The following is a 72,089-nucleotide window of genomic DNA, read 5'->3' on the forward strand; positions in this document are numbered from 1 at the left end:
GTGATCAGTGGCAAGGGGTAGGCAAAATGGATTAAGGCAGCAGGAGAGTGTTTTATGGGATTTAAAACACCAGCAAGTAGAGAAGAGACAGGAGATTCTTTGGATAAGTATAGTGTTAACTGAGCTATTTCACCCAACTAGCCACTTTTTACAAATGGTGAAAGAGAGATGAGACTCTTGTTAGAGGGGAGGATGATTCTGCACTGAACCCAGAAAACAGAGTGCTTGTGCAAGGATAGATGTCGAGATGTAGTGAGATTAAAGTATAGAAAGTAGGTGTAGTGTAAGAGAGAATGGAGTTAACTACAACAGTAATAATGCTCAGGATTAAATGAGGTGGGCTAACATCATGGAGGGTTGCTGTGTAGTATGCACAATTGTATGGAACAACAATTATTAACAATAGTTTGTAGGTTTTTCAATGTCTTCTGTAACTTCTCCAAACTTCACATAAGCTGGGATTCCATTGGCTGTTCACTCTGTTCCTCAGAAGATCAAGCAGGTGTTCCAGCTGGGCTCAGGGAGAACTGGGCTCCACTCCCACCTACCTTGCCACCATCTTCCCTTCTGCATTTGAGATCATTATTTATTTTAAACAAAGAAAGATGCTGAGGACTCTCTTGTCTCATTTTTTCACTTGTGTCAGGGAAAAACCCAACCTGTCTAGACTTACCAGGTCTAGGTTTGTACAGGAGGTAAGTTAATGGGTAATTAGGTTCCTATTTAACAGGTAGACAGAGCTCAAGTAGGTATGCCTTTATCCAAAGGCCTTTCTTTCCTCATCTGGGGGAAAAAATGACTTTCTCTTTCTTTCTGATTTTAATTTTCAGAAACATGGATTCAGACACCTCATCAGCCTTCCAGAATGATCTCACCTGCTCCATCTGTAGGAACTACTTCCTGGACCCTGTCACCATAGACTGTGGGCACAGCTTTTGCCGTCTCTGCCTGTACCTCTGCTGGGAGGAAGCCCAGACTCCAAGGTGCTGCCCTGAGTGCAGAGGAGTATCAGAGAGGCCAGATTTCAAAACCAACATTGCACTGAGGAACCTGGCTTCCATTGCCAGAGAGGCCAGAACTCACTACATCAATAGCTCTGAGGAGCAGATCTGTGTGGCACACAAAGAAGCAAAGGGGCTGTTCTGCAAGGATGAGAAGAACATGCTCTGTGCACTCTGTTCTGAAACCCCAGAGCATGCGGCTCACAGCCACAGTCCAATACAGTGGTCTGCTGAGGAATACAGGGTAGGTGCAATGTGATGGCTATAAGCTCCAAAATGAGAGAGAAAGATGAGAATGATGATAAGGAAGTGGATGGCAATGGAGATAGTGGAGATGGTACCGTTTCAATGTAAATTCCAAATTCCAAATGTAACTGGGCAATGCTATTAACCAACTTGGGCAGTATAATCAAAGATGTGTTGAGCCTTTAGCAAAGTAGATTGCCTTCGAAATACTGTCTACGTATGTAGAACTGGTGCAATTGTGGGGCGGGTGGCCAGCACCAGGAACACTGGCTTCTAGTGCAAGTTTGACCTATTTATAGGTGAAAATCTGGGTGCCAGTTTCTTAAGAAATGAATGTTATCTTCAGGGTCCCCCCCCCCAAACTCTTTATTATATGTTTCTGTCACCTCTGATATTCTGAATATTTGAATCAAATTAAATTAATGTGGAGAAAACCAGACCTCTCCATTTTAACTCAAGGTGACTTTTCCCAACAACTGCCTCTAACCATAAATAAGGGAATGACATTTACAATATCATCTTTTTGTCACTAAAGCTCACAGTTATTTTGCAGGAGGAACTTATAAAGAGAATGAACTCTTTATGGAACATGACTCAAGAAATGAAAAGCAATCTGAAGCAGGAAGCTAGCAAAACCCAGTCATTACAGGTAAGAATGAACATGTTCTGTTTATTTTTATATTTTCATGCGGGTTGAAAAAAGCTAGCTTATATTTTTTAGCCAAATTCAAGTTACCAGTTAAAGGGTAATGGTTTCTGCCTATGAAAAGGCAGTGGGTTTTAGTAATATGTCAGTAATCACATATGTACTGGCCAAAAAAATACATAATCAGCCAACAGAAGCTACTGCAAGGAACAGGAACATAGTTGACTCTTGAACAAGGCAGAGGGCTTGCAGTCAATTAGCCACATATAACTTCGAACTCTCCCAGAATTTCCTCATTCTTTCCTATCTGAAAGGCATTGTTTTCAGGACCCATAAATACCAAATTTCAAGAATGTTCAAGTCTTTTTATATAAAATGATATAAATTAATGCATACAGTTGGCCATCTGCATTCATGGGTTTCCAATCTTAGATAAAAAATGTCCTCTTTGATATGCTATGGGCTGAACCCATGGATAGGAAACTCACAGATACAGACAGTAAGCTGTGTATTTATTGGAAAAAATCAGAGTAATAGTGGGCCCTCACAGTTGAAATTTATGTTCAAGGGTCAACTGTGTATGCAGTAAGCAGGGCTTGATAGGTATTCCCAGTTCAATTTTGAAGGTTTGGCAAATCTTTCGAAAACTGAGTAAAAGACAACACCACACTAAGTTTGACTCCAAAGGACAGGGGAAAAATAAAGCAGCACATAGAAAAACAAGTAGAGAATTTTACAAAATCAGTATAATACAGTATATACTTAAATATTGTTAGAGATGTAAAAAAAGCATGCAAAAGAACAAGAGAAAAAGAAGGTAAAAGAGGGGAAATAATTGATAGAGTAAGAACCTTGAAGAAGCATCAGAGGGAGAGAGCCTGACGCCCTTTGGAGGGCTTAATTTAACAGGAAAAAAGTCTGGGATCATAGGGTCAGGATAGACAGAAGGACTAGCAAATACTCAAGACGCTTGAAAGTATGAGGCAGAAAGTTTATCAAGTAGTTTTTTGATGAGTCTAAGGAAACATTTAAAGTTTGAAGTTTTCTGCTGAGAGTGGGGCTAGGTAATCCCTTTGTTCCACTATCTGTGCAGGACTACGTGGCCCTTAGGAGGGTGATGATCAAAGCTGAATATCAGAAGATGCATCTATTTCTCTGTGAGGAGGAGCAACTCCATCTGGACACAATGGAGAGAGAAGCAAAGGAGATCTTCCAACGACTCAAGGAAAGCGAACTCAGAATGACCCAACAGAAAGAAAGCCTGAAAGGAATGTTGAGAGAGCTGACTGACATGTGCCACAAGCCTAACGTGGAGCTGCTCCAGGTGAGAAGGGAGGTCGATCCTCAGAGACAGGAATCCTTTTCTGGGCAATGTCACCCTAATATTGAAATGCTGCCTGTATATGCAATACCACTACCCTCAGCTAAGCAATAATGTTCCTTGGCTCCCATGATCAAGTCAGTCCAGTCAGTCGAGTCCAGATTTACCCATATCATGATAATAATGATTTAAGTATAATGCAAAGTACTATCTACTCAGAGATTGTTCAAAATCAGTCAGTCTCTGACCGGGGAACATTAACTTTGCTGTGGTAATTCTCTAGTTATGTCCCCTAATTCACTGTCACTCCCTGTTATCCACACAAAAGAAACTTGCTAAAGACATGGAGGTCTTGCCCTTTGCCTAGGCAAGACTTATAGAGTGCGGTAATCAATGTTAACGTTCTCTCTATTTTTCATATGGTTTGCTGTTTTGCTTTCATTGTTATCATAAATGGTCAGATCTTTCCTTGGGAATAAGATGGGGCAATGAGTGGCATTGGAAACCTAGAACTGGGTGCATCCCTTCACTTCTCTGCCTGAACTCCTTCCTCCCTCAGTGCACCTTGAGGAAACTCAGCATGTTTTAGTATAAGTTCTGTTATTAAGATAGCCTCTGGCCCTGCCTGGTGTAGCTCAGTGGATTGAGCGTGGGCCTGAGAACAAAGGGTTGCTGGTTCAATTCCCAGTCAGAGCATATGTCTGGGTTGTGGGCCAGATCCCCAGTAGGGGGTGCTCGAGAGGCAACCACCTACTGATATTTCTCTCCCTCTCCCTTCTGATGTTTTTTCTTCCCTTCCTCTCTCTCTCTCACCCCCCTCAGAAAGAGACAGAAAGAGAGAGATGGCCTCTGATTATTCCTTAAAAAAGAATAGGGAAAAATACTTTACTAAAACAAACCCTGAAAACTATTAAAACATACTAGAAAAGGCATAAAAGCCAGAACTCACATGTTTACCTTCTTTTTTGTTTGTTTTGCAGGATTTGGGAAATATATTGGAAAGGTGAGTTTACACTGATGATTTCTAAGAAATCATTGTCTTCTTGATGAAGTGGGTGTACAATACTTGAGCTATAAACCTTGTCCTCAATGGCTATTTTCCGTTTTGTTTAAAAAAAATAAGAAAGCCCTGGGGCACTCTGGTCTCAGAAGTTTCTTCCTGATGTGTCTGCATTCCAACATACCTAAAAACCATTTGACCTTCTGGACTTTGTTCTAGTCACTCACCCCCATTCTCTCCAGACATCACAATAAACATTTCTGAAGGGACTTTTGTAAGGTACTACTGGAGATGGAAGGTGAAAAGGACAGGAAGAGGGAGCTCTCCTTGGAGTGGAATAGGAGAGGGGGGTGTTGCTTTTGTTCCCAGGAGTAGCAATGACTCAGCCTGTTCCATCAATGCATGTCCCCCCTTGCAAAGTGTCCCCACTTTGGGGGGGGTGACCTCCTGGTGCCCTCAGGAAGTGCAACCTTCAGGAGCAGGCCTGCCAGGTTAGAGTTTTTTCACTTGCTTGGTGGAAAAAAAGAGCAAAGCTGTCTGGCTATGTAGATTTTTCCCTTTTGGACACTGAATGTTTCATTGAAAACTACCGTATTTTGCTGGGTATAATGCACTTCCATCTATAGTTTTGGCCCAAACTTTCAGGAAAAAAACATTTTGTTTTCATTTTTTTAATCAATTATTTATTGATTTATACTTTGAAACAAAACAGAGTATCATTTTCCAAGTTGTTATTTTGCATTCAGCTATAGTTACTGCTTCTTAGAGCTATACTTTTAATGCATAAGCGTAAATAAGAGAATTAAAAACATTCATATAGATATAGAATTAGTACTATCAATGTACAATGAGCATCTTTATTTTTCTTTCAATGATTTGGGCAAAAAAATGTGCATTATACAGGGCAAAATACGGTACTTGCAGACTCAAGTTCCACAGGCTTTTCCTGAATTTTGTGCTCTCTATAAGATACCCAGGAATCTTGCATTTCCTGAGGTGGAGTACAAGGAAGAAATGATTCTCAATTTCAGAAAAGGGGTAATATCTGGAAAAAAAATGGGAAAGTTGAAATTTGATATAACTTAAACTGATAAAAAAAGTAACATTTCTTATATGCCCAAGGGGTAAAAAACAATGTATACCCAATTAACTCAATGGGAGGCTTCTGGTGAAATATCTTGGGTTAAAAGCTGTGATTTTTTGTAACGATTGTGTGATTAGCCTTCAGTCCTAAATTCCCCTGCTGTCATTCTTTACAGAACTGAATTGGTGCAGATGCAAAAGCCCCAGCCCATGAATCCAGAGCTCCCTTTACGGCGCTTCACTGGAATCCAAGATATGCTGAACAACTTCAGAGGTAAGAGTCAGCCCTTTGGCATCAGGCCTCCATTTCTTCAGTGGTTCTTAAGACTGAGTCTTCTATTTTAATTTTGTATATTTTTTTCTGACATGAAGGTGGTACATGACTTTCCAAAATTGTTATCTACCTCCTGTATAGTCATATCACAATGACCAAGGCTGAACTTTGCAATTTATAGAATATTGAAAATATGAAGCAAGATGCCTTTTTAAATTACATTGATGTAGACTTTGATGAAGACTAGAAGACTAGAAGAGGAGCAATGAGATTAGTCATGTGGTTATGAAGAAATAGAATATTTAGTTCCCAGAGTAACAATCAATATTGTAGTTTATTCAGTCTCAAACATTCTTGAAAATTTAAATATGGCATTGATGGTTTTCAGCCTGTTGTATATTGCAAGTGCATTTATCATACATTGCACAAATTATTATTTATAAGATCAGAAAGTCCAAAAAATAACTGAAACTGTCATAAGCAGAATAATTTTAATGCTGTTAGATCCATTTCAAAACCACCGACAGGAGAAGGATCTGTGAACATTGCCCTACCATATCAGGCCCTTCCTAGACAGCAGGCCTTCAGGCTGACTGTGAGGTCTAAACAGATCATGTAAAGCCAGAACATTCCCTTCAGACACTTCTAGTTTATCTACAATGTGAATTTCTATGAAATATTTTGATTCTTGAATATATAACAGGTACAACTTATATTCCAATAATTACCCTCAAATAGCAAAGTGCTATCTATTTACTAAATAATATCAAGGACAATCAACACAAGAAGGGATTTCTAAAGTGATGAAAAAGTTTTAGGTGTGACCTGAAACAAACTGTCTAGGGATTGAGATTAAATCACTACTTTACACAGTTCATAACATATGCAGAGGGTTTTTATTTTGCTTTGTTTTTTTGTGTGTTTTTTTTCGGTATAAGTTAAAGGATTTCTGGGCTGTAGAGGTAGTGATAACTTTTGGTCCTGGTAGAGGAGCCAGTCTCAACTCCCTTTACTGTCTTTATTTTGTATTCCCTTAGAGGAGGGCAAATGAAGAGACTGTCCCTCAAGGTATGGAAATTCCACTCATTGACCTGGTTTTTGTTTTGTTTTGTTTTGTTTTGTTTTGCTTCTTTTGCAGTGGATAATGTTCTGAGTGAGGAAACCATTAGTCGCCGTATCAGCCTTTCTAAGGATGTTAGTGTGAATTTTGGAGATGACCATGACAGCGCATCCAGAGAGCCCCAGAGAGTGCAGAGTTTTGCGGTATGGGGAACTCATACCTTTACCGCTGGTAGACATTACTGGGAGGTGGATAAGCTGCACTGCTCGATGTGGATTCTGGGAGTGTGTAAAGATTCCCTGATAAGTGATACAGATATTATTGTTGATTATGAAGACGCATCTCTTCTATGTTTTTTGAAAGTGAATGACCATTATTGTCTCTCCACTAACTGCCCACCCTCAATTCAGTATGTGAAAAGGCCTCTGGGTAAGATTGGAGTGTTTTTGGATTATGACAATGCAACTGTGAGCTTCTATGATGTTGAAAAAGGTTCCCTCATAAGTAGTGTAGTTTCTCCTCCCTTCTCTTCCCCTCTGAAGCCTTTCCTATGCTTTGATTGTCCATGAGAAGTTAAGTTTGGACAACTTATTTGGTAAAGTTCCATATCTAAGGAAACTATTTTTATGAAATGTCCTGTGAGGCAGCAGGTTGATACCTGACTGTCTTGGAGCAAATTGTAACGTCAGGAAACATAATTATTGTATGTTTATAAAGTGGCATAACCACATTGAATGTATAAATGTGCTTATTAAAATTTTAATAAAATGTTTACAATGGAGAGCTTCCTAGAATACAGTCGAGGGCTCAATGGCAGTTTTTAAACTAACAGCTGTATTATGAAAAATTATAGCCCTGGCTGGCGTAGCTCAGTGGATTGAGCACAGGCTGCGAACCAAAGTGTCGCAGGTTCGATTCCCAGTCAGGGTACATGCCTGGGTTGCAGGCCATGACCCCCAGCAACCGCACATTGATGTTTCTCTCTCTCTCTCTCTATCTCCCTCCTTTCCTTCTCTAAAAATAAATAAATAAAATCTTAAAAAAAAAGAAAAGTTATATACCATAAAAGTCACCCATCACCTCTTAGCTAAAATAATCGTTTTTAAAGTATGTCATCTCTGACCCTACAGACCAGTGTAATTCCTTTTAATCCAAACTCTCTGAGCATACTATACCATGTCCTCATAAGAGTTGGCAAACTTTGATCAAATTGGTAGATGCTTATTACTGCTAGACTGAAAATTGTAAGAGTAGGATGTATTAGTTACAATTTCCACTACCCACTGCTGTACTTAGAACAGGAATCACAATAAACATAAGGTGAATTTGCAATTTAGTGTGGGACAAGACCAATAAAAACAAAAACCAATACAATACTGTATGATGGTGAAAGAGAAAGAGCGCAGGGAGCTTATGTCTGTATTTGTTCTTCTGTCTCCCATTCTATCACTCATGGCCCTGAAGATGATATTAAATAAAGTAACAACGATGTATGACTGCCATGACTGAAACACACATGTACACACACACCTAGACTCTGTGCTTAGTGAGTGTCTATAATTGCTGCATCCCACACAGAAATATCATTTTTCCACACCAGTGAGAAGTCAATGGAGTTTCAACTTAACTTGCATAATTTTATCAGTTTTTTACATCAACCTTTAAATCCTGAAAATTTTCAGCAAAACTCCTTTCAGGTAAGGTAATACTCTCATCCATTTGTTTATTTATTCAAGGATTTGCTAAGCACCCCTGATGTCCTAGCTAATGTGTTAGCTGCTAAGAATGCAGCTGTGAATGGAAGACACTTTGTCCCTTTATCTCTTATCATTTATTCTGTTGAAAAAGAAAAGGACCAGCTTATTCTAGGTTCTCTAAAATGAAGGCTTACCCCATTTCTGAAACTCTGTGGAAACTTCTTTGTCAACTCAGTTTTTCCCTAGAGGGTGAGTGGGCTAGTAGGATTAACTAGACAAAGGGGAAGGAGTAGAAAGTTGCAGACAGGCATAGCAGATAAATTAACCAGATATGCCCAGAATATGCAAACCTTCCATTCCTGGATTTTGGCCATGAATAGTAATTGCACACTGATATATATTTTGATAAATAACTCCAGCAAACTCACAAAACATAAAAAGTCACAGCATATATTCAAGATAATAGGCCAAGATAAGACATAATTCTAATGTCAAGAAAATTAAACTAACAAAATTTTCCATTTTGTACAATCTTTATATTGACTCACAGCAAAAGAAGGTTACATTAAAGTAGAAAAAAGCATAAAGGAATGTCAAGTATCATTGATAGGCTTCAACCAAGGAGGGCTTCCTCAGCACAGACATCCCAGGTACACAGTCAGTTCCCTGACTTAGCCCTGCTCATGTGTGGCCAGTGTGTGAATGAAAGACCTAAAGAGGAAATTGAGCATGTCCTCTAGACACCTCCGAAGTGGGGAAGGTGTAATGAGGGAATGCCTTATGAAAGAACACTTCACAAGATCCATAAAACTTACACTTCCACTGTCCACATCAAGGAACACACCAACCCTGCCCAGATGTACTGACGAGTCACTGGGGCAGTGGTCCAGAGAGTGTGATGATTTTCCTCCTTCACACGTGAAAGGAGAAATGCATCCTGAGAGTCAATCAGTGTGCCATTCTTCCTCAGCCAGGTCTCCATACAGACCCCTACAGCCCAGTCCCAAGACTTGTCCACATGCAGCTCCCAGTAATGTTTGCCAGAGGTGAAGACCTGTGCTCCCCATGCAGCAAAATAGTTCAATGTTCTAGGAGCCAGAGACACATATAGATGGTCATGCATAAACCTCAGACTTCTCACATCATCAAACAGCCTGATAATTGCAGTTGGTTATTTCACTAGTGAAGGAAATTTCCACTGTGAAGAAAAGAGAATATTACAGTCAAAGTCAATGTTAAAAATAAAATTCTCTATGAGAAAAAGCATCTCCCTAGTGTCTCACTGGAAAAAGAATATCCCAACATTCTTAGAAGGGCAGTTCTGAATGAAAAATATTGGATTCAAGCAATGCTAACGCTATCTGCTGAAGAGACAAATATCTAATTATAATAGAAAAAAAATCTCCCTAAAATCCAGAGATCAGAGAAGAGAAGAAGGTCATGTCTACTTCTGACTGGTTACTTATCATGACGCCTGAAAAGCTGGACACCTGGGCAGTGCCACCAAGTCCATAGCAATAAAACTTACCTCAATCACCCCCTTCTTGGGGGGACAAAAATAATTTTAGGTTAAATAAACAGAGATTACTTTTCCAGGATATGATAACATTCCAGTTGACAATATTCCAGTTAATTAAGCAAGGTGACACTAAAGAAGAAACCTAAAGGCCTCCTTAGAAGTGATTTCATACTAATTGTCTGCCTCTGATAACTGGTTCCACCTGAGAACTTACTCTTCCTCTACCTGACATATTAACCCTCCAGGTTCAGGTTTACCATGGAGCTCTATGTGTGGCCTCACTGACCACCAATTTCCTTTATTGTTATTATTCATAAAAATCTTTGTTTCTGCATTTAGGGTTTTTTTACATTTATGATTATTTCTGATTACATCCATTGTAATCAGAAATCCACACATTATAAGTCCAATTACTAAAAATATTTAAAACCTAATTCACTGCTCTTATTTTAAATTGGAATATCTTGAACTGCCATCCAGTTTTCTATGGCTCAGTGAACAACTGACATTTTGGGTGATGATATTTCTACGACTCAAGAAGCCCTTTTTTGGTACATGTCTTTTTCTCATTATATAAGTAACATCGTATTTATAAGTAATTGATAAGGACTGAGTCACATCTATCATTACAGCAGCTTTGATTTTATCTTTTACCATATTATAGTGACTCCATGACTAAGTACAACTATACATGCCACTTGGCAGGTTGTTCTCCTCTGCAAGAAAGAGGAAAAGATCATCCATAGAACAATCATAACTGAAGAACCCTGTCAGGTGGTCCCACCAATGAATGGGGCAACACTCACCTTGGAAGCAGTTGAGCCTGCCCATCAGTCCAGTAATGGGCCATGCAGGGAGGCTGGTCCTCAGAGGCTGAGGCATGTGAAGCTGCACCTGTACCTGCTCACTCCTGTAAAGGGGAAGATGCAATTAATCTTCTGGTGCCATCATCATTCAACTGAATGTTCTTCATCACAATCCTTTCATGAGATAGAATTGTGCTATTCTTAGGGACTCTCTCTTACTTTTCTCCTTTTCCTACTTCCACCCTCATTTCTCAGAGGTACTTGCCTCTCTTACTTAATTCTGAATAAATCTAGTCTTTGCACTCTCAGTTCATATTGATTGTGAAATATAAAACCATAAATGACTAGTCTTATAGAAAGGTTTGCATTGAGCCTGACAACACATAGCTCCTTCAGCCATAGATGTGAAAAAATACTAACTTCGGATCAAGAGGAGCAGAAAAACATATACAAACAGACTGCAAAACACATACAAACAGGTGAGCACACAAACAATTGAAAATACTCCAAGAAATTATATCTTCACTTTGTTAGAAGTGGCTGGATCACTTTCATGACCCTCATGAACCCAAGTTAGCATTGAAGAACAAGCTCACCTTCTCAGTTCATCTCCTAACTCATGTCAAAAACGAAAAGAGAAACTTAGGCTTCTTCACAAGTAGGATATTCTGCCAAACCAGTCTGGGTTTGGGGACGTTTGGAAAAGTGCTGATCGCTACCACCTGCAAACTGCCTTGAAAATTTATTCTCCTTTTCCTCCCTTAAGAGAATCCTGACCATATCTGGTCAGAATCTAAATTCTTTTGTAAATATTTTTTTTAATTTTATTTTTTTACTCACATATCATTGGTATATAATCATATATTGGTTATATTAATTTAAGGTGTACAGTATTAATGAGTCGACATTTTTATACCTTACAAAGTCATCACAACACTAAGTGTAGTAATCATCTGTCACCGAGTATGCTTATCACAATATTATTGACTATATTCCCCTTCCCCCCTTTTACCCGTTCTCCTCACCCCCTACTTTTGGTAACCATCTCTTTGATGTCTGTTTTTATGTTCTTGAAGAATTCGGAACACTGAGTGTGAAAAGAGGGAAGTGGCTGTGCATTGCTGTTACTCTCAGCTCTGTGCATAGGGGTCTTTCCTAAGGCTTGTCCTGAAAGATTAATACGCCCCAAATTAATGGCTAATGAAACCAATGATATCACATCAGGGGTAATATATGAGGGCTTTTACCAAATGTTTCTACATTGCCCACTTGCAGACCGGAATTAAAAGACCTTGAATAAGTTCTTCCTTTCTGGTGTTTACTCAAACAAGAAACAAACGTAGATTTTGAGAAGGAAAATGTTCCTTGTGGAATCCCCACAATCACAATTCCATCACATTTGCTTGCATGGTTAGGTCAGGAGAAGATTATATTAGTCCCAAGTGGGAGCCACTCTCCACCATGGATGCAGGAGATGAAGAAATATATACTTTCGGTATCAAATAAATGATGGAGATCAATGGTGTGTGCTTCCAATAATACAAAACATTCCAAGGCAAATGCTCCATTTCCACCTTAAGCAACTCTACATCTGGTTTCAGACACATGTTCATGAGCTCGTCATACATTGCTGTTAGGTTGATCTTCTTTTTTTTTTAACTACTTTTTTTTTAAGATTTTATTTATTTATTTTTAGAGAGGGAAGGGAGGGAGAGAGAGGGAGAGAAACATCAATGTGCGGTTGCTGGAGGTTATGACCTGCACCCAGCCATGTACCCTGGCTAGGAATCGAACCTGCGACACTTTGGTTCGCAGCCCGCACTCGATCCACTGAGCTACACCAGCCAGGGCCTAGGTTGATCTTCTTTTCAGCCATTTCGGCCTCAAGTTTCTCAAGTTGCTCAAACATTTTTGACCCTTCCTTACTGAGACTCTCTAAATAGTTTTTCTCCCTCATGGAGAACCAGTTGCAGTGTCTCAGAAAAGCCCTGGTTTCATCTTGGCATCCGTGGAGATACGCCTGCAGAGAGATGGATGTCCTAGATCACACACTCGGGCAAACTTTACTCACCTCCACTGAAACAGCAGATGCTGTACTGATTCATGTTCTCTACCAAGAAGCTTCATGTATCCTAAACTCAGGTTCCCCCACTTGTCAGAATTCCTCTTTCCTTCACTTATTTTCCATTCTCTTAAACTATACCAACAGCCAATTATGTGCTTCCCTCAAACTACCTCCACCCACTTCATGAACTCCTGAAAGAACTGGAGGAAAGCTCCTCATTGCTAATTTCTTTCACACTCAGCCTCTCAACTCCGAAAGACTACATGCAAGCAATTAAAATTCATTGTCAATTAATCAACTCTTTCATGCAATATTCTGACTTCTGTGTTAGTAAATTGGTCTCTAGTGTCAAACTCTTCCTATTCTTGGAAGTATTATTGCATTTTACTCTCAGGATTAGGAGCCATCAGAAAAGATCTTCCTGAAATTCTCACTACCTTCCCTTAAACTGGTGTCCATCCTCCCAGCCTTTTCTCTGCCTTCCTTTTCTCTGTGGATGGGCTCCTGTCCTCCATCTGAAGCCACAGGCTCCCTATGGTTTTAAAGAACTTTGATTTTTATTCCATTGCCTATTCCCTCCCAGAAGTTGTGGATTCACTCTCTCCCTCCCCAGTCTCAGAGTTTTCTTTACTTCTTTCACTCGGTTTCATTTATTTTTTAAATATTACACTTTCTTTTGCTAGAAACACTATCATTCTCTAGCTCCTGTAATTCTCACCACCACAGGCACACTTCTTAAATTTCTGTTCACCGTTCCTTTTCCCCTCATGACTGTGTCAGCCTGATTCAGAGGGAAATACAGTCTCATACTTACCATCCAATTGACAGATATTCTGCCATCTTTACTGAGATTTCTTTGAATTTCTGGAATCTTTTCCCATAAAGATCTCATATGGGTTGCGAGCTTTGCCCGTTCAAAATAAAGAAAAGAACTTTAGCACCGGAAAAACAAATACATTTAGGTTTTAGACCATTAATGATGGAGATAATCAAGGGATGTTAGGTAAATGTACTTCAGGGAGAGAAGAAGGATCTTGATGTTTCCCTATTTGCTCCCACTAATGGTAAATTTTAGAAGATTTCAGGCTGTATAACCACACAGTGCAATATAGTCATTTTTCTAGGGAAACTGATCAGGATTTTACTTAGCATGTCTACTTCTCCGATATTGAGGTATCTTGCATCAGAATTTGGAGCTAGTGATACTTGTCTCCTGCCAATTCCAATCTACTTTATCCTTCTCTTTTTGTCCTCCATTAACAAATATGTACCCCATAGAAAATCCTTTTCGCATTTGTAGGGGGTTTTTTTTTCCCTCAAAATGAGGTCTTTCCACTGACTTGAGCACAATGCTGTATCATCAAAATAGTGATGACCATTTACTTAATCACTCTCCCGTTAAAGGCAACCACCATGAAGGCAGGTATACAACTGCATTTTCCTCGCAGCCCCATCTCTGCTACTTAAGTTGGTACTTGACTCTCAGTAAGGAGAGGATTTAATAATCCTCATGATGATTCTCAGGTCCTTATGTTGTCTTGGCTGCACTCTCCTCCAGCTGTCCTTGTGCTCTCAGAGGCAGCACTTACCCAGTGTTCCTCAGCAGCCTTTTCTATGGGGCGGCATCTGAGAGCCTCATGCTCCAGAGCACTAGAGCAGTGCACACAGAGCAGACTCCTGTCATCCTCACAGAAGATTTGCTTTGTCTCCTTGTGTAGCCCACATCTATAGTGCGCAGAGCTCAGGAACGGCCGCAGACTGGCTTTCCTGCCATTAGACACTAGGTTTTTCAGAAGAATATTGGTTTCACAGTTTGTCTGCTCTGATGGTTCTCTGCACACAGGGCAGTGTGCAGGGCTTTCAGCTTTCTCCCAGAATGCACAGAGCCACGACCAACAGAAACTGTGGCCAGGGCCCGTGGTGACTGGGTCTGTAAGGTAATTCAGGCAGAGGATACAGGCAAGTTCTTCTTGAAAGGCTTGTGACATGTCTGAGTCCATTTTTCTGAGGGAAGAAAACTTGGAGTTTATTCCTCTGCCCAGAAGACACAAAGGTCTAAGCAAAGTTGGACTCAGGTTGTGGCTCAATAACAGCGTGTCTGGAGCCAAACAGGCTTGAGCGGGCATGTGACACAATTGGAAAGCAGAGACACAGGAAAGCTCTTACAGTCTGCAGAAACCATTCTTGGCTTTCTAACCAACACTGTCCACCTCTGCCCCCTTTTCTCCTGCATAAAAAAGGATCCCCAGTTTTGTTGAGGTCTTCCTTTCTCCAAATTGCTTGAGTTTCAGGTGTTTGACCCAAATGTATAGCTCCAGCTGCTGAGGTATATTGAGTCTCTAAAGAACACACTCATTTCTTCTAAGGATTACATTTTGGAGGTCTTTAGATAGGTGTTAATAATGAATGATTAAGTTCCTTCAACCCTGAGGATAGGATTAATTTAACACCTTTGCTCATCTCCCTAAATGAAACTCTACAAACATAACCTAATCAAGAGTCACTGATTTTACAGCAAACCAGCCCTTAAATGCTGCTTTTATATCTAAATTTCTGGACATCAGGACTTTAATTTTTAACTTACAAAAAGGCAGACAAGATTATTGGATCAGTTAGTGATTTCAGCAAATGTCTTTGAAAACTTGGAAATATGTTTCCTATAGTTTGTTGAAATATAATCTGCTATGGAGGAGTGCTTTCTTTGACTCTCTGTTGGCTTGTCATTTTTTTAAAAGATTTTATTTATTTATTATTAGAGAGGGAAGGGAGGGAGAAAGAGAGAGAGAGAGAGAAACATCAATGTGTGGTTGCTGAGGGCCGTGGCCTGCAACCCAGGCATGTGCTCTGACTGGGAATCAAACCTGCGACACTTGGGTTCAGAGGCTGCGCTCAATCCACTGACCTATGCCAGCCAGGGCTTGGCTTGTCATTTTTAACATACTATTTTAAGAACTTTGACCCATCACTCTGGTCACCTGATACAGATTGGTCTTTGAGACTTCTAAAGCTTTTAAACTTTGGGGGGCTCTGAAATCTATAAGCATGCCCTTGTTGTTAGTGGGGAGCTTAAATTCATCATTTTATAGTTGAGAAAAATCAGATAGGAAATACCTTTATGAAAAGATAGGCAAAAAGTCTAGAGAAAGCTGGAAGAAGAAGGTCATGTGGTTATAATGTGGAAAGGAGATCAGTAGCAACTCTTCCCTTCAATCTGATCTTAGGAAAAAGGTTACTCATTCACTTTGTGCTTCTGCATCCTCAGCCACTTGGAATTCTTCCTGTGGGAGGGTTTCAAGTCACCTATAGTTAATCCCCAAAGATGTCTGGGGAGCACCCACAACTAACGCTGACTGCATTAGCCTATTCCTTTTAAGAAGAGATATCGCATTTAAGGAAAGGAATCAGCCTTCAAGAATAAAAAAGGACTATCAAGAAAAGTTCATGTGACCCTATGGTTGGAAGATCAACACAGTTCCTAAAGAGCTAGGGTGGTGCAGGGGAGCTTCTTCTATGGAGTGACAGAAACTTTGCCTCAGCAAAAGATCTGCTTGATCTGACATTCTTTCTCAAAAAAATTGTGATAACATCATGGTTATCAAACACCAGGTAAGAACATACAGTAGAGGCTGTTATTTTTCCATGACATCCTCTTTAAATGCCTAACTATAACTCTGTATCTATCAGAATATGCATTTTCCCCCTAGGAAATGAGTGTCTGGGCTATAACTAATTTGTTTGTATTTATGTGTCTTATTATTTATTCACTGTTATGCTTACATTTTGATAAGAAGGTTTTCTATCTTATGTGTTATGTATTGTCTTATATCACAGGGGGCAAACACAAGGCCTGTGGGCTGAATCTGGCCCTCCACCTTGTTTTATCTGGTCTGGCACTTTGTTTCTACCCGGAGGCAGTGCCAAGCTCCATGCCCCTAGTTAAGGAGTACTTACATTTATAGTCCTAAAATTACATTCGGCTCTTTGAAGGCAACCGTGAAGCTGGTGTGGCCCCTGGCGAAAATGAGTTTGACACCCTGCCTTATATGTTCTAGCTTGCAAGATTTTAAAAACAAGCTAGCATCTCTAAATTATTTTAAGGATCTTATCTGTCTCTCATTTATTTTTTTTTCTAGTAACTAGTATTCTAGTTTCAGCTGGGGGGTGATTTTTTTTTCCTTCCAGGGGATCTGGAAACATTTTTAGTTGTCACTATGGGCATTAGTGAGGAAAGACCATGGATTCTGCTTAACATTTTATAAGACAAAGGAGAGCCTCATTCCTCCAAATGCCAGTAACTATGGAGAACAGGCAATCAGTAGGAGTCAGACATAAATGAAAGCTATGAGATTAAAATGCTATTGGTCTAAAATGTAATTATAAATAGGGTTCCCTGAATTCACATTAGGGGATTAGTCTAAATTCATTATCCACCAGAGAATGATATTTTGATTTGGGATTATTGTCACTGTGATTTAAGATGTTCTGCCTTTTAATCTGTTAACATATTTTCAACTCTGTGAATAATACATTGAGTGCATTCTTGGATTATTTCATTGCTTATTTATTAACAACTTGCACTAGGTACCGAGGAGCAGTCACAATCAAGATATACATCATTCTTACTCTCATGTAGGCTATAGTCAGGAAGTAAGGCACCAAACAAATAGGTACAGGAAGTTTAGTTGTAATTTTGGCTAATGCCATGAAGGAAATCAAGGCAGGAGAAGTATAATGCTTTGTAAACTTAGGCTAGCTTAAGGACATGGCCTTTGAAAACAGACTTGAAGGTGATAGGGTATGGTTAGGTGAGGATCCTGAGGTGGAAAGAAGTAAGTGCGGTAAGTTCAAGTGACTGAGAAAAGGCATTGAATTCAGAGGGAACAAGAAACACAAGTGGAGTGAGGTATACAGGCACCAAAATAATCAGGATTTTGTAATTTCAGAAAGTATTTTATATTAAATACATTTTCCTACCTCTTTTCTATGTTTTCCAAGGATTTGTTGGTATATAGACTTTTCTATAATGTAATCATCCCCTGCACATACTCTAACATGAACAGTGTTATTTTTTTTTCTTTCCTTCTCCCTATCATTTTTTGCAAATTGTGCCAGCTAGGACTTCCAGGACAATATTGTAAGGACACAGTGGTCACGACTGTCTTTGTCCTCGTCTCTGATTTTAAAAAGATTGTCCTAAGAATTCCCACTTGCAATGGCATTGGTAATATTTCTTTCATAATTGTACTTCCTCAAATTTATACATCTTCCTTTTATTTAGAAATTTCTGAATGTTCTTATTGTGACAATATGTTGCATCACCTAAGACTTTCTCTAGGTCGTAGAAAATGATCAACATAGATGCTTGAGAACAGTGTGTTCTATAACTACAATAGTCCTCCCTTATCCAAAGGGGACATGTCCTAAGTCTGCCAGTGAATGCCTGAAACCTTCAAAACTACCAAATTCTTATATATTCTATGATATTTCCTGTAGGTACGTACCTTTTGACTTTCTGTAGGAAGCATAAAGTTAAGGAAGCACTTTATGGTTTCTTTTTTGGCATATAGGAATGGCCATCACCACTATGTTTGGGCTTTGGTGCCATTATTAAGTAAAATAAGTGTTACTGGAACACAAGCACTATGACATCAGGACAGTTGATCTGATAACATAACCCCAGTGCCTAAATGACTAATGCATGGGTGGGGTACACAGCAGGGATTTAGCCATTCTAATAGATATGTAGTAGCATTTCATTGTTGTTTTTAAGTTCTTTCTTTTTTGAGGCATTTCTCTTTTAATATTTTCAACTCCACCATCCGTTTTTGGGTGTTTTTTTTTTGTTTGTTTTGTCTTGTTTTTTTTTTCCTATACCTGTTGAGTGAATTGCTGGTCATTTATTTTGTTCATTTGTAGTTAAATTATGGTATAATTGATGGGAAGATATGCTAGGGTAGAGTTTAAGAAGTAAAAGTTTAAGAACTTTTATTCTTCTCTTTTCTTTGAGCTGGGGGGATATTAAACAGTGCAAGTGAAACATCTTAATGCTCATGTTGATCTCACTTCAAATTTGGGCCAATTTTTTATTTATATTTTTTAGGAGTAAATTAAATTATAGAGGGGACATAGCCCAAGGTAGAGTGTGATTATCTTGTTTATCACATAGAAGCGTAACTTTTCTTTCTCCACAGAAACATAGAATCACACACCCTGCAAGACATCTATCCAGTTATAATTCACCAAGTGAGCAGTGAGAGTGAAGGAGTTTGAGATCTTGCCGAGGTACCTAAACTTCTAGGACCACATACGTGACTCAAAGACTTAGACATGACATTGCCTGATAGCCAAAACAACTGGTGTAACTTTTTCTTCTTGACTGTGCTAAAAATGACATTCACTATAACATCTTCACCACCTCTGCACTTTTTTACTACGATATGTGCCAAAGCCTATTAGCCCGGAAGGGGTATTCCTGTATTGTGAAGGTATAACTGTGAGTTTTGTAGATGTAGCTCAGAGTTCCTTACATGTAGCATCTCTTCTTGCTCCTTCTCTCTTGGTTTCAGGCCTATCTTTTGCTGTAGTCACTTCTGACTAGGGACAAATTGGGAATTTGTTCATAGCTGGGGAACCACAATCTAAGGAAGCCCATTTCCATGTGCCTTGTCAAATAAGAGAAATATGTCATACTTTATTGCTTTAGTTTCCTTCTATGTCATGAAAGTCCATTAACTGTTTTATTAAATACAGTTATAATATTAAAACATCAATATCAGTTCTTTATTTATTATGGGGGAATTATTACCCATGATGCATGGCATAGAATACATTCCCTGGTTGTTGCTTTATTTCTGAACTGTCATTAGGAAGTAGAATAACAGATGACAGGGCTCTCTGATAAATGTAAAATTCGATGCAAGGTAGTAGGTATCATTCACTCATTCTTTTTCCAAACAAACATTAAGGTAATGACTCACTGATAATCTGGAAAGAATTTTCTACTTTCTCTTTAGCTAACTACATTCTGCCTATCTGTGGTAGATCCTGGCCTTTGGGATTGTGTATGTTGTGGCTGCTAGTGAACAAATACACACGAACAGCAGAAGTCTTGTGGAGAAAAAGGAATGACATGGCCACTCTCTGAGAGAGAGAGGGCAAGAAGGTCAGAGAGCCCAGTCCCTGCCTGAACAAGCTTTTATTGCTTCCCTGGATACATTACATGGAGGGTAGTCCTCATTTACTATACACAGGTTCATTGCAGGGGATTACCTTTTACAGATAACAAAGGAAATATTGCTGCTAATTACTTCAAAGAAAAGGATATTGCAGACCAAGGGGAAAAGTGGTTACATCAGTTACACTCCATACTTGGGAGGTTTAGCTCAGATTTTAGGAAGCTGCAGTGAGCACTTGCTGCCTTAGCAAAAGCAAGTCTCATAGCAGTCTAGGTACAATGCAGGCCTGATTCCTCATGGGAAATCCTCTCCATGGGTGTGGTCCTGCATGCTGCTCACTTCCCACTCATTTTCCATATGAGTGCTGAGCTACATTTCCACACCATGCAAAATGGTTTCCTACAACTATCCAAATATCTCAGTTTAATAGTCCATAGTTTGAACTAATTATTAAAAAACCTATAATGTGCATCCCTTTGTAATTCTCATCACATTCATACATACTTAAGTATTATCAGTGTTTTCTACTACATTGAAATATACAAGATGATCAGGCCAGTACTCTCCTTAATCAGCCCTAGTATCTGTGTCCAGAGCTACATTATTCATACATTACACTAGCTGTATATTACATGTATGATGCTATAACATATTCCTCCATATCTCAGTATCACTCCCCTGGTTTCCCTCTATCCATTTGTCTGTGAAGCCGTCTGTCACATCCCCACATCCATCATTCAACTTACCTTTCTTCAGCTGGGATTAATCAGCTGATTAAACTCTTCACCAAATATCTAGTCTTAATTATTACCTTTTCACTTATAGAAATTCTACTTTTCTTTAATATGGCAGGCACATTCCACCCCATTTGTTTGGGGGAGAGAAAACCAAAAGACAAGGTTGTCTTTTGTAGTTTGAACACTGACCCTTTGATATTTTATAATGTGAAAGAGCCCCCTTCAACTTAAGTATATGTAATGTATTGTTAATTGTGTGATCATGTAAATAATAAGGTTTTTTACATTGTTAACATTATTATTCATTACCCATTTCATGAATATACATTGTAGCTATTCCTTTACATTTGAAATACTAGCAAGTATAAGAATACATAGGTGTTTAGGAATAAAAAAGCTTTTAGAATAATCCAATTTTATATACCTAATGGTGATTTTCATAGGGTTCTATAATTACTAGAGATTTTTTTGTTTTTTAGGATTTCATATTTCTTAATTTATAATGAACAGGCTGCCCATGCTTGTATATGAAACCCAAATAAAGAGCATACACTAAAAGCTCTCAGTTTTCTCACTCACTGGTGGTGTCTAGTTCGTATTTTGGTCAAGTGTTTGTGTCAAAGTAATTCATCGGTAGTATTTTTAGTTTCTTTAGGTCCCCCCCAAAAAGAGTAATCTTATTGTACAAAAACTAATAAAAAGAATAATTTGGTCCCCAGAACCTGCGAATATGTTACCTTAACAGGGCAAAGGGGATCTCACAGATATACTTAAGTTGAGGACATTGAGATGGGGAGATTACACTGGAACATTTGGTAAGCCAGGTCCAATCACAGGGTCCTTGCGAAAGGGAAGCAGAAGGGTCAAGGAAGTCAGAAAAGATGTGACAATGGTAGCAAAGGTTGGAGTGGTGTGATTGCTGGTTTTGGAGGTGTTTGAGTGCCATGAGCCAAGGAGTGAGAAACCTCTGGAAATTAGAAAAGGCTCAGAGTTTCAGTTGACTTCCTCCAGAGATTTCAGAAAGAATGCAGCCCTGCCAACACCTTGATATTAGTTCAGTGAGCCTTCTGACCTCCAGAAGATGATACTAAATTTGTATTGTTTAAGCTAAAATAATAATAATTGGAACTGTGTTGATCAGTATCAAGTTTTAATGGAAAGTAGATTTTTTTGTGCTCCCTGTAAACACCAGACTTAGTTGTCAAAGCTCACTCCAGCCACAGGCAGATTTTCAGTAACCTGAGGCCTTTTTCAGTACTCTTGCTAATCTCTGGCTAGGGCAATGGAACCCTTAGCTATCATCCAGTACCAGATGATGATGCTGGAAAGACAGTACACATACCCAGGTACACTCCCAGAAAACTTGCTGTGGTTCTCTGACCAGGGATGGGAACTACAACTTGGGAATCTGCCTTCATTGAGAATCAAAACTGTGACCCTTCAGTCTACAGGACAATATTCCAACCAACTGAGCCACACTGACCAGGGCCTGACTTCGTTTTCAGTAATCTTGGAAACAACTGGGCAGCTAGAAAAGTGACACTGGTGCTCATATAAAAATCTGAGAAATTGAGGGACATCTTATATAGAAATTATCAACCAACTCTTTCAGCAAAATCAATTTCAAAAAGCATGATTTGTGTTTTGGTGATGATTGTGGTTATTGCATCTAAGTTATGTCTTACCACAATGTGAAGGGGTGCTTCATATTCATTTTAAAGGCTTGGAAGATTTAGCTACTCTCTATAATTTTTGGTTTCTTTGATTAGAGTGGTATAGATAATAAAGAAAAGATGACAAATTCAACTAATTGGTATAATCATGTTAGAATAATTTTGGTTAAAATCTGATCTAATTTGGCAATGTAGTTTTTTCTTCATTAATTATAACATATACACATATGTTTTCTTAAAAAAAGGTTTTTTGATGTGTATTCTGATTGAGTTAAAACAAAAAATCCAGGGGAAAATGCCTGATGATTACATAAAATAATGAAACTTGAAGCTTAGTCAAACTGTGCTAAGTCAGTGATTGGCACTGAGTGTTAGGCGGGTTTTTTAGAACATTCAGGAGCCACCTCTAGAGTTATACATTGGGTCAGACTCCTCCAACTGAAGCTATTTGAAGAAAGTAAGACCTCAGCAAAACTGGGGGTCTTTGTTGTGCAGGAAAAAAAGGAGGAAGGAGATAAATAGGTTTTATTCAAAAGCCAGGAAAGTTGTCTACAGATCTTGGGAGCTCTCTGATGTCTTGATTTTCCTTTTGTGCCATAGGCACTGCATTTTGCAGGCTTTCAATAGTATTTAGGTAGTATTAAAGTGATAGCATCTAGGGACATTTGACTTCAGTACTTGTGGTCCAGTGGAGAAAAAAGACAAAGATAGCTCTTTCCCCAGCTCCTCTGGCAGGATAACATGGCTCTTTCTTGGGGCAAAGGTGCCCGTGCTGCTGCTGCCATGCCACTGTGGCCACTTACCGCAGCTTTAGGACTGGGGCTGATCTGTGGGCAGGGCTGGGAGAGAAAAAAGGAAAAAAAAGGAGGGGATTTCACCCCTCTCTTTTCTGTTTACAGGGATCTGTTTTTCCATGCCCATTGGCTAGAAGTTGGGTTTTCCTGTTGGAGTTTTGGATATGTAAAGTCAGAGAATAGGGCCTTCCTTCAAATCTTGATGTCAGGAAAGATAAGAGGAACAGTAATTCCACAAACTCATTCCCATTATGGGAAATTCTTGGAGTATGCTCTCCTCATTTCACTTTCCATTTTTAACTTTTCAGAGTCCTCACTGTGGACGCTGAGGAAAATACCTACAAAGAGAGTCTCCTGGTGGCTAACTTGGGTCGAATTTAAAAGAACACAACACCAAACAGAGCCTAGCAGCCGTTTCTACATAGGGACCTCTCACACAAACTGTACTCTAGGAAGAAGCCTGCATTAAGGCTGCTGGCCTCCTTCAGTAAACTGCCTTCCTGCACCGTGTTTCTGACATCTGAGCCAGACCTTATAAATGAGTTCTTGGAATCCTATTTCAACCAATAGGATTGAGGCTTTTCTTGTCTAATAGATGTGCAGCTCTATCCTCATCAGCATCTTCACTGATCAATCAGGACAGTGCCTTTTCGACCAATCCAATGATGAGGATTTGGAGTCCTCATTTGTATGAGGACAGACCAATCAGGGACCAGGGGTGGGGGCTTCAATCTATATAAATCAGCTTCTTTCTAGCTCTGAGAGTGCACTTTCCCTTTCCATGGAAGACTGAAGGTTGCATTTCCATGGCTGGAGTTGAAACACTGAAGATAAAATATAGCCTGAGCAGAGTAGACCAGCACAGGGCAGGACAGCACTCCCTAGCCATAGGGACTTGAGCCGGGACTGCCTTGCTGAAGGCTGTATCATAGCCATGCTGTATTATAAGTGAGTTGTTTTCCCTGAATAGCTTCTTTTTTTTTGCTGCACCCCAAATTGGGGATTTCTGTTGGTGGTTTGACACCAACAACTGTTGGCTTACCTTCAGTTCACATCACATATTTTCTGTAGGTAGTCTGTTCAGTGTTTTTAGTTGTAATATAGGAAACAGATTCTAGAGCATTTGTTCCATTTTAGCCAGTGCCAGAATCAATAGAAAACTTAAGTATGCAATAATTCTTGGCAACTTCCAAAAAATGAGGCTGAGGCACCATCACACTGCTTTCAGTAAACCCTAAGCAGCTATATATGAAAATCTAGATGTGGTTATCCCTGTTTCTAATAAGTAACAGGAATTTATTTTTTATAGGTCTGGAGGCTGGAAGTCCAAGATCAGGGTGTCAGCAAGGTCGGTTCTGGAGAAGGCTGCTGACTTATTGTATATCCACCTGGTAGAAAGAGCTGAGTATAGTTACTTTTACACTATACTTTCACAGAAGTGAATTTAATCCCCAGAATACTCTCCATCTAACATTCTCTTTGAAGTGAAGGAGAGCAGAAGAAGGAGGGATAGAAGGAAAAGGGGGAGAGAGATCAATATTTTTTACATACAAAATAGAAGAAAAATCTTGTTCTTCCTGGTGATGAGACCTGTTAAGATCTACTCTCTCAACAACTTTCATACATACCACACAACAGTGTTAACTATAGTCATCATGTACCTTTTATCCCTAGAGAGATTGATTTTAATGTCTGATTATGTTGCAACCTTGTAAAATCTAAGTCTGGAACATTTTTGAAATAAAATTTGACTATTGGTGGTTTGATATTTTGTGTGTTTAAAAAATGAGATTTATTGTTCATCCTTAAAAATGAATATTCAAGACATTTTGATTATATGTATCTTCCTTAAAAATATTGCAGTACCCCAACATCTACATCTTGTTATCTGCACTACATCCCTGTAAATTTTCTTGGGATACTCTGTTCATCATTGAGAACTACTTACAGCAATGCTGAGGAACAAATTATACAATCTATATTTTTATGTCAAAAGGAATTCTAGCCCATAAATATGAACAATAACATAATTCACTTTTTTTAATGAACTCACCTCAGAAACCACTTCATCCATGGTGACTCCAGCTTCTCCAGTGCTCCATTCAGGACAAAACAGGTTTCTGGGCCCTTCAGCTGCTACAGAGTGGCTCCCCTATAATTCACTTCTTTATTCAATAATATTTCTTAGCACTTCCTGTCCTACTAATTATGTTTACATCATAGCAATTTTTCATTGGTTCTATAGCCTTTGCTTTTAATAATTGATGCACATTCATGCATTCATTTGTTCAAATACTTTTTAAATGTCTCATATCCTTTGCCTGGTATTTCATTCGAGGAATGTGGCTGTAAAGAGGACTGACTTCTTATAATTTGCAAACTTGAAAAAAACAACCCAAATTCTGTTATGAGCTTTACAAAGGGAAAATGTAAGCTACCCTTCAGGTCATATTATATATGTGACCTAATCTAGTTCCATAAACTTAGAACTGATAGAGGAAGAAGAGAAATCTTCACTAACATTGGATTTTGAAGGGGACTTTCTGGAAGGAGAATACTCTGCTTTGCATCTATACATTTAACTGGATTTCCACACCCAAGTATTGTTCACCTCTAGCAAGCTCAGATAGCAAATTAAAAGTCCATATATTCTACATGGTTTAGTAAGAAAGATTAATTTTATTTAAGTAAAATAGAAAAGCAAATGTCCATACTTAAAAAAATATATACCACTTTAAAAAATAATACAACTATATCTCCTGAAGGTAAAATGAAGTTAAAGACAATGAGGTATAACTGATTTGTCCCATTCAAGAAGTCACCAGGATACAAGCCTCCTGAGCTATTGGAATTTCCAAGACTGTGGTCAGGTCTGTGACCTGTTTCTGATCATTTTGGTCCATAGCAGATGAAAGGTCTGAGAGGGAAAGAGAAGGAGCATGAAAGGAAATTACAGATGAGGGAACTTTTGGCAACATCAACAAAGCTTACTATGCCACATTCATAATCTAGAAACACTCCTACCCAGCCCTGGGGTCTTTGAATATATTGGCGGATTAGTGGGGAGGTAGAGAAGAGACTGAAATGGTCATCCGCCTTTACACAGAGAAGTAGAAAGACACCCTCAGAGCTGAGTCGCATATCTTTCCTACGTGCCCAGGATTCCTTGCAAAGTCCTATAATCCAATGACAGGAGTTTCCCACATCCATTTCCCAGTAATGCTTGCCAGAAGTGAAGGTCTGAGTTCCCCATGAAGGAGTGTACTCTACACTTGCAGAGTTATGGGGCGTGTCTTGATTGTCAGAACTGCACTGCAATTGTCTCAGTTCTTCAAACAGATGTGCTTCATACTTGCTTATTCTATGTTCCAAGGTAACATATACTTCAGTAAAAAGAAAAGTGAAGTCAAAGAACAGAGTTTAAAAGTTCTCAGGACCAAGCACAATAGTGTTCTGACAAAGGTTTAACAACCAAATCTCTGAAATAAAGCTGAGAATACTCCCAACCCACCATGGCTACTTTCAAGGTAACAACCATTTAGGAATTGCTCATAAAATCCCAGAATATGTAACAATTAGTTTTCATGAATGAGTCAGTATTGGACAGTTCCAGAACATCTCTTTATCATAGTAACTATAGAGAGTATGCCATTGGAAATGCAGAGACAGATCAGCAAGGGCTCCTTGTCTATCTACAGGGCAAGTAAATTTAATAATACATCTAAATCAAAGTAAACTTGAGAATAGGTAAAGATGTAGGATATCATACTCGGGTTTAATCTTCACCAGCTCATTAGTAATTTGGAAGCTAGTTCATAGATGCCAAGTAAATGGCAAAATGGCCCTTAACTCACTTAAGCCTTCTCATTAATCAACCATAACAAAATAAATAAATGAATGAATAAATAAATATAATTACAGTAATAAATACAGTATATGTAATATTTAAAATATGATTGTTTTCTAAATAGTGATCACTTTGCCCAAGATATTAGGGCACATCATTTAAATAAGCAAAAAATGAACTGTCAATCCACATATGCCTTTTTAGAAGTGGTTGCTCCCAGAATTTCTAAAGGTGCACCATCAAATCAGAATCTCCTCCCATCCCAGATCAGCTTCTTTGTCTGCCAGCCTCACTCTCTACATTTTCTCTAGTTGTCCTTCTCATAATAAATTCTGTTCCATTTGTTTTGAGATTTTACCTAAAAATCTCAAAAAATTTGTTTATAAATATGTTATGCTTTTTAAAATTTTGTGATTTTTGATTTACATTTAGATAAACACTTCAATAACAACATCAAAGTGCTTCTAAACATCTGAACATCTGCATATAACCACAGTTAACAACTAAAAGTTGAAATACACTGAATGAATATGCAGTTTTATGTACCAGAGAGTTTTTTTTAACTCATTGGAAGTAATCATATAACAAACTGTCATATTTGATTGTTTTTGACAGGTTTCAATTAGCTTTTTCTGACAATTAATTCACAGATGAGTTATAAAGTTATTTATAAAGGTTTGCATATTTACCTGCTTCCCTGTTCTCTGAATAAAAGTAATAGAGCAATGAGAGGTCATCCATGTGCACCTGTTCATGTAGGAAATGTTACTGCAGTCACACCAGAGCACTGCCTCTCACCTCGGAAGTTGATAAGCCTTTCCAGCATCCCAGTGATGGTCCATGCAGTGAGCTGTGGATCCACAGGCTTAGGCATGTACAGCTGCACTAACTGACTCCTGCAAAGGAAAAGTCCCACTGCCTTACAGACTCAAGGGTCTCATTCATGATGTACTGAAGATGCTTCCTCAGAATCCTCACAATTAGCTTTCAAGGGTATGAACATAACTCCACAAATTGAGGAATACTGCAGTTGTTAGTGTATTTTATAACCTGCTTCCCTACTGTTGACACATCAATCCCAGGAAAATATATCACCTCACTCATAATGTTTACTTCTCCCTTCAAGCTACCCTAGTGGAGCCACACAGCAATTCTCACTTAATTCCTAAAATATAGTAAGTGCCAAGGTTTTGAAATGTGCTGACTTTTATTATTTAGGGGGCCTCAGCTCTATAGGGTGTTCTTTCTTCTTAATTTTCCCCTTTTCTCCTTCTCACCATCCTTCTGCTTGCTGCCTCTCTAAGTTTATTTGCCTTTCCCATACAAGACATGGAATTACCCTCAACTAATGAGGATTTTGAAAATTACAGGCAAGAAAAATAGTTTTCTTCTTCCAAGCTCCACATTAAACCTTTCAACTGAAACCATACCCCTTCAACCCTCAATTTTACCGAAGGATAGTCATTATAAAGCCTGGAAGTCTTTTAGAGAAGGAATAAATAAATAAATACAAAAAAAAAGAAAAAGAAAAACCTCCTCACTAAAATTGTGGGTCTATCTTAGAAGAAATAGCCTGACCTCTGGAACAGTTACCATTACTGCAACAGAGGGGCAAACTTACCTTATCACTATTTCTCCTGAATCCTGTAAACAGAAGGAGAGGAAGCCTTGCTTAGTTTTCAGAACAATATGGCTGATCTGGGTAGTCTAGTTTGAGGACATAAGATTGGACTGGAAAATTCAGTATCTCCAGCTTTCTTCCTCTGACAAATTCATTTGTCACGCTCTTTAGCCTCAAAGAGTGAAACTCAGTCTCACATTTACATACAGTTGATAAAGTCATGGTCTTGATAAAGTTTAAAACTAGAAGATGTTCTTATGGTGAACAAATATGTCTGTGATTTGTTGCAATCAACAGGGATATTCAGAGAAATTTCCACAAAGTTCTTATAAGAACATGTAGCTTTCAAATCCTCAAAATAGAAGGTCTACAAAATAGACCTTCAAAATAGAAAGAATGACTATTGCCATATATTGGAAAGTCCAGATACAAGCTGTTCTGTTGCAGTTGGTCAGAAACTCTTGATATAATAGAAGAATTTGGAAGGAAAAATTGTCTGGATCTGTTATTCTAAACTTTTTATATAGTTTTTCCTCTCCTGTATAAGGCAAAGTAACCCTGGGTCTCCAGGTTATACTGGAGGAGCTAAATCTGCCATCACAAAGTCAGGAAGAGGCAGAATCTGAACTTTTTAACCAGAGTAAAAATGGAGGTTAAACAAGATACAAACTTCAGGTGATATCAATGATTTCCAAGCAGGCTGGTTCTCAGAATCCTGCCATCCTTCTCAGTCCTTACCTGTAGCAGGTCCACATCTGCTTTACAGCATAGTTCCTTCAGCTCCCGATATATTCTCCTCAGGACTTTCCCAATACGAACCATGCTGCTTCTATTTCTCCTGAGTTGCTGGAAAATCATCATGCCTTCATTTGCCAGCCTCTCTAAATGGCTTTTCATTTCCTCATGGAGGTATTGACACACCTTAGGATACTCAGCCCTTATCATCTCCATCCGTAGATCTAGAACACCCTGCAGTGGCATTGGGTTATTTAGTATCCAGATTGTTTTATTCTTCCCTTACCATCTATTGTCTATGTGTTATGTATAGTATACTTGGCATAGTCTGTTGGGACAGTTATAACAAAAATACTGGAGACTGGGTAGCTTTTAAACAACAGAAATTCATTTCTCACAGTTCTATAAGCTGGAAAGTCCAAGACTGGTGTTGACAGATTTGGTGCCTGATAAGAAGGCACTTCCTCAATAGCCATTTTTTTTTGTTGTGTCCTTAGATGGCAGAAGGGGCAAAGGACTTCCCTTGAGCCCCTTCTATAAGGGCATTTATCACATTTATGAGGATTCTGTCCTCATGACCTAGTCACCCCAAAGGCCCACCTTCTATTACCATCACCATGGTGGGTAGAATTGCAACAAGGGACTTGGGGGAGGGAGAATGACACAAACATGCAGACCACAGAATTACTAGATATAGCTTTATGCCTTTCCTCTTAAAAAAATGCACGCATTTTGTTTCTTTCTTTCCTTTTTCCCCTCCTTTCCTTTTCATTTATTTATTTCCTTGCACCATTGTTTCCAACTATGTTCCTTCAAATTTCACATTTTCATAAAAAAATAGTTTCCTATAATTTCATAAAAAATAGTTGTTCCCTATAATTCATTACTAAACCTAAATCATAATCCATTTTTCTCCATACTCATACTCACAAACTGACTTTTTGCCACTAGGAAAAAAGTAACAATTTACTTCCTCAGGAAAAAGAAGACATCAGACAGGATCTTTCAAATAAAAAGGGTACCAACCATATGGGAAAACATATTTGCCCATGATACCTCAGGCAAGGGTTTGATCTCCAAAATGTATAAAGAACTCACATGACTCCACTCCAGGAAGACAAACAATTCAATTAAAAAATGGACTAAGGACTTGAACAGACACTTCTCCAAGGAGGACATACAGAGGGCCCAGAGACATATGAAAGGATGTTCAACATCACTAGCCATCAGAGATGCAAATCAAAACCACAATGAGATATCACTTCACACCAGTCAGAATGGCCATCATTAACAAATCAACAAACAAGTGCTAGTGAATTTGTGGAGAAAAAGGAACCCTAGTGCACTGTTGGTGGGAATGCAGACTGGTGCAGCCACTGTGGAAAACAGTATGGAATTTTCTTAAAAAACTGAAAATGGAACTGCTTTTTTATCCAGTGATTACACTGCTGGGATTATACCCTAAGAATCCTAAAACAGCAGTTCAAAAGAACCTATGTACCCCAATGTTCATAGCAGCATTATTTACAGTAGCCTAAGTGCCCATTGGTAAATGAGTGATAAAAAACTGTGGTACATATACACCATGGAATACTGTGCAGCAGAAAGAAAGAAAGAAAGAACTCCTACTCTTCACAATGGTATGGACAGAACTGGAGAGTATTGTGCTAAGTGAAATTAGCCAGGCCATGAAAGACAAATATCATATGATCTCACCTAAAAGTGTAATGTAATCAACAAAATAAACAAACAAGCAAAAAAGAACCAGAGACATGGAAATAAAGAACAAACTGACAGTAACCAGAGCCAGAGGGAATAAGAGGGGAAAGAAGGGGAACATGTATGAAGGACACATGGACAAAGACTATGTGGTGGGGATTATCTTTGAGAGCAGGGGTTGGACAGGGCAGGAGAGAGCAACGAGGGGGAAAATGGGGACAACTGTAACTGAACGACAATAAAATATAAATTTAAAAAAATTAAAAATGATCGCAATTTCCAAAACTCTCTGTTTTTACCAGTGATTAGCTCTGTCTACCTGTTAGTAGCCAGGGCTACACCTACCTCCTCTTCATTGGCCCATCCTGTCTTGTCTCCTCAAAGACATTATTCTCTAGATTACTACCCCACAATATTCACTCTCTTCTTTGCCTGTCTCCTTCTTCTCTCTCTGTCCCCACTTTGTGTGTCTGTCTCTGTTTCATGCTCTCAATCACTTTTTCAAACACACTTTTCCCTTCTTTTCACACAGCCTTTATTTATTTATTCATTTGTTTGCTCATTGGTTTATTTATTTTTTATTGTATTTTTTTTTCATTACAATTTAACTCCCCTATACCCTCTTCCATCTCCAGTACCCCTCTAATGCCACACTGTTGTCTGTGTCTATGAGTTCTTTATCTTTTTTCTTTTTTGTTCTATCCCTCAACCCCACCACACCTCTGCCAGCCTACTTTCTATCTGCCAGCCTACTTTCTATCTGTGGATCTATCTCTATATTGCTTGTTAGTTCAATTTGTTCATTAGATTCCACTTATAAGTGAAATCATGTGGTAAATTGTCTTTCTCTGATAGCCTTTAAACATGTGTAAATTTACCTGTTTTTTTTTGGAAATCCAAAACTAAACATCCTTGTTCTAATGACTTTATTTAGCTTCTACACTAACATTTTTATCCTCAACAAAAGCTAGATTTGTTGATTTGGCATTTCTTGATCCTCAAAACTTTCTGCCACAAATACCCAGGAATTTATAAATTCTGTTAACACATTAGTATCAGATTGATTTTTACTTGTTTACAATGGTTTTCTTAACATTTAGAGTTTACTAAACTGTTACAGAACTCTATTTCTACCTCCTTCCCAGTGATCATTGTATTGTTGTTCCTGCTGATGTATTCGTGGCAGATATTGCTTGATACAAAAAATCAGGAAAAATCTTTTACTTACATAGTGAGTTCAACATGAGATCCTACACTAAAGGGCATGTTTTCTTAAAGAGAAATATATTATTGCTCTTTTTCTCAAAAACCATTAAAGGGATATTATGATTTAATTAAAGTTCTTCCACTGTAAATTACTATGATATCTGCCCCAAGCTGGTCCCAAGGGAAACAGGGCCCCTACTGCTTACCTCCCATACTCTGAATATGTTGGTCACTTTGTTTAGACTTTTCTGGTTTTTCTGTTTGCTTTTCCAAATAGACTTCATTTGCTTCAGAATATTCTCCTGCAAAAGAACTATACATATGAGCACTAAAAAAAGTAGTACATTTCGGATATGGTAGTTCCCCATTTTTTGTGGTTTTGCTTTCTATAGTTTTATTTACCCAAGGCCAACTGCAGTCTGAAAATATTAAATGGAAAATTCCATAAATAAACAAATGTTAAGTTTTAATCTGTGCTCCATTCTGAGCAGTGTGATGGGAAATTTTGCTCCATCCCACTTGAGATGTGAATCATCCCTTTGTCCAGTGTATCCCCACTGTATACATTACTTGCCAGTTAATCATCTAGTATCTGCTTGATTATAAGATTCACTGTCATGGTATCACAGTGTTTGTGTCCTGGTAACCCATATTTACTTAATAACAACAAAGCACAAGGGTAGTGATGCTTGCAATTTGGATAGGCCGACGAGAAGCCCTAAAAGTATGTGTATGTATGTATGTATATGAAAAAACAATATACACAGGGTTTGGTACTACCTGTGGTTCTTAGGTACCCACTGGGGGTTTTAGAACATACCAACCTCAAATAAGGTGGGATGACTATACCTCAGAAATATATAAGGGTATAGACATGAGACAAACAGTAAAGAGAGCAGGAATGTCATTGATTTTCCTTGGAACAGTAATTGTCAAATCTGAGAAATCAACCAAAAATAGAGTTCCTGGATTAGGAAAAATGTGTCCATTGTCTGAGGAATCTGGCACTGCTATTACATGGAATCTGGTCAATTTTGAGAAGTAAATCTTGCTTCATATTTAATTTTTAAATGTTAGCCTTTAGTGTTTCTAAGGCCCTTTAAAAATATATTGGCCAGTGTTTCTAAACCTGCTCCCATTAGAATGGGCTCATTGTAATCACTGCTGTAGTAGCCAATGGTTGTCACTGTCACTAGGTTTACCTACCATGTTACTTACACTGAAATACCAGCACCCTAATACTCATCAACTTCATCCTACTCCTCTCCGTCAGGCCAACAGAATTTAAACTTAAGGAAGACAAAGACATTTGCCTAGTTTCTTCACTGCTTTATCTCCAGTTTTTTTAGAACAGTGTCTGGCACATGGTATTCTGAAATTTTATTTACTCATTGCAGAAACTAATGATAACAATCAATGTAGTTTTCCTCTTGCCTAGTAGATACAGGGTCTAACATGTTTCCAAGTGCATTTGGAGGCGTTACTTACCCGGTAGTGATCAGCAATCTGCTGTACAGGATGGTGTCTATGAGTGACATGATCTTGAGAATAACAGCAGAGCACACACAGCAGGATCTTGTCAACTGGACAGAGGAAGATCTTCATTATTTGGTGTATCTTACAGATCTGCTCGGCAGAGCTTGGTGACTGAAAGAAAACTGACTGTCCAGCAGGAAGAACTTTTTGCTTAGCTAAAATAGTGCTTTTGAAGTCCATTGGCAGTGATACTGCCCTGCACACAGGGCAGCGAGTAGGAGCCTGGGTATCTTCCCACCAGAGGCAAAGACAGGGAGCACAAAAGCTGTGGCCGCAGGCAATGGTGACAGGGTCTGTGAAGTAGCCCTTACAGATGGAGCAGGTGAACTCATTGGGGGAACCCAGCCTGCAAGCAGAACTCATGCTCCTGAGAAAATAAAAAGAAAGAGTATGCTTTACCCCTACACATGTGAGTTGAGTTTCAGCCTTATCTCACATATATCCCTATGCACTACAGCAGGACAGGTAATGTTTTGAATCGGATGGTAAGGCACAAAGAGAGTCCTACAGAATGGTAACATGCATTACTGTTTGCCAACATTTGCTTGTAGCACTACTTCTCAGTTCTCTATTAGAAATCCAGTATGTTTCATATATATTATCTCTTTTACAAAGAAATCAGAGGTCTTGAACTCATCCCTAGTCATAGCAAATGGGTCATATTTTCTCCAAAACTATCACAGTTTTTTCTTTTCTTTTTTAAAAAATATATTTTATTGATTATGCTATTACAGTTGTCCCATTCCCCCCCTACAGTCCCCTGAACCCTGCACACCCTCTTCCACCCACATTACTCCCCTTTAGTTTATGTCCATGGATCATACATGTAAGTTCTTTGGTTTCTACATTTCCTATACTATTCTTACCCTCCCCCTTTCTATTTTCTTTTTTTAACAATTTTATTTATTTATTTTTAGAGAGGGAAGGGAGGGAGAAAGAGAGGAAAGCATCAATGTGTGATTGCTGGGGGCCTTGGCCTGCAACCCAGGCATGTGCCCTGACTAGGAATTGAACCTGTGATGCTTTGGTTCGCAGCCCGCGCTCAATCCACTGAGCTACGCCAGCCAGGGCCTCTATTTTCTACCTACTATCTATGCTACTTATTCTCTGTACCATATCCCCTTCTCTCCACCTCCCATTCCCTTTTTGATAACCCTCCATGTGATCTCCATTTCTGTGTTTCTGCTCCTGTTCTAGTTGTTTGTTTAGTTTGCTTTTGTTTTTGTTTTAGGTGTGGTTGTTAATTATTGTGAGTTTGCTGTCATTTTACTGTTCACATTTTTTATCTTCTTTTACGTAGATAAATCCCTTTAACATTTCATATAATAAGGGCTTGGTGGTGATGAACTGCTTAACTTGACCTTACCTGGGAAGCACTTTATTTGCCCTTCCACTCTAAATGATAGCTTTGCTGGATAGAGTACTCTTGGATGTAGGTCCTTGCCTCTCATGACTCTGAATACTTCTTTTCAGCCGCTTCTTGCCTGCAAGATTTCTTTTGAGAAATCAGCTGATAATCCAATGGGAACTCCTTTGTAAGTAACTGTCTTCTTTTCTCTCGCTGCTTTTACGATTCTCTGTTTATCTTTAATCTTGGCTAGTATAATTATGATATGCCGTGGTGTGTGTTTTCTTGGGTCCAATTTCTTTGGGGCTCTCTGAGCTTTCTGGACTTCCTGGAAGTCTATTTCTTTTGCCAGATTGGGGAAGTTCTCCATTATTTTTTCAAATAAGTTTTCAATTTCTTCCTTTTTCTGTTCTCCTTCTGGCCTCCACAGGATTCAGATTTTGGAGTGCTTAAAGTTGTCCTGGAGGTTCCTAAGCTTCTCCTCATTTTTCTGAATTCTTGTTTCTTCATTCTATTATGGTTGAATGTTTATTTTTTCCTTCTGCTCCAAATCATTCATTTGAATCCCAGTTTCCTTCCTTTTACTGTTGGTTATCTGTATATTTTTTTTTATTTTACTTTGTGTAGCCTTCACTTCTTCCTCTATATTGCATCCATATTTCAATCATTTCTGTGAGCATCCTGATTACCAGTGTTTTGAACTGTATATCTGATAGGTTGGCTATCTCTTCATTGCATAGTCCTATTTTTGGAGCTTTGATATATTCTTTCATTCAGGCCATATTTCTTTGTCTCAGTGAGCCTGTTACATTGTAAGATGTGGAGCCTTAGGTACTCGCCAGGGTGGGGCAATCCACATCACTGTGTTGTGGTGCTGTATGTGGGGGAGGGGTCAGAGAGAGAACAATGCCACTTGCTTGGCTCATGTCCAGCTTTCAGTCTCTTCTCCCACTCCTCACAAGCAAATTAGGTTCTATTGGTGCTGATTCCCAGGTGGGTGGGTTTGTGTATGTTTTAGGACCCTGTGGGTCTCTCCAATGAACTCTCCTGAGAGGCTGGGAGTTTCTCCCACCACTGCAAACCCCACAGGTTTTTACAGCCAGAGATTTTGAGGCTGTAGTTTCCCATGCTGGAGCCCTGGGTCGTATAGTCTGTCTTGTTCCTCAGTAGTTCTTCCAGGTTTATCTGCATGAAAATATGGGACCACCCTGGTCCACCAGCCACAGCCTTGCAGTGTATCCTCTCTGCTCCAGCAGCCTATCTCCACCCCTCCTACTAATCTAAATGAATGTTTCTTCTTTAACTCATTGGTTGTCAGACTTCCATACAGTTCAATTTTCTGCCTCCATCTTGGCCAGAAGTCTCTAAGGGCAGCAGTGTCAAACTCATTTTCACTGGCGGTCATATCAGCCTTGTGGTTACTTTCAAAGGGCCAAATGTAATCTTAGGACTGTATAAATGTAACTACTCTTAACAGTTAAATGAGAGTTTGGTCCTGCTGCCAGGTAGAAACAAGGTGGAGGGCCAGATAAAACAAAGTGGAGGGGTGGATTTGACCCATGAGCCTTGTATTTGCCACCAGTGTCTTAGAGGAAAATGTTAAGAAGCAGTTATACATTAAAAGTTACTAAAACATAAAAATTAACTGTCATGTGGTATGTTCAATCTGTTCTTGAGTGAAAAACTTCACAACCATTTAGGGCATTATTGAGACATTCAGGGGCATGGTAAGGATAATGAGGTCTTCCCACTTTAGTTCAGAAATGTAAAAGGCTGTAAAGAAAAACTGTTAAACTAAAAGTTAATGACTTTTGTTGAAGCCATTAGAGAATTGAGTTAGCAAGTCAGACAACTGATTCAGCCCTGGATGATGTGGCTCAGTGGATTGAGTGCCAGCCTGAGAACCAAAGAGTCGCTGGTTTGATTCCCAGTCAGGGCACATGCCTTGGTTGTGGGCCAGGTCCCCAGTGGGGGGATGTGAGAGGCAACCACACACTAATATTTCTCTCCCTTTCTCTCTCATTTCCTTCCCCTTTCTCTAAAAATAAATAAATAAATAAATAAATATATTAAAACCAACTAAGTCAAATTCTGGATAGAGACAGAGACAAGCACAGAGATAAACTGAACCTGTGTATATTTATCTGGGGCAAATTCCACCAGAGGCCATATAAATAGGTAGAGAGATAAACAAAGTAATTTTAAATAACTGTTAAAAACTAAATGTGGACTAAGGTGAGCATGCAAAGACCCTAAGGATCATAGGCATATTAGCCCTATATTATAGGGAAATGCAGCTGGAGAGATAAGAGATAGTCTCTCTCTGCAAAGCAGCATAAACAGAGAGGACCCAGAGCCAAACCAGAAAGCAAGTATCTCTAAAGCAGTGGTTTTCAATGGGAGGCTACCCTCTCTCAAACAGGAGACATTTGGCAATATCTGGAGACTTTTGTTTTCATCAAGCCCAGTGTGCTAACTGTGCTGAGATTGAGAAAACCAGAACTAAAGGCAGTGGAAGCCTATCATGTCCATGGAATGACTACACTCTAACTTTGGTAACCACAATTTATATACAACACAGATGTTCAAACTATCAGACAAGGAATTTAAAATAACTATGATTAGTATGGTGAAGGCTTTGATGAAAAATGTAGACAACATGTAAGATAGATAATTTCAGGAGAGAGATGAAAACTGTAAGAATAATGTAGGCTATAAATAGAATACACAGTAATAGATGCAATACAACCAAAAAAAGTATCAGTGACTATGAAGATGGGTCAATAAAAATACACAATCTAAACCCAAGTAGGAGAAATACAGAGTAAAAACAGAACAGAGCATCAAAGAACAGCAAAACAACATTGAATCATGTGACATCTGTGGTATTAGACTCTCAAAAGAAAAATGAAAAGATAACAGGACAGAAACACATTCAAAGGAATTACTTTATATTATTTTATTATTTTTGCTTTTATTTTTAATTATTTATTGTACTTTTTTACATTACCTTTTAGTCACCTTTTACCTACTCCCTCCAGCAATCACCATACTGGTGTCCATGTCCATGAGTCCTTTTACCTTCTTGCTCAATCCCTCCACCTCTAATCCCCCACATACTAGCTGTCATCTTGCTCTCCATCTTTGAGTTTGTGCTGGTTTTCCTTATTAGTTCAGTTTATTCATTAGATTCTACAGATGAGTGAAACCATACAGTATTTGTCTTTCTCTGACTGGCTTATTTCACCTAGCAGAATGTTCTCCAGGTCTTCCATACTGTTGCAAAATTTTCTTCTTTTTTATGGCTGAGTGGTGTTAAAAGAATAATTTTAGATAATTTCCCAAAATTAGTGACAGACACTAAAAAAGAGATCAATAATGCTTAGATAATATGTAACAAGAAAAATATAAAACAAACTAACAATAATAAAACACACCTAAGCAAGTCATATTCCAATGAATGAAAATCACTAACAAAGAGAAATTCTTGAGGGCAACCAGAGTTACAGGAAAAAAAAAGGTGACATATAGAGGAATAAGTTTAGAATTATAGTAGAAACCATGCAAGTAAGAAGACAATGGAATGACATTTTTAAAGTTTTCAAACAAAATAACCATTAATCTACCATTTTATATCCAGTAAAAATATCTTTCAAAAGTGAAAGTGATATTAGAATTTTCCAAACAAAGAAAAACTTGAGAGAATTCAGTGCCAGCATATCTAATCTACAAGAAATACACAAAGAAGTTTTTCAGACAAAAGTACCATGTATAGTGATGGGAAGAACTTGGACCTACACAAAGAAACAAAGGAGTCTGGATGTACACTCAATAAAGATAAAATATAAGTTTTTTATCGCATTTTATTTTTTTTAAATAACTAGCTGTTTAAGGCTATAATAGTAACAACATACTATGCATTTAGGACACGTGTAAAAAAGAAATGTATAGTAGCAATGTCACAGACATGGGAAAGAGGAATTGGTTTTAGTACTAGATGTAAAGTGGTATAGTATTACTGAAGGTGGACAAAGAAGTATATTTGAAATGCTAGAGCAAATATTAAAAGATATTCAAATAGAGTTGTAATTGCCAATTCAAGAAAGAATTAAAACCTTCAAAATAGCCACTTAGAACTTCCGGTTTCTGGTGCAGCATGTGAGAACCTTAGAAATCACACTCTGTCCTAACAACAAGTAAAAGACTAAAAAATTGAAAAGTCAACAACTCTGAAAGCCATCTGAGAAGTGAAGTCACAAGTGAACTACTGCCTCCCCAGATTGGAGAGACTCAGATAAATCCACCAACAGAAACCTGCATGGGAACCAGTGCTAGTATAGGAAAACCTAAATTGCCATTGATAAACTGTTAGAAACTCAAAGTCGATAAGTCTGAGAGTTAAAAATTCCAGAGAGACCCAGTTACAGAGTTATAGAAAGGGCCTCACACTACTGAAAGTTTTACTTCTAAGAACTATACTATGTTCTCACAGCAAATATTGAAAAACTCTACTCATGCTTCTGGCAGGGGGAGAGGAAAAGTAATCTTTTGAAATATAAAGAATGCCAGATATGGCGTTTGAAATATGAAGAATGGCAGAGCATTCTTAAAAAAGATTGCTCTTCTTGCTTTGGCCAAATGGCTTAGTTGGTTGCAGTGGAGCCCCATTTACCAAAAGGTTGTGGGTTCCATTGCACATTCCTAGATTGGAGGTTCAATCCTCAATTGGGCACATACAAAAGGCAAGCGATTGACATTTCATCTCTCCCTCTCTTCCTCTCTCTCAAATCCTTCCTCTCTCTCTCAAAAAATATATATCCTTGGGTAAGGATTAAAAATAATAATAAAAATAAGTAAAATTTAAAAATAAAAAATCTAAAGTTAATATCATACTTAATAGCAAGAAACTAAATTCTTTTTTTCTAATATCAGAACAAAGCAAGATGTCCTCTCTCACCACTCTTTTCGACTGGAAGTTCTAACTAGTGTAATAAATCAAGAAAAAGAAATAAAAGGCATATATTGGAAAGGAATAAATATGTATGTATTCACAGGTGATGTGATTATGAGAATAGAAATTCCAAAGAATTTACTAAAAATCACCCTGGAGCTAATAAGTTGAGCAAGGTTCAATTTAAATTTGAATTTATTCCTACATAGCAGCAATGAAAAACCTGTATTTGGATTTGTTTTAAAACCCATATTTATCATAACTGCAAAGAGTGAATTAACTAGATGCAATAAATTCTAGAGATCTGATGTCCAATATTGTATGTATCATTAAAAATACTGTATTGCATACTTAAAAATTTATTAAAAGGGTAGATCTCATGTGAAGTGTTCTTACCACAATACAAAGACAAAAGTGGAAAGAAAACTTTTGCAGGTGGTGGATTTTCATGTGATTATATAGTATATATATATATATATATATATATATATATATATGGCATATATATATATAGAATTTTAAAATTGTACATTTTAAGTACACATGGTTTATTGTATGTAATTACATCCTGAAATTGCTTCTCCCCTAAGGCTCAAAAGAGAACCACCTCAGGATTACTCTGCCTCCTCTACTGACTTCCTTAAGTCCAAGCAAAACCCAGCCAGGAAGACATTTGGCCTGATTAAGAATAAAGCTATTCATAACAATCTTGAGAAAGAACAAAGTTGGAAGTATCATACTACCTGCTACCTAACTATAACTACAAGGCAAAAATAATCAAAACAGCATATAGTACTGGCATAAAAAGAGTATACATCAAAACAGTATAGATCAATGGAACAGAATGGAGAGCCCAGAAATAAACCCATGCCTTCATGATCAATTAATATTTGACAAAAGTGACAAGAACATACAATGGGGTAAAGACAGTCTACTCACAAATGGTGTTGGGAAAAATTAGACAGATACATACAAAACATGAAACTAGATTACCTTCTTACACCAGATAGAAGAATAAACTCAAAATGGATTAAAGATTTAAATGTTAGACTCAAAACCATAAAAATCCTAGAAGCAAACATAGGCAGTAAAATCTTGGACTTTTTTCTTTAAGTAAAATTTTTATCAAAAAGTAAAATTTTTGATAAATTGCTTTGGGCAAGGGATACAAAAGAAAGAATAAATAATTGGGACTATATCAAACTGCTATAGCAAAAGTTTGCACAGCAAAGGAAACCATCAACAAAATAAAAAGACAACTCACTGAATGAGAGAACATATTCACAAATGATATATCTGATAGGAGGTTAATATCCAAAATTTATAAAGAATTTATAAAAGTCAACACCAAAGCCTCCCCAAACAATCCAATTAAAAAATGGGCAAAGGACCTAAATAGACACTTTTCCAAAGAGGACATACAGATGGCCAATAAACATGAAAAGATGCTTAACGTCACTAATCATCAGAGAAATGTAAATTAAAACCACAATGAAATATCACCTCACACCTTTTAGAATGGCCATCATCAATAAATCAACAAACAAGTTTTGGTGAGGATGTGGAGAAAAGGGAACTCTCATGCACTATCAGTTGGAATGCAGGTTGGTGCAGTCACTGTGAAAAACAGTATGGAGTTTCCTCAAAAAATTAAAAATGGAACTACCTTATGCCATACTGCAGAGAGCAGGACCAATAACGTGGCATTGGTCCAGTGAAGACAGGATAAAGTGCATCAAACAAAAGGAGTCACTTGAGTCAACCAAGATGGCTGCCATCAGCCATGACACTTTGGTTCAAGAGGAAAACTACCTAAGTCATGCTAGACACATCTGGCAAGAAGACACACCTAAGATATCTGCACACATCAGCAGAACAGCCATGTCTGCAAAGAGGGACCACCCATACACAGGCTCCTGGGGAAGTCCCCCACTTGCCATCAGGGGTGCCAAGATATATATCAAGAGACCCAGAAGGGTGGAGTACACAACTCTCAAGGTATAACTGAGGCAGGCTCCAAACCACTGCTGCGACAGAGAGCTGAGCTCCACACACTAGAGTGCTGCTCCATGCCATGCTGATCTCCCTTGGCATTGACTGCTAGAAGCTCTGCCCTGCTGGACTGAGGACCTCATCAGCCTTGCTGCCCACCTGGCTCCGGAGATCCTTCCTTGCAATACACTGACAACTCCCTTGCTCACAGTGCTGTCTCTCAGCCCTGCAGTCTGGAACTCTGGGACTCGGGTTTGTTATCCCCCAATCCTCTTATGTGATATTATTACTGATTGTTTCTGAGTGATTAGTATTGCTATCAGGTTACTATAGATCTGGATTAAATATGAATTAATAAAAGCTGAGTGAACCTGCACTAATAAAGTCCAAGTAGTATGCTAGGTGAAATAAGCCTGTGAGAAAAAGATAAGTACCATATGATTTTACTTACATGTGGAATCTGATGAACAAAATAAACTAACAAACACAATAGAAACAGACTCATAGATACAGAGAACAGACTGACAGTGCTCAGAGTGTAGGGGGGCTGGGTGAAAAAACTGAAGGGATTAATCGAAAAGAAAAAAACCCTCACAGACACAGACAACAGTATGGTGATTACCAGAGGGAAAGGTGGGTTGAGAGAGGTAGAAAAGGGTAAAAAGGGATAAATGGTAATGGAGGGAGACTTGACTTAGGGCAGTGAACACAAAATACAATATACAAATGTATTATGGAATTGCAACACCAAAACCTATGTAATTTTATTAATTTCACCCCAATAAATTAAATAAAAATAAAAATTAAAAAAAATAAGAAAAAAGACTCAGTGGAAGTCATCCTGTGGTTGAAAAGTGCTATCTTTATTCTCACTGGAGAAAGAGACTTGGGATGAAGTTAACACCGGACAACAGAAGGGAAAAGGGAAGCACCTTCATATTTTGTGGCATTCTCAAACTGCTGAGTTGACCAGCTCTGGTGTCTACACTACCTTTAACTTCCACTAGGAAGGAAAAAAATACATTTTATTATAGTTTAAGCTTGTATGAGTCTGACTTTTTGTTAATTTGCAGGCCAAACACAGCTCCCTTTAGTTTGGGTTTTATTTTTTTTATTTTTAAGTATATTTTATTGATTATGCTAATATAGTGGTCCCTATTTTTCCCCCTTTGCCTCCCTCTGCCAGGTACCTTTCTTTCCTCCAGCAATTCCCCCTTACTTCATGTCCATGGGTTGTGCATGGAAGTTCTTTGGCATCTCCATTTCCTATACTATTCTTAACATGCATAAAAAAGAACAAATACCCCAAAGAAGCTGGAGGAATTATCCATTATTTACTTACAAAGATTATGGGCATCCCTTTAGGACTGGATTTTGAGAATACTTGAACAATGGAGCAAGAACATAAAATAGAAGATGAGTTGATTGGTCTGGGGCACTTTCTCAGGATATAGGATAAAATGCCCTGACAATGACACCAGAAGATTGGGTACATTGGCTGAGTGCTACCTCCTATAAGCCTGGAAAGAGTAATGGTCCATGGTTAGCAACACTGAAATGCCTGAATTGCTATGTCAGATGGTAGAGGACAGGATTAAGTGGAAAAAGGGCATTTGTATTTTGGAGTGGATATATTATGAAGACAGAAAAATAGTCATGGCATTGTGTTCCTCAGGAAAGCCAAGAGGATACACCAATCTCCAAAGTCCTCAGGCATATGCTGATGAGAGGAACTAGCTTCAGGAAGTTCAGTGGTAGCTATCTGCTCCAGCCTAGAACTGTAGAGATGGCTAATAAACAGCATCCCAGGGGCAAAACAGATAGAAGGGAAGCCAAGGGGACTACTTTAAGATATCAAAAGAAAGCAAGAAAGAATGAGCAGGATGCTGAGGGTTGTTTTTAAAGTTAAACTAATGATCCTATTTGAAGTTCCTAGGATTGAGACCATTTTCAGATTCAGTATTCCTTGACTGAAAAGGTGGCCATATTCCTAGGAGTAAGTTCCCGGTAATATCATGGAAATTACATAGCATAATGATTACCCAGTCCTTATCCAAAGGGACCAATGTTCATTAGAAATAAAGGAATATGCATACTGTTTGAATTCACACAGGGTATGAGTTTTTAATGAATACGTGGACACTTGAAGTATAATCATCACCTCATGTGAGACTGGAAACAAATGAGAATCAAATACAAATGTAGTTCTGGTCAAAATCCAAGGTCTAATAAGTCTGTTGAGTCTGTACACCTACCCAGTGATTATTTCTTGGTAACTGAATATATAGTGGAGACAAAAAAAATTACCTAATCACTATTCAGGCAGATGATGCTGTATGGGTTATCTCAGCTGGGGCTGTTACCTAGAATATCTTCATGTAGCCTCTTAATGTAACTGCTCAGGCTTCCTCACTGCATAGAGCAAGCATCCCAATAAAGCTGGGTGGAAGTTATTTTACCTTTTATGTTACACAGAGTATCTCATCTGTTATTATCACAAACCTACCTACATGCAAGGGGATGGGAGTAGTATTGAAATTGAATTAGGTTATAGGAAGGGAGTGAGGATGGAATATATTGTTGTACCTGGGGCAGGGGTTGGGGGGAATAATTTATTCCTGCTACATCTATTTTCTTAATAAAACAATCAAAGACATCTGAATTCAGAGAGTGAGGGTCCTAGAGACAGCAGGAGTTAATGAGCCTCTCAGATCCACCATTCAAGCTCCAGATTCCTACCAAAGAACATTCTAATTCTCTGGATAATTAGTACAACAAATATTCATTCTTTTGGCAGGCCCTTTAAGGGTTTTATGTCAACTAAACAATCATTCTGAATATAATACGGTGAAGCAGGGTTGGCAGAGATATACAACACTGGAATAGAGGGATGGGGGAGTGGTCCATCTCCATAGAACCATTTGGTAAAGAAGATCAGTACCTATCCTCAGCAGGAAACCCCTGCAGATGTCTCCATATTTGGCTACAAAGTCTCATTATAATAGGCCTCATGGATGTCCTGTGCTTCCTGTGACTTCTTTATTATAAGGGCCAGGGATCTGGCCTGTGTTCATATGAGTGTCTCTGAAGAGAGGGTGATAAAGTCATCACAACTGGACCTTACCAGTAAATGTGGCCCAAAGAGACAGAAACCTTGGCCCTGACCTTGGACAGAGGCAGTTCTGTTCTCACAAACCCTGTGCCTCGCATACTCAGAAGGCACAGCCAGGCTAGCTCCTGTGATATCCCAGTCTTTTGGATTGTGGAGGTATTTGATATTGGCTCAGAGACATATTAACTCTTTGATGAAATCTAGTATTTATATTAACATTCTGCTTTGAAGGAATAGATTCTATCTTTTCCACAGGCTTTGACTGTGTACCTATATGCCCTTCTACTCTGGCCCTACTGAACCATGGGATCTACCAGAATCACACTGAAATCCCTCTCTTTTAGTTCTGTCTGGCCCAGGTCTCAGTACAAAGATCTGGAATGTCTCTACCCACATTCCAGGGCTCTGTTCTTCTTCTTCACTTTCATAATATGAGATGCGCTAATTACTGACATATCCCAGAATGAGAAATAGGGGTGGCCTGTTCTTGCCCCAAATGCAGCAATAAGGATGCAGGTTTCTAAGAGAGGAAGCAGCAAAAATGGGGTTTTCCAAAATGTGTCCTATCTCTCTGATGTGAATCCATTGCAACGGAGCTGAAATGAAGACTGTCCTGTCCTGACTGATCTCACAAACATGTGAGGAAGTCATGTCTCACAGAACATGGAGTGTTTGGGATTATATAATAGAAAGAGGAAGAGGAAAGCAAAGACCAAGTAAAGGCACAGAGATGAGGGTAAGACAAAAGAAACATCAGGAGTAGAGAGGAACTTACAGAAAGCAGTACAAAAAAGAGATGTTGTTGTAAAGAAATTTGAAAAAATAGGCTTACAGCAACTCTGTGGGAAGATACAGAAAAAAAAAGAGGTTCAAACAGTGCCTGGCACAAAGTAAAATTTCCTTTCTTTAACTGAATAAATCAGTGAATCCAAGAGAAAGATCATCCCTTGGGGAATGGCAGCAAAGTTGTAGAGACAATGGAATACTAATAAAGGAGACAACAGGCAAACTGTACATTTCAAAATTACTCTCAAGGGGTATGACTGGTATGGAATTCCAATCCAAGGAATTAGCATGAAGTTTCTGCTGTTCATCAATACCCAATGTGAAAGAGAGAGGGTGAAAATATGGCATTATGGCTAAGATCACAGTCCCTGAAGCTAAACTGTTGGGTTTGATCCCCAGACCCACTGCTTCCTAGTCTGGTCAACTGAGGGTACCTCAGTTTCTTTAGCTGCAAAACAAAGTACCTATCAAAAGGGGCATAAATGGATCAGTTGGCACTAGTAATTAATTAATGGTTAATTACTGGCGTTATTAATTACATTAACATAATGACAACAAAGGATAGAGAGAGGACATTCAGGAGGAAGGCAAAAAAGATAGGAATGAAAGAGACCTAAGGAGGAGGAAATAAAAATAGAGGAAAAGAGTGAGAGAAAACCCAAATTTGAGACAGGAATAGGTGAAAAGAGCCAGGGAAAGCCTTTAAAAGCTTTCAAGCCTTGAAAATGTGTAATGGAAGTATGATATAGGAAACAGACACATTGGAATGTAATTCAGACTGGAGATTTCATCTCTTTCTCACACTGAGGATGGTTTCAAGAGCCCCATGGTCAGGACTCACCATAATAACATCTCAATACCACTGCCTGGAGCTTATCAATCTGGCTCAGAAGACACAGTAGACAATGGCCAAACGTTTCAGTTAAGGAACACTCAATCAAGGGACTGGGATTTAGTCAGTTGGATAGTCTCTCATTTTGCTCTCAATTTGTAGCATTTGGGCTCAGCACTGCCACCTCGCATCTCCCACTACCCCCCATATGAATCCAGAAGTAGTTCTACCATGCTCCAAAACCTCTCTGTGGCTTTTAATAAGTGTCTCAGAGTCCAGAGAGTCTCAGCTGCTGTAGAGTAAGGGCAGGTACTCCTTCAGGTTCTAAGTGGAGCCATGAAATGATGGGAGACAATAAAGTTGTGTAAAGACTCTAGGCATGGTATAGTAGGGACAAGTGAGTTTGAGTCCTGAGATCCTCTTTTTTCCAAAGACCCAACCAGACACACATCTAAAACTCAACTTTCTCTTTGTTCGATGATGCCATGCCTGTCAGGTGTCCCTGAATACAGCTCCCTTGGATTAGAGAGGTGTGGATCTTAGCCCCCATTTTAGTTCTGAGGGCAAGCACCCATTATCAGACAGGGCATAACTTCTCCCAGCTTTCCCCCATTCTTCATTCTATGGGAGATGTGGCTACTGCAGCATGAGTACAGTATTCTTAGGGTCACTAATCACTCACCCCCAAGCCCCATCCTGGGTTTCTTGAAAATAGGCACTTAAGCAGCCTCCTGGGGTCAGAGGCTCTAGATGGGGCATTCCTCCTCTCTGTTCCTCAGAAATAAGTAATAGCCTCCCACAAACAGAGAAGGAATAACCACAAAACAAATTGGATGAATTGCCAACTCAATGAAAGACAACAGTCAAAATAACCATCTGTACTTTTCCTCTCAAGTCCATTAAATAAAACTTTTTGTCAATATTTTCCTCTGCCTAGCCTAGCCCTTACCTCAGACCAGCTTCTCATAATAACCAAATGAAGAAAAAAGGTAAAGAAACAATTTTTAAAATCCTGAATATCATTCATCCTTGAAAACACATGGCCTCTTTTTCTTGCTGTTTTTCTCCAGTGACAAGGTCCTCTCAAAGATTGCAAAGTCTCTGGGATGGAGGGGAATATTGGACTTTCTTCTCACCTCTTCTCATGCACATGTGTGCGCAAGTTCACACACTTCCACTCAGACACAGATTTTTCCAACTGTATATAGAAGTTGCTGTGATTACTTATGAGTGAAACACATTTTATAACATCATTTCACCCCTAGAACTTTTGCCCATCCTGCGTTTCTCCCAAATAGGATAAGTGCAACTGATTTCATTCCATGGGGATCCTCTTTCGCTCTCTTGCCCCTCAATCCCCCTCTCAGTATATATAAAAGTATCCTTATAAGTCAACTCAATTTTAGGGGTCTAATTTTCTTAATAACATTTCCTCTGATGGAACATAAATTTTTTTTAAAACTATACTAAATATATTAATGAATATGAAAATTAACAGAAACTATTTCTGTATTATAACTTAAAATTATTTCATGTAAATTTTTGTTATTCTATATTTAAAAAATTTCTGCAAATAGCACAACTATGTATGTATGGCTGTATTAGGAGGGTGGGTGTAAACTGCAGTCACTGTGGTAACTGCAGACCTTTGAATGAATGAAAATGAAGCCTCTTTCATTAACAGAAGTAAAGCTCAGAACCTGTAAGGTGCTCTAGAGGGGAGTTGCTGGATACAGAGGGCTGTTCTTAGTCCAGTTCTGCTCTTTTGAAGCTTTTCTGAATAATTACAGTCACCATCGAGGTAACCTCAGGTAAGGCTGCTCCACATTAACATGCTTGTTGAACACTGATTCTTTTCAAGCATGGGTCAAGAGATGAGGCTGGAACTGATTAAAGTCTTCATTAAAGGTTTTAGGAAAACAACAGAGAGAGAAAAGCAAACAGGCACCAGAAGCAAGGTAACCTGGTTTTGTGCAACTCACTTTCCTTACCTTCCAGTTAGTGCTTGTCCTCAAGGAACCTCTGTTGTCTGATCCTGTTTGCTCCCAGCACCCAAAAGTGATTCTCTGTATCTCTACCTGGAAGTTCCAAATTCAGGAAGGGGTGGAGATGGAGGAAGAAGAAAGAGACTTCCCTTTCCAGCTGTGCTGTGTTTCCTTTCTGAGAAGGGATCGTTCTCAGAGATTAACATCAACACTGACTTAGCCCGGTAGGTACACCAGAATCACCTGTAGGTCTTGTTAGAACACAGATGGGCTAAGCCTCAACCACAGAGTTTCTTGATTCAGTAGGTCTGGGGTGGGGCCAGGGAGTTTGCATATCTAACAAATTATAAGATGCTGCGGCTGATTCTGGTTCCTGGGCCATACTTTAAAAATCTCTGACTTAGTTCAATGTTCATTTAAGATGATGTGTTAGGTTGTACAAGGATGAACAATTAAAAATAAAACATTCAGGACTTCTATTTAAGATGGAGGCATAGGTAGAAATGCTCCGCTTCCTCCCACAACCAAAAGAAGAATAACAACCAATTTAAAAGCATTAAACAACCAGAAGTGCCAGAAAATCAAACTGCATGGAACTCTGACAATCAAGGAGTTGAAGAAACATTCACCCAGACTGGCAGGAGGGGCAGAGATAGGAGACAGGCAGCAGAGTGGGAAGGACCATGCACAGCCAGGTGGGGCTGGCTGAATGGGAAACTAAGGACTCAAAGCTAACTGCAAAATATTTTGGGGTTGTGCTGGTAAGAGAAACTTCCAGTCTCATAGGAGAGTTCATTGGAAAGTGGGGCTAGAGCAGATAAAGCAAGCAGCATTATTCACTCTCTGACCCCTCCCCCACAGACAGCACCACAATGCTGCAAAGAGGGTTGCCTCACCCAGATGAATACCTAAGGCCCCACCCCCTTACAACATAACAGGTGTGCCAAGACAAAGAAATATGGTCTAAGAAAGAACAGATCAAAACTCCAGAAAGAGAGCTAAGCGATGAAGAAATAGACAACCTATCCAATGCAGAGTTCAAAACACTGGTAATCAGATGCTCACAGAACTAACTGAGCTTGGTCACAAAATGAAGGAAGAAATGAAGGTTACCCAAAGTGAAAAAAAGCAAAATATACAGGGAACCAACAGTGAAAGGAAGGAAACTGGGACTCAAATCAACTATTTGGAACAAAAGAAAGAAATAAACATCCAATCATAACAGAATATGAGGAGAGGCTTAGGAACCTCCAGGACAACTTTAAGTACTCTAACATCTGTACCATAGGGGTGCTAGAAGACAAGAACAAGAAATTGAAAATTTATTTGAACAAATAATGAAGGAAAACTTCCCAATCTGGCAAAGGAAACAGACTTCCAAGAAGTCCAGGAAGCCCGGAGAGTCCCAAGGAAATTGGACCCAAGGAGGAACATACCAAGGCACATCATCATTAAGTTACCCAAGATTAAGGATAAAGAGAGAATCTTAAAAGCAGCAAGAGAAAAGAAGTTTCCTACAAAGGAATGCCCATAAGACTATCAGCTGATTTCTTAAAAGAAACCTTAGAGGCAAGAAGGTGCTGGAAAAAAGTATTCAGAGTCAGGAAAGGCAAGGACCTACATCCAAGATTACTCTATCCAGCAAAGCTTTTATTTAGAATGGAAGGACAGAGAAAGTGCTTCCCAGATAAGGGCGTGTTAAAGGAATTCATCACCACCAAGCCCTTGTTATATGAAATGTTAAAGGGACTTATCTAAGAAGCAGAAGAAGATCAAAAACTATGAACAGCAAAATGACAACAAACTCATAACTATGAACAACTGGACTGAAATAAAACAAAATAAAAAACTAATCAAACAACTAAAACAGGAACAAAACCTGAGAAATGGAGATCACATGGAGAGTTTTCAGTCTGGAGGGAAAGAGGAAGAATGGGGGTGGGGAAGGTACAGGGAATAAGAAGCATAAATGGTAGGCATAAAATAGACAGGGGGAGTTTAAGAATGGTATAGGAAACAGAGAAGCCAAAGAACATATATGTACAAACCTTGGACATGAACTAAGGGGCAGGGGAGGCCAGAGAGCGGGGGGTACAGGGTAGAGGGGGGATAAATGAAAGAAAATAATTGGGAAAACCCTAACCCTAACCCTAACCCTTATTTCCTATCCAGATATCTTCTTCAGTGAAATACCTACTCAAATCTTATAAATTGTACAATGATCATTGAATTTTTTGTCTTATTATTGAATTGTAAGAGTTCTTTGGATACAAATATCAGATATGTTTTGAAAATATTTTCTCCCTATGAGTTATCTTTTAGTTTTATTAAAACATTTAGGAAAAGCACCAAAGATCTGGGTGGGATAGGAATGGTAGGGAGGGAGGAGGTTTCAACTTACCTATCCCATTGTCCCCCTCCACACATGTATGTACATGTACAGACTTAGCAGCTCTCCTGAAATTCCAGATTCCTTTTCTGGTTGTTGCTGAAGTGAGGAGCCAGGGGCTAAGCAACCTGCAGGGCCTTGGTTTTCTATGACCTGGTTTGTGGCCCAGAATTTCCAGCATTGTCATCTGCCACTCCTCCCATCTATAGTTTAGGGTCCTGCCACCCTAACCTGAGGATGTACAGATCATCTGGAGGTTATTGAAAAGATGTTAAAGAGCTGGAACTATCTGGCTGGAGATATTTGACAGTCATTGATCATATTTGCAAATAACAATGTATATAATCTTTCAGTTAAAAAATGTTGACCTGTATCAGTCTATTATGTAGTTCTTATGGAATAAAGTTAACTTTTTCCCTAGTTATCTAATGAGACTGATAATACTTCTAGTTGTTTTTCTTTGGCACAAAAACCTGACTCCTTAAAAATGGATTAGAATTTATCAGTGAAAAAATTGTCATTTAGTTGCTTAGCTAGAACTGGTTTCTGTATTTATTTTTTGGAAATATGGTGTAGTTTTTATCAAGTAGAGGAAAAGAGAATCTAGCTGCATGATACGAAAGTTTTAGCCTCAGCAGTCCCACCCTTACCTTCTGTGATCTCTCTATCAGGGCAAACTCAGGGGGCCTCCCTAATCGATGTGCACCCATTTTTTTTTAAGAAGAAAGAACATAATCGATTTTTTTAAAAAATAGATTATGTGGCTTGAGTCAAAATACTTTTTAGGAATTTATAGCCAAGTATGCATTAAATGTTATATTTTAGTGTCACTTTTTAATTTTCATTTTAAAACTTAGACACAAACTTCACTGTTACTACTACTGTTATCTTTGTAAAATATAAATTACATTGTTTATTTAACTTTGTTTTTCCAGGAAAATATATTTAATTATATGTACAAGTCGATCTACTAGAAAATACTGAGTGTATGAAAGTAAAGTTGAGTCCTTGGATCCCACCAAAGTCATTCAAGGAAACATATATCTCTGAAATCTGGTTCAGGGGCAATGAGCCTGTGGTCCATGGTTTGTGGTGGCCAAGTTCAAGAAGTTTAGGTACTGTACCTGATTCCAACATCCAGCTACTAGAGGGAGACCTGCTTCAACAAATCCAACTCCAGGCCTAGATGGGAAATGGGCCCTCTGGTGTTTTGGGAGCAAACCAGAGGAATCCCCATTTTCCCTGAGACTGTCCTGCAGCCAATTATGTGTGGGTGGGGCAAGAGGATCTGAGAAACCAGCTCTTTCAGGCGCAGCAAGTCAGACACTAGCACCCAGGGACTTGTGAGAGAAGAGAGCTCTACTGTCCCAGGGCTGGATCTCAAGAGGGTTTGAGGAAAAACCTTAGGCTCCTGTACCCCTGGGAAGTTTCCAGGAGTAGCCATGGCTCAGGTACCAGGAGAGATGTAGGCACCAACCTTTTGGCGTCTGTGGGCCACACTGGAAGAAGAGTTGTCTTGGACCACACATTAAATACATTGTGGCATGTAAGCACAAAAAAATCTCATACTGTTTTAAGTATCTACAATTTTGTGTTGGGCTACATTTATAGCCATCCTGGGCAGCAGGTTGGGCGCCCTGCTAGGGAGTAAAATGAATGGTTCTCCAGGAGCTTTCAAAACTCTGGGTGTGCAGAAGGGACTGGTGGGTGCCAAAGAATCCTAGCTGCTCCTTCAGAGACTGCACTCAGGAGGGAGGTGGTACAAGTGTCTTCACAAAGTCCAGATCTGCTCGCTGCTCAAGGTGTCTTTGGGATCCTTGGAGGCTCAGTACTTGACTCAAGGGTGGGTGGCCTGAGGGGACCCTCAAACCCCAGAACTTCTGTGGCTGTCATGTGGCCTCCTGGCCGTACCTCTGGCTCCTCCTGCACTCATATTTGACAGCCCTGGGTGCTTTTCTAGGGAGTTAGCTTCTGCTCCTCAGTGAGGACGCAGCACCCCCCTCAAATCAGTAGACCTGAGGGAACACAGAGAGGAAGGCCAGCGCAGACCAGAAGTCCTAGGCGGCATGCAGGTGGGAAGGAATGGCCAGGTGGTACCAGGGTGGTCTCTCTCCCCCTGTGCTTGCAGTGTGAGGCAACCTCAGTCAGCTCAGCTCCTGGATAGAGCTGGCAGCCACTTGGAGAAGCTGGTGCCCAGAAGAGCTAGTGAGCCTCTGCACTTGATTGAAAGAGGAGCTGTGATCAAGGAAGGGGAAGAGTGAGAATCCTGAGAGGTGGGAAAAGTGTCAGTAATGAAGAAATCAACTTAACCTTTTTTGTTTGTGTGTATGAATCAACTTTGAGCCAGGCAATATATAAGCACTAAATCTAATCTTCGCTTACATCTTACATGATTGTAATTTTATTCCCAGTTCATGATGTACTATGAGGAAATGGGCTAAGTAAAGAGATTGTTATTTTAACCAGTGCTTTCTTATTACAGTAGAAAATTCAGAATTTTAGCCTGCATTTGTCCGGAATTTGTGCTTTCCTGCCTCTTCCTGATTACACTTGCAGTCCTTCCTCCCCACTAGACTGTGATGGTGACAAAGTCAGAAATTGTTACTTTCATCTCATGCATCTCATGTATCCCATGCAACTAGGAAAAGGCTTACAGAACAGTAGATGCTGAATAAATTTGAAATGTATGAATTAAAATTATGATTCACTGGCAGAGGTATAAAAATGGCAAACATTGTCATTATTTTCTGACACTGTAATTGTAGGGTTATAAAACATAATGAAATATTTTACTAAGACATCAAGGAATAAGATAAACTCTCAAGTCTCAACTGTTTTTATATATAAAGAATGCAAGTGATTATGTGATGCTAATGTCCATGAGCACAAAAAGTGAAAATAGCCAGGAATGTTTAGAAAAGGAAAGTGTAATGAGATGGCATTGGCTTTAAACAGATTTTCACTATGTCACTAAACAAACTAATTAAAGCAGTGTGGTACTAGAACATGAATTAACAGACAGATTAATGTAATAAAATAGTTATATACATATACACACATGTATGTAAGGTAATACATCAAAATTGGTGGGATGGTAAAAATGTGATTTATTTGCACATAGAGTATTAGCAAATGGTTGTGGTGGAAACCAGAATAAATTCAGACATGGCCTTGGAAACTGGTGCCAAGAGTCAAAGGAGACTTACTCTAAAGAGCAGCCAATTTAAGTGAAAAGGGGGAGTTTAAAAAATGATTTTTCTAATTTTTTAAATCAGTAAGAAAAATCTCATGGTCTCTGAAATAAAGATATACACAGAAATGCTGCTGCGCACAAGCCCTACCCACTCACAGGATGGGGAAGACCAACTCTTTACATCAGAGAGAGAGTAGGGAGACAGCTATGTGGGGCTTCATATTTTTTTTGTTTGCTTTGCCAACTTTTTTTTTAATTAATCTAACAAATAGTTTCATCCACAATAGCAACTGTGGTAAAAACACCAACAATTTTCTTAAGAGCAACTATCTTACTTTCAGTCAAATTTTCCACTGCCCAGTTCTAGTGCAAAAGTCCTGAGACAGTTCCATGGAGAAAGTACATTGGCTCAGGGTGTCCCTACTACTTCAGACAGACAGAACATGTGGTTAGTAAAACTTTTCATCTCAGAATACTCAGTCCCTGCCAGTGGGCCGTCCACAGTCAGATCATCTCATTGTTTATTCCAAGAGCCTTAATTGCATGGGGTTTTTCTCCAGGAGTAGGGTGTGGAAATGGGGAATAGGAGAGCCAGAAGGTCCTACACAGATAATGATTTTTCCAACAAGTCATATTTTCTTTTGAGGAGGGAAGGATAGAAAGAAGAAAATGTAAAGAGATGGGGAAGAGCCTTTAATTTTCTGTCACTGCCAAGGACTTTTGTTGGGAAGCTCTCTGTCCCACCATTTTGGGAATAAACAAAGCTCAGATGGAGTCTGAGTCAGAGGTGACCCCTGAGGAAGATGAGCTGCAGCTGCTGTCCTCACAGTCTTCATCTTCTTCCCCACTGCTGGAGTCTGAGGAGCTACTCCTTTCTGCCCTTTCCCCACCTTCCTTATTTTCTTCTGATCTGCATGAGACATGAGAATGGGCCCCTCTAGTCCCTGATGATTCTGTCTCTGGAGCCTGGAGCCCCTGCTCCTTCTTGCAGAGCCCTTCTTGCAGAGCCCTTGCTGAAGGACAGAGCACATCTGTCCTGATGATCTTGGCGTCCGGGCCTCCATTCATGTGCTTAGTATAGGTCCTCTCTCTGTAAGCAGTGTATTCTTCAGGGAACAGAATCTTGAGCCAGTGATCCAGGTCCACCCTGTACTGTTTCTGCAACTCCTCGGCTTGCTTCTTGTAATGTTGCTTCTGGCTCAGTGGGACTCAATGCCAGCATCTGCCAATCTCCACCATGTGCTCCCTCGGGGGCAGGTCTTGCAGCTCCCTACTTGACCACAAATCCTGGTGGAACTTGTGGTATTCATTCACTGGGGGCTTCTTGTGCTCTCCATGGAATTTTATCTTCCCAGAAAAATAGTTTTCTGAGGGAGATTTCACTTTTTCCACATTTTCCTGAAATTTCTTTTGGGCTTTGGTTGGTCTCTTAGGCACAACAGAAGTCTTGGTATTCTGGACTAGATCAGGGTGGTCCTTCCTAAACTGAGCCAGTTTCTCCTCAAACTCCTCTTTCTCTTTCTGGAAGTCTTTAATGTATTTCAGATTCATCTGTTCTGGGAGGTCCTTGTATTTCTTAGACAGGACCTTGGTCAGCTCCAGGTTGTTCAGCTCGGGATACATTTGGGAGTACTGGGCCCTGTTCTCCAAGAATCGAGGTAAGCAGTCAGGGGCTTCTTGGGTAAGTCAGGATGCTTCTTGCATTTTTTTGTAGAAATTTTTAACATATTCTTTAGCTTCCAGGACTAATTCTTTCAGTGAGAATCTTTCTCATGTTATATGAAATTTCTAACCATTTGAGATTGCACTTTTCTAGAATAACTTTTAAAAGCTACTTCATCCCAGTCCATCTGTGAGTGGGTTGTTTTGAATGTGTAATTATCATTGGGTGCAAGGTTATTCTCCATGCATTCTAGTACCTTTACAATGTCCTCTTTACACCAGTTGTTTTGGCTATCAGGCAATGTCATGTCTAAGTCTTTGAGTCACGTATGTGGTCCTAGAAGTTTAGGTACCTCGGCAAGATCTCAAACTCCTTCACTCTCACTGCTCACTTGGTGAATTATAACTGGATAGATGTCTTGCAGGGTGTGTGATTCTATGTTTCTGTGGAGAAAGAAAAGTTACGCTTCTATGTGATAAACAAGATAATCACACTCTACCTTGGGCTATGTCCCCTCTATAATTTAATTTACTCCTAAAAATATAAATAAAAATTGGCCCAAATTTGAAGTGAGATCAACATGAGCATTAAGATGTTTCACTTGCACTGTTTAATATCCCCCAGCTCAAAGAAAAGAGAAGAATAAAAGTTCTTAAACTTTTACTTCTTAAACTCTACCCTAGCATATCTTCCCATCAATTATACCATAATTTAACTACAAATGAACAAAATAAATGACCAGCAATTCACTCAACAGGTATAGGAAAAAAAAAACAAGACAAAACAAACAAAAAAAAAACACCCAAAAACGGATGGTGGAGTTGAAAATATTAAAAGAGAAATGCCTCAAAAAAAGAAAGAACTTTAAAAACAACAATGAAATGCTACTACATATCTATTAGAATGGCTAAATCCCTGCTGTGTACCCCACCCATGCATTAGTCATTTAGGCACTGGGGTTATGTTATCAGATCAACTGTCCTGATGTCATAGTGCTTGTGTTCCAGTAACACTTATTTTACTTAATAATGGCACCAAAGCCCAAACATAGTGGTGATGGCCATTCCTATATGCCAAAAAGAAACCATAAAGTGCTTCCTTAACTTTATGCTTCCTACAGAAAGTCAAAAGGTACGTACCTACAGGAAATATCATAGAATATATAAGAATTTGGTAGTTTTGAAGGTTTCAGGCATTCACTGGCAGACTTAGGACATGTCCCCTTTGGATAAGGGAGGACTATTGTAGTTATAGAACACACTGTTCTCAAGCATCTATGTTGATCATTTTCTACGACCTAGAGAAAGTCTTAGGTGATGCAACATATTGTCACAATAAGAACATTCAGAAATTTCTAAATAAAAGGAAGATGTATAAATTTGAGGAAGTACAATTATGAAAGAAATATTACCAATGCCATTGCAAGTGGGAATTCTTAGGACAATCTTTTTAAAATCAGAGACGAGGACAAAGACAGTCGTGACCACTGTGTCCTTACAATATTGTCCTGGAAGTCCTAGCTGGCACAATTTGCAAAAATGATAGGGAGAAGGAAAGAAAAAAAAATAACACTGTTCATGTTAGAGTATGTGCAGGGGATGATTACATTATAGAAAAGTCTATATACCAACAAATCCTTGGAAAACATAGAAAAGAGGTAGGAAAATGTATTTAATATAAAATACTTTCTGAAATTACAAAATCCTGATTATTTTGGTGCCTGTATACCTCACTCCACTTGTGTTTCTTGTTCCCTCTGAATTCAATGCCTTTTCTCAGTCACTTGAACTTACCGCACTTACTTCTTTCCACCTCAGGATCCTCACCTAACCATACCCTATCACCTTCAAGTCTGTTTTCAAAGGCCATGTCCTTAAGCTAGCCTAAGTTTACAAAGCATTATACTTCTCCTGCCTTGATTTCCTTCATGGCATTAGCCAAAATTACAACTAAACTTCCTGTACCTATTTGTTTGGTGCCTTACTTCCTGACTATAGCCTACATGAGAGTAAGAATGATGTATATCTTGATTGTGACTGCTCCTCGGTACCTAGTGCAAGTTGTTAATAAATAAGCAATGAAATAATCCAAGAATGCACTCAATGTATTATTCACAGAGTTGAAAATATGTTAACAGATTAAAAGGCAGAACATCTTAAATCACAGTGACAATAATCCCAAATCAAAATATCATTCTCTGGTGGATAATGAATTTAGACTAATCCCCTAATGTGAATTCAGGGAACCCTATTTATAATTACATTTTAGACCAATAGCATTTTAATCTCATAGCTTTCATTTATGTCTGACTCCTACTGATTGCCTGTTCTCCATAGTTACTGGCATTTGGAGGAATGAGGCTCTCCTTTGTCTTATAAAATGTTAAGCAGAATCCATGGTCTTTCCTCACTAATGCCCATAGTGACAACTAAAAATGTTTCCAGATCCCCTGGAAGGAAAAAAAAAATCACCCCCAGCTGAAACTAGAATACTAGTTACTAGAAAAAAAATAAATGAGAGACAGATAAGATCCTTAAAATAATTTAGAGATGCTAGCTTGTTTTTAAAATCTTGCAAGCTAGAACATATAAGGCAGGGTGTCAAACTCATTTTCGCCAGGGGCCACACCAGCTTCACGGTTGCCTTCAAAGAGCCGAATGTAATTTTAGGACTATAAATGTAAGTACTCCTTAACTAGGGGCATGGAGCTTGGCACTGCCTCCGGGTAGAAACAAAGTGCCAGACCAGATAAAACAAGGTGGAGGGCCAGATTCAGCCCACAGGCCTTGTGTTTGCCCCCCTGTGATATAAGACAATACATAACACATAAGATAGAAAACCTTCTTATCAAAATGTAAGCATAACAGTGAATAAATAATAAGACACATAAATACAAACAAATTAGTTATAGCCCAGACACTCATTTCCTAGGGGGAAAATGCATATTCTGATAGATACAGAGTTATAGTTAGGCATTTAAAGAGGATGTCATGGAAAAATAACAGCCTCTACTGTATGTTCTTACCTGGTGTTTGATAACCATGATGTTATCACAATTTTTTTGAGAAAGAATGTCAGATCAAGCAGATCTTTTGCTGAGGCAAAGTTTCTGTCACTCCATAGAAGAAGCTCCCCTGCACCACCCTAGCTCTTTAGGAACTGTGTTGATCTTCCAACCATAGGGTCACATGAACTTTTCTTGATAGTCCTTTTTTATTCTTGAAGGCTGATTCCTTTCCTTAAATGCGATATCTCTTCTTAAAAGGAATAGGCTAATGCAGTCAGCGTTAGTTGTGGGTGCTCCCCAGACATCTTTGGGGATTAACTATAGGTGACTTGAAACCCTCCCACAGGAAGAATTCCAAGTGGCTGAGGATGCAGAAGCACAAAGTGAATGAGTAACCTTTTTCCTAAGATCAGATTGAAGGGAAGAGTTGCTACTGATCTCCTTTCCACATTATAACCACATGACCTTCTTCTTCCAGCTTTCTCTAGACTTTTTGCCTATCTTTTCATAAAGGTATTTCCTATCTGATTTTTTCTCAACTATAAAATGATGAATTTAAGCTCCCCACTAACAACAAGGGCATGCTTATAGATTTCAGAGCCCCCCCCCCAAAGTTTAAAAGCTTTAGAAGTCTCAAAGACCAATCTGTATCAGGTGACCAGAGTGATGGGTCAAAGTTCTTAAAATAGTATGTTAAAAATGACAAGCCAAGCCCTGGCTGGCATAGGTCAGTGGATTGAGCGCAGCCTCTGAACCCAAGTGTCGCAGGTTTGATTCCCAGTCAGAGCACATGCCTGGGTTGCAGGCCACGGCCCTCAGCAACCACACATTGATGTTTCTCTCTCTCTCTCTCTTTCTCCCTCCCTTCCCTCTCTAATAATAAATAAATAAAATCTTTTTAAAAAAAATGACAAGCCAACAGAGAGTCAAAGAAAGCACTCCTCCATAGCAGATTATATTTCAACAAACTATAGGAAAGCATATTTCCAAGTTTTCAAAGACATTTGCTGAAATCACTAACTGATCCAATAATCTTGTCTGCCTTTTTGTAAGTTAAAAAATTAAAGTCCTGATGTCCAGAAATTTAGATATAAAAGCAGCATTTAAGGGCTGGTTTGCTGTAAAATCAGTGACTCTTGATTAGGTTATGTTTGTAGAGTTTCATTTAGGGAGATGAGCAAAGGTGTTAAATTAATCCTATCCTCAGGGTTGAAGGAACTTAATCATTCATTATTAACACCTATCTAAAGACCTCCAAAATGTAATCCTTAGAAGAAATGAGTGTGTTCTTTAGAGACTCAATATACCTCAGCAGCTGGAGCTATACATTTGGGTCAAACACCTGAAACTCAAGCAATTTGGAGAAAGGAAGACCTCAACAAAACTGGGGATCCTTTTTATGCAGGAGAAAAGGGGGCAGAGGTGGACAGTGTTGGTTAGAAAGCCAAGAATGGTTTCTGCAGACTGTAAGAGCTTTCCTGTGTCTCTGCTTTCCAATTGTGTCACATGCCCGCTCAAGCCTGTTTGGCTCCAGACACGCTGTTATTGAGCCACAACCTGAGTCCAACTTTGCTTAGACCTTTGTGTCTTCTGGGCAGAGGAATAAACTCCAAGTTTTCTTCCCTCAGAAAAATGGACTCAGACATGTCACAAGCCTTTCAAGAAGAACTTGCCTGTATCCTCTGCCTGAATTACCTTACAGACCCAGTCACCACGGGCCCTGGCCACAGTTTCTGTTGGTCGTGGCTCTGTGCATTCTGGGAGAAAGCTGAAAGCCCTGCACACTGCCCTGTGTGCAGAGAACCATCAGAGCAGACAAACTGTGAAACCAATATTCTTCTGAAAAACCTAGTGTCTAATGGCAGGAAAGCCAGTCTGCGGCCGTTCCTGAGCTCTGCGCACTATAGATGTGGGCTACACAAGGAGACAAAGCAAATCTTCTGTGAGGATGACAGGAGTCTGCTCTGTGTGCACTGCTCTAGTGCTCTGGAGCATGAGGCTCTCAGATGCCGCCCCATAGAAAAGGCTGCTGAGGAACACTGGGTAAGTGCTGCCTCTGAGAGCACAAGGACAGCTGGAGGAGAGTGCAGCCAAGACAACATAAGGACCTGAGAATCATCATGAGGATTATTAAATCCTCTCCTTACTGAGAGTCAAGTACCAACTTAAGTAGCAGAGATGGGGCTGCGAGGAAAATGCAGTTGTATACCTGCCTTCATGGTGGTTGCCTTTAACGGGAGAGTGATTAAGTAAATGGTCATCACTATTTTGATGATACAGCATTGTGCTCAAGTCAGTGGAAAGACCTCATTTTGAGGGAAAAAAAAACCCCTACAAATGCGAAAAGGATTTTCTATGGGGTACATATTTGTTAATGGAGGACAAAAAGAGAAGGATAAAGTAGATTGGAATTGGCAGGAGACAAGTATCACTAGCTCCAAATTCTGATGCAAGATACCTCAATATCGGAGAAGTAGACATGCTAAGTAAAATCCTGATCAGTTTCCCTAGAAAAATGACTATATTGCACTGTGTGGTTATACAGCCTGAAATCTTCTAAAATTTACCATTAGTGGGAGCAAATAGGGAAACATCAAGATCCTTCTTCTCTCCCTGAAGTACATTTACCTAACATCCCTTGATTATCTCCATCATTAATGGTCTAAAACCTAAATGTATTTGTTTTTCCGGTGCTAAAGTTCTTTTCTTTATTTTGAACGGGCAAAGCTCGCAACCCATATGAGATCTTTATGGGAAAAGATTCCAGAAATTCAAAGAAATCTCAGTAAAGATGGCAGAATATCTGTCAATTGGATGGTAAGTATGAGACTGTATTTCCCTCTGAATCAGGCTGACACAGTCATGAGGGGAAAAGGAACGGTGAACAGAAATTTAAGAAGTGTGCCTGTGGTGGTGAGAATTACAGGAGCTAGAGAATGATAGTGTTTCTAGCAAAAGAAAGTGTAATATTTAAAAAATAAATGAAACCGAGTGAAAGAAGTAAAGAAAACTCTGAGACTGGGGAGGGAGAGAGTGAATCCACAACTTCTGGGAGGGAATAGGCAATGGAATAAAAATCAAAGTTCTTTAAAACCATAGGGAGCCTGTGGCTTCAGATGGAGGACAGGAGCCCATCCACAGAGAAAAGGAAGGCAGAGAAAAGGCTGGGAGGATGGACACCAGTTTAAGGGAAGGTAGTGAGAATTTCAGGAAGATCTTTTCTGATGGCTCCTAATCCTGAGAGTAAAATGCAATAATACTTCCAAGAATAGGAAGAGTTTGACACTAGAGACCAATTTACTAACACAGAAGTCAGAATATTGCATGAAAGAGTTGATTAATTGACAATGAATTTTAATTGCTTGCATGTAGTCTTTCGGAGTTGAGAGGCTGAGTGTGAAAGAAATTAGCAATGAGGAGCTTTCCTCCAGTTCTTTCAGGAGTTCATGAAGTGGGTGGAGGTAGTTTGAGGGAAGCACATAATTGGCTGTTGGTATAGTTTAAGAGAATGGAAAATAAGTGAAGGAAAGAGGAATTCTGACAAGTGGGGGGAACCTGAGTTTAGGATACATGAAGCTTCTTGGTAGAGAACATGAATCAGTACAGCATCTGCTGTTTCAGTGGAGGTGAGTAAAGTTTGCCCGAGTGTGTGATCTAGGACATCCATCTCTCTGCAGGCGTATCTCCACGGATGCCAAGATGAAACCAGGGCTTTTCTGAGACACTGCAACTGGTTCTCCATGAGGGAGAAAAACTATTTAGAGAGTCTCAGTAAGGAAGGGTCAAAAATGTTTGAGCAACTTGAGAAACTTGAGGCCGAAATGGCTGAAAAGAAGATCAACCTAGGCCCTGGCTGGTGTAGCTCAGTGGATCGAGTGCGGGCTGCGAACCAAAGTGTCGCAGGTTCGATTCCTAGCCAGGGTACATGGCTGGGTGCAGGTCATAACCTCCAGCAACCGCACATTGATGTTTCTCTCCCTCTCTCTCCCTCCCTTCCCTCTCTAAAAATAAATAAATAAAATCTTAAAAAAAAGTAGTTAAAAAAAAAAAGAAGATCAACCTAACAGCAATGTATGACGAGCTCATGAACATGTGTCTGAAACCAGATGTAGAGTTGCTTAAGGTGGAAATGGAGCATTTGCCTTGGAATGTTTTGTATTATTGGAAGCACACACCATTGATCTCCATCATTTATTTGATACCGAAAGTATATATTTCTTCATCTCCTGCATCCATGGTGGAGAGTGGCTCCCACTTGGGACTAATATAATCTTCTCCTGACCTAACCATGCAAGCAAATGTGATGGAATTGTGATTGTGGGGATTCCACAAGGAACATTTTCCTTCTCAAAATCTACGTTTGTTTCTTGTTTGAGTAAACACCAGAAAGGAAGAACTTATTCAAGGTCTTTTAATTCCGGTCTGCAAGTGGGCAATGTAGAAACATTTGGTAAAAGCCCTCATATATTACCCCTGATGTGATATCATTGGTTTCATTAGCCATTAATTTGGGGCGTATTAATCTTTCAGGACAAGCCTTAGGAAAGACCCCTATGCACAGAGCTGAGAGTAACAGCAATGCACAGCCACTTCCCTCTTTTCACACTCAGTGTTCCGAATTCTTCAAGAACATAAAAACAGACATCAAAGAGATGGTTACCAAAAGTAGGGGGTGAGGAGAACGGGTAAAAGGGGGAAGGGGAATATAGTCAATAATATTGTGATAAGCATACTCGGTGACAGATGATTACTACACTTAGTGTTGTGATGACTTTGTAAGGTATAAAAATGTCGACTCATTAATACTGTACACCTTAAATTAATATAACCAATATATGATTATATACCAATGATATGTGAGTAAAAAATAAATTTAAAAAAATATTTACAAAAGAATTTAGATTCTGACCAGATATGGTCAGGATTCTCTTAAGGGAGGAAAAGGAGAATAAATTTTCAAGGCAGTTTGCAGGTGGTAGCGATCAGCACTTTTCCAAACGTCCCCAAACCCAGACTGGTTTGGCAGAATATCCTACTTCTGAAGAAGCCTAAGTTTCTCTTTTCGTTTTTGACATGAGTTAGGAGATGAACTGAGAAGGTGAGCTTGTTCTTCAATGCTAACTTGGGTTCATGAGGGTCATGAAAGTGATCCAGCCACTTCTAACAAAGTGAAGATATAATTTCTTGGAGTATTTTCAATTGTTTGTGTGCTCACCTGTTTGTATGTGTTTTGCAGTCTGTTTGTATATGTTTTTCTGCTCCTCTTGATCCGAAGTTAGTATTTTTTCACATCTATGGCTGAAGGAGCTATGTGTTGTCAGGCTCAATGCAAACCTTTCTATAAGACTAGTCATTTATGGTTTTATATTTCACAATCAATATGAACTGAGAGTGCAAAGACTAGATTTATTCAGAATTAAGTAAGAGAGGCAAGTACCTCTGAGAAATGAGGGTGGAAGTAGGAAAAGGAGAAAAGTAAGAGAGAGTCCCTAAGAATAGCACAATTCTATCTCATGAAAGGATTGTGATGAAGAACATTCAGTTGAATGATGATGGCACCAGAAGATTAATTGCATCTTCCCCTTTACAGGAGTGAGCAGGTACAGGTGCAGCTTCACATGCCTCAGCCTCTGAGGACCAGCCTCCCTGCATGGCCCATTACTGGACTGATGGGCAGGCTCAACTGCTTCCAAGGTGAGTGTTGCCCCATTCATTGGTGGGACCACCTGACAGGGTTCTTCAGTTATGATTGTTCTATGGATGATCTTTTCCTCTTTCTTGCAGAGGAGAACAACCTGCCAAGTGGCATGTATAGTTGTACTTAGTCATGGAGTCACTATAATATGGTAAAAGATAAAATCAAAGCTGCTGTAATGATAGATGTGACTCAGTCCTTATCAATTACTTATAAATACGATGTTACTTATATAATGAGAAAAAGACATGTACCAAAAAAGGGCTTCTTGAGTCGTAGAAATATCATCACCCAAAATGTCAGTTGTTCACTGAGCCATAGAAAACTGGATGGCAGTTCAAGATATTCCAATTTAAAATAAGAGCAGTGAATTAGGTTTTAAATATTTTTAGTAATTGGACTTATAATGTGTGGATTTCTGATTACAATGGATGTAATCAGAAATAATCATAAATGTAAAAAAACCTAAATGCAGAAACAAAGATTTTTATGAATAATAACAATAAAGGAAATTGGTGGTCAGTGAGGCCACACATAGAGCTCCATGGTAAACCTGAACCTGGAGGGTTAATATGTCAGGTAGAGGAAGAGTAAGTTCTCAGGTGGAACCAGTTATCAGAGGCAGACAATTAGTATGAAATCACTTCTAAGGAGGCCTTTAGGTTTCTTCTTTAGTGTCACCTTGCTTAATTAACTGGAATATTGTCAACTGGAATGTTATCATATCCTGGAAAAGTAATCTCTGTTTATTTAACCTAAAATTATTTTTGTCCCCCAAGAAGGGGTGATTGAGGTAAGTTTTATTGCTATGGACTTGGTGGCACTGCCCAGGTGTCCAGCTTTTCAGGCGTCATGATAAGTAACCAGTCAGAAGTAGACATGACCTTCTTCTCTTCTCTGATCTCTGGATTTTAGGGAGATTTTTTTTCTATTATAATTAGATATTTGTCTCTTCAGCAGATAGCGTTAGCATTGCTTGAATCCAATATTTTTCATTCAGAACTGCCCTTCTAAGAATGTTGGGATATTCTTTTTCCAGTGAGACACTAGGGAGATGCTTTTTCTCATAGAGAATTTTATTTTTAACATTGACTTTGACTGTAATATTCTCTTTTCTTCACAGTGGAAATTTCCTTCACTAGTGAAATAACCAACTGCAATTATCAGGCTGTTTGATGATGTGAGAAGTCTGAGGTTTATGCATGACCATCTATATGTGTCTCTGGCTCCTAGAACATTGAACTATTTTGCTGCATGGGGAGCACAGGTCTTCACCTCTGGCAAACATTACTGGGAGCTGCATGTGGACAAGTCTTGGGACTGGGCTGTAGGGGTCTGTATGGAGACCTGGCTGAGGAAGAATGGCACACTGATTGACTCTCAGGATGCATTTCTCCTTTCACGTGTGAAGGAGGAAAATCATCACACTCTCTGGACCACTGCCCCAGTGACTCGTCAGTACATCTGGGCAGGGTTGGTGTGTTCCTTGATGTGGACAGTGGAAGTGTAAGTTTTATGGATCTTGTGAAGTGTTCTTTCATAAGGCATTCCCTCATTACACCTTCCCCACTTCGGAGGTGTCTAGAGGACATGCTCAATTTCCTCTTTAGGTCTTTCATTCACACACTGGCCACACATGAGCAGGGCTAAGTCAGGGAACTGACTGTGTACCTGGGATGTCTGTGCTGAGGAAGCCCTCCTTGGTTGAAGCCTATCAATGATACTTGACATTCCTTTATGCTTTTTCTACTTTAATGTAACCTTCTTTTGCTGTGAGTCAATATAAAGATTGTACAAAATGGAAAATTTTGTTAGTTTAATTTTCTTGACATTAGAATTATTATTATCTTGAATTATTATCTTGGCCTATTATCTTGAATATATGCTGTGACTTTTTATGTTTTGTGAGTTTGCTGGAGTTATTTATCAAAATATATATCAGTGTGCAATTACTATTCATGGCCAAAATCCAGGAATGGAAGGTTTGCATATTCTGGGCATATCTGGTTAATTTATCTGCTATGCCTGTCTGCAACTTTCTACTCCTTCCCCTTTGTCTAGTTAATCCTACTAGCCCACTCACCCTCTAGGGAAAAACTGAGTTGACAAAGAAGTTTCCACAGAGTTTCAGAAATGGGGTAAGCCTTCATTTTAGAGAACCTAGAATAAGCTGGTCCTTTTCTTTTTCAACAGAATAAATGATAAGAGATAAAGGGACAAAGTGTCTTCCATTCACAGCTGCATTCTTAGCAGCTAACACATTGGCTAGGACATCAGGGGTGCTTAGCAAATCCTTGAATAAATAAACAAATGGATGAGAGTATTACCTTACCTGAAAGGAGTTTTGCTGAAAATTTTCAGGATTTAAAGGTTGATGTAAAAAACTGATAAAATTATGCAAGTTAAGTTGAAACTCCATTGACTTCTCACTGGTGTGGAAAAATGATATTTCTGTGTGGGATGCAGCAATTATAGACACTCACTAAGCACAGAGTCTAGGTGTGTGTGTACATGTGTGTTTCAGTCATGGCAGTCATACATCGTTGTTACTTTATTTAATATCATCTTCAGGGCCATGAGTGATAGAATGGGAGACAGAAGAACAAATACAGACATAAGCTCCCTGCGCTCTTTCTCTTTCACCATCATACAGTATTGTATTGGTTTTTGTTTTTATTGGTCTTGTCCCACACTAAATTGCAAATTCACCTTATGTTTATTGTGATTCCTGTTCTAAGTACAGCAGTGGGTAGTGGAAATTGTAACTAATACATCCTACTCTTACAATTTTCAGTCTAGCAGTAATAAGCATCTACCAATTTGATCAAAGTTTGCCAACTCTTATGAGGACATGGTATAGTATGCTCAGAGAGTTTGGATTAAAAGGAATTACACTGGTCTGTAGGGTCAGAGATGACATACTTTAAAAACGATTATTTTAGCTAAGAGGTGATGGGTGACTTTTATGGTATATAACTTTTCTTTTTTTTTAAGATTTTATTTATTTATTTTTAGAGAAGGAAAGGAGGGAGATAGAGAGAGAGAGAGAGAAACATCAATGTGCGGTTGCTGGGGGTCATGGCCTGCAACCCAGGCATGTACCCTGACTGGGAATCGAACCTGCGACACTTTGGTTCGCAGCCTGTGCTCAATCCACTGAGCTACGCCAGCCAGGGCTATAATTTTTCATAATACAGCTGTTAGTTTAAAAACTGCCATTGAGCCCTCGACTGTATTCTAGGAAGCTCTCCATTGTAAACATTTTATTAAAATTTTAATAAGCACATTTATACATTCAATGTGGTTATGCCACTTTATAAACATACAATAATTATGTTTCCTGACGTTACAATTTGCTCCAAGACAGTCAGGTATCAACCTGCTGCCTCACAGGACATTTCATAAAAATAGTTTCCTTAGATATGGAACTTTACCAAATAAGTTGTCCAAACTTAACTTCTCATGGACAATCAAAGCATAGGAAAGGCTTCAGAGGGGAAGAGAAGGGAGGAGAAACTACACTACTTATGAGGGAACCTTTTTCAACATCATAGAAGCTCACAGTTGCATTGTCATAATCCAAAAACACTCCAATCTTACCCAGAGGCCTTTTCACATACTGAATTGAGGGTGGGCAGTTAGTGGAGAGACAATAATGGTCATTCACTTTCAAAAAACATAGAAGAGATGCGTCTTCATAATCAACAATAATATCTGTATCACTTATCAGGGAATCTTTACACACTCCCAGAATCCACATCGAGCAGTGCAGCTTATCCACCTCCCAGTAATGTCTACCAGCGGTAAAGGTATGAGTTCCCCATACCGCAAAACTCTGCACTCTCTGGGGCTCTCTGGATGCGCTGTCATGGTCATCTCCAAAATTCACACTAACATCCTTAGAAAGGCTGATACGGCGACTAATGGTTTCCTCACTCAGAACATTATCCACTGCAAAAGAAGCAAAACAAAACAAAACAAAACAAAAACCAGGTCAATGAGTGGAATTTCCATACCTTGAGGGACAGTCTCTTCATTTGCCCTCCTCTAAGGGAATACAAAATAAAGACAGTAAAGGGAGTTGAGACTGGCTCCTCTACCAGGACCAAAAGTTATCACTACCTCTACAGCCCAGAAATCCTTTAACTTATACCGAAAAAAAACACACAAAAAAACAAAGCAAAATAAAAACCCTCTGCATATGTTATGAACTGTGTAAAGTAGTGATTTAATCTCAATCCCTAGACAGTTTGTTTCAGGTCACACCTAAAACTTTTTCATCACTTTAGAAATCCCTTCTTGTGTTGATTGTCCTTGATATTATTTAGTAAATAGATAGCACTTTGCTATTTGAGGGTAATTATTGGAATATAAGTTGTACCTGTTATATATTCAAGAATCAAAATATTTCATAGAAATTCACATTGTAGATAAACTAGAAGTGTCTGAAGGGAATGTTCTGGCTTTACATGATCTGTTTAGACCTCACAGTCAGCCTGAAGGCCTGCTGTCTAGGAAGGGCCTGATATGGTAGGGCAATGTTCACAGATCCTTCTCCTGTCGGTGGTTTTGAAATGGATCTAACAGCATTAAAATTATTCTGCTTATGACAGTTTCAGTTATTTTTTGGACTTTCTGATCTTATAAATAATAATTTGTGCAATGTATGATAAATGCACTTGCAATATACAACAGGCTGAAAACCATCAATGCCATATTTAAATTTTCAAGAATGTTTGAGACTGAATAAACTACAATATTGATTGTTACTCTGGGAACTAAATATTCTATTTCTTCATAACCACATGACTAATCTCATTGCTCCTCTTCTAGTCTTCTAGTCTTCATCAAAGTCTACATCAATGTAATTTAAAAAGGCATCTTGCTTCATATTTTCAATATTCTATAAATTGCAAAGTTCAGCCTTGGTCATTGTGATATGACTATACAGGAGGTAGATAACAATTTTGGAAAGTCATGTACCACCTTCATGTCAGAAAAAAATATACAAAATTAAAATAGAAGACTCAGTCTTAAGAACCACTGAAGAAATGGAGGCCTGATGCCAAAGGGCTGACTCTTACCTCTGAAGTTGTTCAGCATATCTTGGATTCCAGTGAAGCGCCGTAAAGGGAGCTCTGGATTCATGGGCTGGGGCTTTTGCATCTGCACCAATTCAGTTCTGTAAAGAATGACAGCAGGGGAATTTAGGACTGAAGGCTAATCACACAATCGTTACAAAAATCACAGCTTTTAACCCAAGATATTTCACCAGAAGCCTCCCATTGAGTTAATTGGGTATACATTGTTTTTTACCCCTTGGGCATATAAGAAATGTTACTTTTTTTATCAGTTTAAGTTATATCAAATTTCAACTTTCCCATTTTTTTTCCAGATATTACCCCCTTTTCTGAAATTGAGAATCATTTCTTCCTTGTACTCCACCTCAGGAAATGCAAGATTCCTGGGTATCTTATAGAGAGCACAAAATTCAGGAAAAGCCTGTGGAACTTGAGTCTGCAAGTACCGTATTTTGCCCTGTATAATGCACATTTTTTTGCCCAAATCATTGAAAGAAAAATAAAGATGCTCATTGTACATTGATAGTACTAATTCTATATCTATATGAATGTTTTTAATTCTCTTATTTACGCTTATGCATTAAAAGTATAGCTCTAAGAAGCAGTAACTATAGCTGAATGCAAAATAACAACTTGGAAAATGATACTCTGTTTTGTTTCAAAGTATAAATCAATAAATAATTGATTAAAAAAAATGAAAACAAAATGTTTTTTTTCCTGAAAGTTTGGGCCAAAACTATAGATGGAAGTGCATTATACCCAGCAAAATACGGTAGTTTTCAATGAAACATTCAGTGTCCAAAAGGGAAAAATCTACATAGCCAGACAGCTTTGCTCTTTTTTTCGCCAAGCAAGTGAAAAAACTCTAACCTGGCAGGCCTGCTCCTGAAGGTTGCACTTCCTGAGGGCACCAGGAGGTCACCCCCCCCCCCCAAAGTGGGGACACTTTGCAAGGGGGGACATGCATTGATGGAACAGGCTGAGTCATTGCTACTCCTGGGAACAAAAGCAACACCCCCCTCTCCTATTCCACTCCAAGGAGAGCTCCCTCTTCCTGTCCTTTTCACCTTCCATCTCCAGTAGTACCTTACAAAAGTCCCTTCAGAAATGTTTATTGTGATGTCTGGAGAGAATGGGGGTGAGTGACTAGAACAAAGTCCAGAAGGTCAAATGGTTTTTAGGTATGTTGGAATGCAGACACATCAGGAAGAAACTTCTGAGACCAGAGTGCCCCAGGGCTTTCTTATTTTTTTTTAAACAAAACGGAAAATAGCCATTGAGGACAAGGTTTATAGCTCAAGTATTGTACACCCACTTCATCAAGAAGACAATGATTTCTTAGAAATCATCAGTGTAAACTCACCTTTCCAATATATTTCCCAAATCCTGCAAAACAAACAAAAAAGAAGGTAAACATGTGAGTTCTGGCTTTTATGCCTTTTCTAGTATGTTTTAATAGTTTTCAGGGTTTGTTTTAGTAAAGTATTTTTTCCCTATTCTTTTTTAAGGAATAATCAGAGGCCATCTCTCTCTTTCTGTCTCTTTCTGAGGGGGGTGAGAGAGAGAGAGGAAGGGAAGAAAAAACATCAGAAGGGAGAGGGAGAGAAATATCAGTAGGTGGTTGCCTCTCGAGCACCCCCTACTGGGGATCTGGCCCACAACCCAGACATATGCTCTGACTGGGAATTGAACCAGCAACCCTTTGTTCTCAGGCCCACGCTCAATCCACTGAGCTACACCAGGCAGGGCCAGAGGCTATCTTAATAACAGAACTTATACTAAAACATGCTGAGTTTCCTCAAGGTGCACTGAGGGAGGAAGGAGTTCAGGCAGAGAAGTGAAGGGATGCACCCAGTTCTAGGTTTCCAATGCCACTCATTGCCCCATCTTATTCCCAAGGAAAGATCTGACCATTTATGATAACAATGAAAGCAAAACAGCAAACCATATGAAAAATAGAGAGAACGTTAACATTGATTACCGCACTCTATAAGTCTTGCCTAGGCAAAGGGCAAGACCTCCATGTCTTTAGCAAGTTTCTTTTGTGTGGATAACAGGGAGTGACAGTGAATTAGGGGACATAACTAGAGAATTACCACAGCAAAGTTAATGTTCCCCGGTCAGAGACTGACTGATTTTGAACAATCTCTGAGTAGATAGTACTTTGCATTATACTTAAATCATTATTATCATGATATGGGTAAATCTGGACTCGACTGACTGGACTGACTTGATCATGGGAGCCAAGGAACATTATTGCTTAGCTGAGGGTAGTGGTATTGCATATACAGGCA

General features: G+C 39.0%; 5 protein-coding genes and 1 pseudogene across 6 annotated transcripts in view; 2 read left to right on the top strand and 4 right to left on the bottom strand.

The window, feature by feature from the left end:
• The first annotated feature begins 834 nt into the window (after window positions 1-834).
• Window positions 835-7,200, top strand: LOC123805363 (tripartite motif-containing protein 64C-like). The gene is made up of 6 exons (XM_045817828.1): window positions 835-1,245; window positions 1,801-1,896; window positions 2,987-3,217; window positions 4,195-4,217; window positions 5,474-5,571; window positions 6,710-7,200. The coding sequence occupies exons 1-6, from the start codon at window positions 835-837 to the stop codon at window positions 7,198-7,200; spliced, it is 1,350 nt and encodes a 449-aa protein (XP_045673784.1).
• A 1,799-nt stretch (window positions 7,201-8,999) lies between these two features.
• On the bottom strand, window positions 9,000-14,718 carry LOC123805364 (tripartite motif-containing protein 43-like). Its single transcript, XM_045817829.1, is given in 7 exon segments — window positions 9,000-9,187; window positions 9,190-9,487; window positions 9,489-9,526; window positions 10,654-10,757; window positions 12,495-12,673; window positions 13,533-13,631; window positions 14,311-14,718. Coding segments are annotated over 7 exon segments (1,314 nt in total).
• Window positions 14,719-25,986: 11,268 nt separating this feature from the next.
• On the bottom strand, window positions 25,987-34,124 carry LOC123805651 (tripartite motif-containing protein 77-like). 2 transcript variants are annotated; one of them, XM_045818354.1, is made up of 5 exons: window positions 33,714-34,124; window positions 32,432-32,527; window positions 29,304-29,534; window positions 27,743-27,863; window positions 25,987-26,480 (listed from the first exon to the last, which is right to left on the bottom strand). In XM_045818354.1, the coding sequence occupies exons 1-5, from the start codon at window positions 34,122-34,124 to the stop codon at window positions 25,987-25,989; spliced, it is 1,353 nt and encodes a 450-aa protein (XP_045674310.1). The 2 variants fall into 2 exon arrangements, with proteins under 2 accessions (XP_045674310.1, XP_045674311.1); XM_045818355.1 differs by lacking the exon at window positions 29,304-29,534.
• Window positions 34,125-55,114: 20,990 nt separating this feature from the next.
• On the bottom strand, window positions 55,115-56,319 carry LOC123805365 (annotated as a pseudogene).
• Window positions 56,320-60,651: 4,332 nt separating this feature from the next.
• Window positions 60,652-66,364, top strand: LOC123805366 (tripartite motif-containing protein 43-like). The gene is given in 7 exon segments (XM_045817830.1): window positions 60,652-61,056; window positions 61,735-61,836; window positions 62,697-62,875; window positions 64,610-64,713; window positions 65,838-65,875; window positions 65,877-66,174; window positions 66,177-66,364. Coding segments are annotated over 7 exon segments (1,314 nt in total).
• Window positions 66,365-68,174: 1,810 nt separating this feature from the next.
• The window catches only part of LOC123805369 (tripartite motif-containing protein 64C-like), a 6,365-nt gene continuing 2,450 nt past the window's right edge, over window positions 68,175-72,089 (bottom strand). Inside the window, 3 exon segments of the mRNA XM_045817850.1 lie at window positions 68,175-68,665; window positions 69,799-69,896; window positions 71,159-71,181. Of these exon segments, the coding sequence (XP_045673806.1) occupies window positions 68,175-68,665; window positions 69,799-69,896; window positions 71,159-71,181 (612 nt within the window).

This window comes from Phyllostomus hastatus, unplaced genomic scaffold (genome assembly GCF_019186645.2).
Source record: "Phyllostomus hastatus isolate PE091 unplaced genomic scaffold, TTU_PhHast_1.1 phas_scaffold_317, whole genome shotgun sequence".
Lineage (NCBI taxonomy): Eukaryota > Metazoa > Chordata > Mammalia > Chiroptera > Phyllostomidae > Phyllostomus > Phyllostomus hastatus.

Excerpts from the sequence above, each read along its gene's own strand:
- LOC123805651 (XM_045818354.1), bottom strand. The coding sequence starts at position 34,124 with ATGAGTTCTGCTTGCAGGCTGGGTTCCCCCAATGAGTTCACCTGCTCC. Across the intron at positions 27,864-29,303 it reads CAGATGTGGACCTGCTACAG|GCAGTGGGACTTTTCCTTTG; the intron begins GTAAGGACTGAG and ends TGAGTCTGTAAG. Across the intron at positions 26,481-27,742 it reads AAGGCTTATCAACTTCCGAG|TATATGTTACCTTGGAACAT; the intron begins GTGAGAGGCAGT and ends TTTTTACTGAAG.
- LOC123805363 (XM_045817828.1), top strand. The coding sequence starts at position 835 with ATGGATTCAGACACCTCATCAGCCTTCCAGAATGATCTCACCTGCTCC. Across the intron at positions 1,897-2,986 it reads GCAAAACCCAGTCATTACAG|GACTACGTGGCCCTTAGGAG; the intron begins GTAAGAATGAAC and ends CTATCTGTGCAG. Across the intron at positions 5,572-6,709 it reads TATGCTGAACAACTTCAGAG|TGGATAATGTTCTGAGTGAG; the intron begins GTAAGAGTCAGC and ends CTTCTTTTGCAG.